The sequence below is a fragment of the Antechinus flavipes genome, chromosome 3, assembly GCF_016432865.1.
Source record: "Antechinus flavipes isolate AdamAnt ecotype Samford, QLD, Australia chromosome 3, AdamAnt_v2, whole genome shotgun sequence".
NCBI classification, from domain to species: Eukaryota; Metazoa; Chordata; class Mammalia; order Dasyuromorphia; family Dasyuridae; genus Antechinus; species Antechinus flavipes.
Window position 1 is genome coordinate 77,828,892 of NC_067400.1, and position 72,089 is coordinate 77,900,980.

The following is a 72,089-nucleotide window of genomic DNA, read 5'->3' on the forward strand; positions in this document are numbered from 1 at the left end:
TGGTTTGTTCCCATCTTAGATTTATAACTGAGCTTTACTAATATTTTCAGGATGCAATAGTAGATTAGCTATGAACAATTTTAATGGATGGTTATATCTTTTGATGTTTGCTTTCTTTCATGGAAGATGGTTTATACAGATACAAATGCAAGAAGAATTCTCTGGAGAGAAGTCATCTAGATATTTTGTTTGATTTTTGTTGTTTGGATGAAAACCCAAATGATTATAAGGTCTCTGTGATGGCTAATAATCATATAGGAAAATCTTAATGGAAAAAACATGCCTATCAGCCAGATTGTTATATGGTGTACATTTAACTTACATAAATTGAATTTTGTGATTAAGAGACAGCTTCAGACACAGAAAAACATAGTCTATAAATATGTACATATAAATGTAAATAATGCTGGTGATTCTGTCTGCAATTCTATTCAGCTAGAATGAGGCAGCTAGGTAGAAAGCTTCCCTTTAAGAACAAGGGAAGGGGAGCACCATAGAGGACGGAAGTAGAAGCGATTTATCTCATTTAGTGAGCCAGCTAGGTGGTGTGTGGATGGAACATTGGGTCAAGTATCAGGAAAATTGGAGTTCAAATCCAGCTTCAGACATTTAATAGTTGTGTGACCTTAGGCATTTAAGTCACTTAACCTGCTTGCCTCAGTTTCCTCAACTGTTCAGTTGGGATCATAATAGCAATTACATAAAAGGTTTGTGGTGCAGATCAAATGAGACAATATTTATAAAATGTTTAATATAGTATCTGGCAGGTAGTAGGTACAATAGAAAGGTTTATTCCCTTCCCCAACTAGTACTTTCACTTCCATGCCTCAACATGGAGTCTTTAATACAGTCTTGAAGGCCTATAGCTATGAATTTAGCTTGCCAATTTTCTTTACCTGAATTGATCCAACATGCCAGAAAATGTTCATCTTGGAAATCTGCTATTACAACTGGTAATTTCAGTTACAAAAGGTCATTTCAATTATATACGTTCTTTTCCTTTCATGGTCCCTTTAAAATCTAACCCCAGTATAAATTGATATTTCACTATATATTTGGGACGTGTAGATTCAGACAGAAGAAGACTCTAAACTAATATACATTTTAAAAAGCTGCGCAAAACTTTGAACAAGTTCAAGCTTTCCTTGATATCGTGACCCTTCTTTCCAAAATAAAAATTCTCTTGATAGTGAGCCTTGGAATGCCACAATATCCCAATCTCCAGAATTGTAGGTGACCCAAAGGGCAAAATAAAGAGCATAGAGATCATATTGTCAGTTATGATCTTATGTCAACTAGCAACAGAATGGGATATCCCTGAGAAAATGTATAACTGAAAAGGCAATCATATGGCATGAGTAAAGTATGACAGATGGACAAAACAATTTCTTCATTTGTTGTTGTTCAATCATTTTTGAGTCATGTCTAAGTCTCCATGCCCCTGTTTGGAATTCTTGGCAAAGACCTAGGAGTGGTTTGCCATTTTCTTCTCAAGTTCATTTTATAGATGAGGAAACTGAAGCAAACAGGGCAGAGTTATTTGCCCAGAGTCATATTAAGTATTTGAAACCAAATTTGAATTCAGGTTGACTCCAAACCTGGCACTCTGTGCCACACAGCTGCCCACAAACTTTTAATAATACCCATAAAATATAAAACTACCTGAAGACCTCTGGTATATTAATAGATTCTCTGTGGTGCAATTATTAAAGAATAGGGTTGATAATTATTCCCAATGAGAAGCTATGGAAGGGTTGCAGTCTGAAGTAATAGATTTAATGTCTATATAAATAAGATCACAGATTTACTGATACACTAAATTTATATCTTTATTGGTAGTTCCAAAGCTCAGTCAGCTAGTGGGAGGGCACATAGCAATGCTGAAGGATTCCAGACAGAATTTCCTCCTTTATCCTTCCATATCCATTGAGTCAATATAAGGAAAAGATCCTAGACAGGAGTCTGTGTATGACATTGATGATGATAGCATTTACATAGTACTTTAGGCTTTGCAAATTGCTTTCCAAATATTATCTTATTTGAGTTTCAAGAGAAAGCCCTGAAATATAGGCATTATAATATTAATTTTACAAATGAGATAAGTGACTTGCTCAGGATCACACAGTTAATAAGTGTCTGAGACTAGATTTGCACTCAATTTTTCCTGACTTCAGGTCTCCCACTCTATCTTTAGTGCCCCCTAGCTAAGTCAAATGATAATGCCAGTAATAATTTATATTTACACACACTGTAAAATTTACAAAGCCCTTTCTTCCTGACAACTCTGTGAAGCAATTAATTTTTATTATTCCCATTTTGCAGAAATATAGTTTACTGGCCTATAAATCTAAATCTACTGCAAACACCATGATACCCTCTGATTGGTATTCAGTATTGCCTATCCACCTCCATATTTAAGGCAGGAGGGATTTTCAGCTAGAAACTGGATATGCCCTGATGGCTAAGGCCCCAAATATCCTCAAAGTATGATTAAGTCCTGTTTTATTACAATAAATTATACATAATTTACCAGGGATTCTTCACCTTTTTTCTGCATGTGGTAGATCTCTTTGCCAGTCTGGCAAAAATGATGGACCCTTCTCAAAATGATCTTTTTAAATGCATACAATAAAATACACAGATTTATGAAGCAATTATATTTAAATATAATAATAATAATAAATTTTAACTTCACCTAGGCAAAGAAGTCCTGACTTAAAGGAGCCAAGATTGCCCATCAGGTGGTACAGTTAGTGGCAGAGTTATGTAATATTGCAAAAGTTCTCAATTGGTCAGTTTCATCAGTATCATCTTCCAAAGGAAGCATTCATTCTGAGAAGCACGATAGTTTTCAATTGTCAGAAAAGCAATTAAAGTCTCTGTGCAGTTGTCAAGACTGTCAATATAAAGACATATTTAATAGCTTCTGTGTGCTGTTCTTTGGACCTGGGTGTACTTTGATCCCCATTTCATGTGTACTGGAGCTGCTCCAAAATGCTTATCTTTATATTTTTCAATGATGCATCTTGTTAGAGAGCTCAACCTTGTTATCTTGTTAGAGAGTTGGGCCATATGTGGGAGGACAAACAAAATAGCTAATTGCCTTCTTTATTGGGGAAAAAAGTAAACAAACCAACATTTTGTAGGATTATAGCAGACTATCAATGCTTTTTATAAATCCAACATATATGCTCTAAGTAAGGAGGTTCAAAAGCATTTTCCTATTCTTTTTCATTTTTTCCTTTTATTTCTTTTCCTCTTATAAATTCTTAACTTCTTTCCTTTTCTCAATTCTTTCTTCTCTTGACTTTTTCTGTTTTTATTACCACAGTGATTTTTGCCTTGAAAGCACTGTCAAGCACTCCATAAATATACAATACCTCAGTGAACACTCTTTAAGTTCCTACTATGTGTAAAAAATTGCATTAGATTCTGAGGATGTGAATGTCTATATGGCACAAGCCCTGTGTCAAGTACTTTGTAATCCAATGGGGTTAAGAAGCCCATAGAAATGACTCTTGGATAAAGGAAAATGAAAGATGGACCAAGAAGAGGTGTAGGGAAAATACTATGAGGAATTTGAGCTAGACGGGATTACTTTCACCCATAGAAGGAGAAAGGGGAAAGACGGTACAAATACATATTTAAATATAAATATTTAAATGAAGTGTTTCATTCAAGTCACTTAGAGAAGGGGTCACAAGGAATATTTGCTCATGGCCAGAATCTAGCACCTCTCATTCTATGAAACAAAGGGATATAATATCTTATCTTGAACCCGAATCTTTCTGACTGCTCCCAGGTCAACCTCAGGGGAACATCTCCTTCAAAATGTCAGGCATCGTGAAGAATGATGTTTCTAGGGTGGTTTGGCAAGTCTTCCAAAGCACTTCTTTTTTTCCTGAGGCAATTGGAGTTAAATGACTTGCCCAGGGTCACATAGCTAGGAAGTGTTAAGTGAGGTTGGATTTGAACTCAGGTCCTTCTGACTTCAGGGGCTAATGCTCTATTCACTGCACCATCTAGCTGCCCCCCAAAGCATTTCTTTAGCTATTATTCCAAAGTATGCAGTTTCTGAGTGACTTATCTGCAACTGCAAAAAAGCTCCTGAAGATAGTGTGATGCTGAAATGCAAGTCAGAAGACCCAAGTCTGAATGTCAGTGCTAAAATTTATTAGTGATGTGATCATGGGCAAGCCATAGGATCACTGCTCCAGAAATAGAAGTTCCCTCTGACTCAATCCTCTTCCTTTTATTCATGAGGAAACCAAGACCGTATAAGGACAAATAATTTGTCCAGGATTACAAAGGGAACATCAAAAGTACACTTTGAACCCAGGTCTCCTGATTTCAAAACTTTTTCCACTCACTCTGCCTCCCTAGGTTAGTTCATTTCTCAAAGCCTAGGTTTCCTTATCTTAAAATGTAGTTAATAATTTTTCTACTGTTGACTTCCTCTCAGAGTATTATGAGTGCTGTGCAAATATCATTTATAGTGATTAAAAGTGATTGATTGTTTTTGAAATGTATAAGCTCTTTTAAAATAGATATCCCATCACTTTAAAGATAGCATTAAAAGTGATTGATTATTTTTCAAATATATAAGCTCTTTAAAATTAGATATTCCAGTACTTTAAAGATAACCATTCTTCCCCAGATCTCCAGGATTTATTTTGATCATACTTTCCCATGTGTATGTGTATATATATATATATATATATATATATATATATATGTATGTATATATATATTCCTAAATGCTACCTAGTCTTTTCACTAATATCCTACTAGAAAATTTTAACATGCATCCATTCAAACCAGAATAGTTTCTCTCTTTTCTATTTGTCTTTTTCAGGCAATATTAAGTATTGAAAAAAGAGTTGCTAGAAACTCATGAATCCATTAAAGCCTTCCATGATGAAAGAAGGTAGGTATAAACTCTGTTTATATAAATATGGATGTCAATAGAAATTAAGAACCTTGCCTTTCTTATTTTAAAGTATTCTGGGTGCCATTATGTTTTCTGAGATTTGCTAAGTAAGAGGAAACTAGTGCATCCAATACTAATTTAACTTCTATTCTACATAAGTGAGTAATTATAATGCACTTTGAAACTTAAAACTAAATCTTGATATGATTAGCCAAAGATCTTGAATGCCTCAGTTTACTTCTTGAAAGGCATTCTCAGAAATGTATTGATTCTCTTATAAATATTTCCTAAGGGACTTAAAAAACAACATATTTCCTTTGCTGGTATTCTATTTGCTATTAGGAAGCATTTTTGTGATTGGTGTAAGACAAGCTAACAAAGGAAATGTCACTCAAATTTTGTGGGTTTCAGTTTTCCCATCTGTGAGACAAAGGGATGAATTAGATAGGAATTACTATCCATTCTAACAGTCAATGATTCTACTCATATGGTTATAAGATCCTATAAGACTAAGGACATTCCTTCCAGCAGTAGTCTAGAGAAACTAATTTTCATTTGAGTTTCATTTTTCTACTCCTCTTGCAGATAAAATTTCCACTCTCCTCAAAAGACATTAATCTGAGTGAATACTATAGGATTCTGATATTTGTATTTTAAATGTTTACTTCTTTAAAAACACACTGCCTTTTATATACAAATGTCTGTACTTAATTATGGTGCTCTTGAGAGAGGCAAAAGAATAAAATAAAAAGTGCACAAAAGAGAACAAGAGAAAATCTATGAGGAAGCAAAGAAAAAATGGGCAGCTCTGAACACAAGGTATAATATTTATTATATAGGCTTTCTTGAAATAGAAATCAATTTTTTCATATTTTGAGTCTTCTTGGTTCTACTGTACACATGGCAAGTTTTTTCTTCTTTTTCTTTTTTCTCTTTGTATTTCTTTTTTTTATTTTTCATTTAAGTTTTAAATAAATATAATTATTTTTTTAATTTTTTAAATAACAACAAAGTACCTAAAGCAAGCTCCTTTCACGTATGACATTCCCAGATTGTGGCCCAGGCTCGTCTATATTTTCATTTTCATTTTCAGTTATATAGTTCTCTAAATACTTCCTGTATTTTAAATACTTCATGAGTCTTTCTAAACTTTATTTATTAATGTGATTTTAATTCCAAAATTCTTATATCATTTGTCCTTAAATTTATTTTTCAAGTAATCAATCAATAATTATTAAGCTCCTACTTTGTGTTGGGCACTACACTAAATGCTGAGATACAAAGAAAAAAATAAAATAATTCTAGTCCTCAAGGAGATTACAATCTAATAGATTTATCCACTTAGTCATTAATAATTTATTGTCTCTCAAAAATTGAGAAACTAAGAGGAAATTATAAAAGGTCAAAATTTAAAATTTTCTATGGTCAACATTAAAATTAAACTATCCTGTATGAATACTTATATTTAGATTGAGCATTTCATATGTCCCCAGAGTTAACTATTTTGGAATATTTTGAATTTTTCCCAAGAAAAGGCCAGAGAAATTTGCATGACACTAGTGAATGACCCTAATCCATTAGGTCTTGGATTCAAATTAGAGAAGTGGATAATATATATCCAGAGTGGTATTATGTTTTCAAATTCTAATTCTATTGACCAAACTAGTAAACTAAAAGCATTTATTGCAACAGAAACTTTTATCCCATTCCAAAGACAGTAGAAAAGTAAATTAACTATCTTTTTTGTCAGATTAAAGCCAACACAGCGAAAAACTTTTTGTCTGTCTTAGAAAGAATAACATGGCTTCATTAGTGAGTGAAAATACTTATTCAAGAAGAAATTTATAGGGCTAGATGGCACAGTGGATAGAGCACTAACCCTGAAGTCAGGAGAACCTAAGTTCAAATTTGGCCTCAGACACTTAATATTTCCTAGCTGTGTGACTCTGAGCAAGTCACTTAAATCCAATTGCCTCAGGGAGAAAAAAGAAGAAAAGTTCAATGCTTCTCTTCCCAAGGGAAGCCCTTACACAGAGTCATTTTAGTCTCACTGAATATTTTACATTTCCTTTCTGTAACAGAAATATCTTATTTTTTGGTATAAAAGCCTGGCACTTTCAAATTATAAAATCTTACAAGAGATATTTAAAAGTCTGCATATATGTTAACTATGTATTTATTACATACACATGTATACTTATTTGTCAAGAGAGCCAGACTTGAAGACTTTACAAGTTGGTAAGATCTGCTATACCTTCCATTTCACAATTATAATCTTCAAGAATCCAGAGTCACATCGGTGCCATGATAAGACAGCAGAGAAGACTTTCAGAGAAATAGTTCCATATATTGTATTATATTATTACATTATTGTTATACTATATTACATTGTCATATCATGTCATATTGTGTTGTATCACATTGGATCATATCATAGTATATTTCTTATGTCATATATTATCATATATTACATAGATACTATGTTGTGTTATAGCATATGTAACATAATGTATACTAAATATGTTTTATATATATATGGATAAATACATTAATATTGTCCATAATGTCAAAGGAAAAACAATTTACAAATTGATTTTATATGTATGTATAGTTTATATATACAAATAGAATAATATTCTAATTGTTTTTCAAAGTGAAAATATCCAAAACAAAACTAATTATCTTGATATCATCCTTAACAATTCTTCACTCTCTACAAGAAATCAGTTGCTAAATTGTTTTATTTGACTTCATACCTCAGGTTAGAAGAAAGTTGAGTTTGAGAATTCATAGGAAACTGGTGCTCAGAAAGATAGTACAAACATGAGCTTTATTATAGTATAGCAAATGGCTACTCCCCCAGAAAGCATGCATGTATGTATGTATGTATATGTCTATACTCACATACATGGAAGGAAATGAGGATAAACACGTAAGGGTTCAGCTCCTTAGACGCAAGGAAATTTACCCAGCTTGAGGCAAAAGGAGATATATACCATGACAAAAATCTCAAATGGGAGAACATGCTCAGAGCAAGGGTTTAAGCCTTTAAAATGGACTTAATTGAGACCTTGCAATTTAATTCGGCCAATGGTCAAAAATTTAAATTCTTAGACTAATTTCAAGACTCTCCAGTTGAGCCCTTGACTGCAAACAACAAATCAACAAAGTGACCCATTCCAAGAAGTTCTGATCAATAGAATCATGAATAATATCTTTGCTCTGCTCTGAACATCCTACTTCTTCTGTGGCTATTTAAATATCCTTTTATTAAATGTTAGGGACTGTGGAGTATCTTTTTCTTTCTATCTTAAATCTGAGTGACCAGACTGGCTTGGTTAACCTTGATCTACTAAAGACTTTTCTCTTAAAGAGATCAAATGGTGTTTTATGTCATGTATGTGTATGTATGAATAGATACTCCCAAGATCTTTTTTGTCTTATCTACAAATTAATTTGTCCAAAGCAAAGAGCTCAGGAGAAAAGATTAGTGTTCTCCAATTACCTCATCTGAATTATTATCTTAATTATGCATATATGTTAGCATTAAAGCCTGATTGCTTTGGTTTTGGATTTTGACTAGAGGAAAATATATTTACTTTTGGTATAAATTAATTTATTAACTGTTTGCTCATTATGAATAATAATAAACTGTTCAAAATTTAGCTGTTACACACATATACACATATTTATATGTGTATATATATACATACAAAAAAATCAATTTAATGAGAAAGGTATTGATATGCACTAATTATGCTTAGCATATGTGTGTGTAATACATAAACCCATACATAAATATTTATTTATTTTTATTTCTGGGATGAAGAGAATACTAACAACTGGAGTGATTAAGAAAAACTTTGCTTAGGGGATGGTGCTTGAGCTGAACCTTGATAGGACATAGAGATTATACAAGGCAGAGGAGAGGAAAGGCAAAGGTGGATTGAAATGGTTTTTGTTAGGAAAAGTAAGCTAATTTGACTAAAAAGTATAGTACATGACAAACAATAAAGTGAAATTAGTTTGGAAAGATAAGTTAGAGGCATATCAGGGAGTATAACCTGAGTTTCTATCTTAACACTTTTCTTTTTTCTCTCCTTATCCTTTTTAAAGTGATCTCATCATCTCCTATAAATTTCATCATCATTTCTCTATAGATGACTGCTCAGATTTTTAAATCCAGTCCTCATATCCCTCTTGAGTTTCTGCTCCAACTCTCCAATTGTCTGCTAGACAGCTCCACTGGGATCTCATGCAACCATCTTAAATTATATATATATGTGTGTGTATATATATATATATATCCCAAAGCAAATTCATGGACGTGGATGATACTCCAACCAAGAAAACAGAGAAAGCTTGACCAGACAAACAAGGAAGGCAGGAGAATACAGAATCATGAAGACCCAAGGAGGAAATAATACAAAAACAGGGATTGGTTGATAATATCAAAAGTTATATAAAGGTCAAGAAAGATAAAGACTAAGGAGAAATCACTGAACATTAAATTCAGCATTTAAGAATCTTTGGTAAATTTAGAGCAGTTTTAATCACATAATGATTATAGACAGATTGAATTGAAATTGAAAGGTAATGAAGAAGAAGAAACAAAAAACATGAAGGGCTTTTTTTTAATAGTTTGGCTGTGAGAGGAGAAATATTAGCTATTATATTATTCTTTTAAAGATTGCATTTCTTTCTTAAATGAAATAGATTTTATTGATACCTTTTATTTTTACATTACCTAAATTTCCCTCTATATTCCCCTCCCTCCCAGAAAACCAACCCTTAAAATAAGGAATTTTTTTTAAAGGAGGTCAGAAAAATCAATCAATACATTGAAAAATATGCTGTACCTGCAGGGCAGCTAGGTAGTGAGGTGGATCAAGTTCTGGGACTGGAGTCAGAAAGATTTATCTATCTGAGTTCAAATCTGGCCTCAGATACTTACTAGCCATGTGACTCTAGGCAAATTACTTAATTCTGTTTTTCAGTTTTCTTATCTATAAAATGAGCTGGAAAAGGAAATGGCAAACCACTCCAATATCTTTGCCAAAAAAAAAAAAAAAGGGTCTTAAAGAGTTGGGCATGACTGAAAATAACTCAACAATAATATATATGAACTTTTTCTGTAAAGAAATGAGGGAGAGGATTGAACCTTCTCTTAGAGGCAGCTATGAGCACAGAAGATAGAGTGCTGGACCTAAAGTTATCAAGATCTGAATTTAAATCTGACATCAGATACTAACTGTGTAACCCTGAGGAACTCATTTCACTTTTTGCCTCAGTTTCCTTAATTGCAAATTGAGGACAGTGATAGTACCTTTCTCTGGGGATTGTTGTGAGAATCAAATGAGATATTTATATTTAAAGCACAGGATTCCAACACATAATAGCACAGAATAAATGCATTTTTTCTTGGTCAACAAACTTGTTCTTGATAATTTTACAACATTCACATTTGATTGTTTTGTGGTCATTCTTTCTATTAATTTGTTGTATTTAGTGGCACCTATTTAGTTTCTAGTTCTTGCTTAAATGTAGCTTTTCTAAGCAAAATGAACAAGAATAATCAAAATAGAATAAAAATATAGTGAACTGTCAAAATAGTCCATAATAACTTGTATGACATATCTCAAGTCCATTGTAATTTCATCTAATTATAGTCCAATTCTCTGAGTTTACATATTAGGAAAATCAGACCGAGAGGGAACTAATTATTCAATATCCATTTGTAACTATACCCAAAGAACTATAAAATTGTGCATATCCTTTGATTCAGCAGGGCTACAACTGGGAGTGTATCCCAAAGTGATCATAAAAGAGCCAAAAGGACCCACATGTCCAAAAGTGTGTAGTAGCTCTTTTTGGGGTGGTAAGGAATTTGAAATTGAATGGATGCCCATTAATTGGGGAATGGATGAATAAGTTATGGTATATAAAGGTAATAGAATAGTATTGATCTGTAAGAAATGATGAGCAGGCTGATTTCAGAAAAGCCTGGAAAGACTCATATGAACTGATGTTGAGTGTAGTGAATAGAAGCAGGAGAACATTACCAGTAACAGCAAGATTATGGTGATGATTAACTATGATAAACTTCTCAGCAATCTGGTGATTTAAGACTATTCCATGTTATTGTTCTGTAAGAAATGACTAGCAGGATGAATACAGAGAGGATTGGTGAGATTTACATGAATGGATGCTAAGTGAAATGAGCAGAACCAGGAGATCATTATATACCTCAATGATACTGTATGAGGATGTATTCTGATGGAAGTGGATCTCTTCGACAAAGAGATCTAACTTAGTTTCAATTGATCAAGAATGGACAGAAGCAGCTACACCCAAAGAAAGAACACTGGGAAATGAATGTAAACTGCTTGCATTTTTGTTTTTCTTCCCAGGTTATTTATACCTTCTGAATCCAATTCTCCCTGTACAACAAGAGAATTGTTCAGTTCTGCACACATATATCGTATCTAGGATATACTGTAACCTATTTAACATGTATAGGACTGCTTGCCATCTGGGGGTGAAGGGAGGGAGGGGAAAAATCGGAACAAAAGGGAGTGCAAGGGATAATGTTGTAAAAAATTACCCTGGCATGGATTCTGTCAATAAAAAGTTATTAAATAAATATTTTTTTTAAAAAGACTATTCAAATAGACTTGGAATCTAAAATCCACATCCACAGAGAGAATTAATAGAGACTGAATTTGGATTGAAGCATAGTGTTTCATCTTTTTTTGTTTTTTTGCTTTTTTCTAATGGTTTTTCCCCTTCTTCTGCACAACATGACAAATATGGAAATACATTTAAAATAGTTGTACATGTGTAACCTATATTAGATTGCTTACTGTCTTGGGGAGGAAAGAGGTAAGGGAGAGAGATAAAGGAAAAAAATTTGGAACACAAAATTTTACAAAATTAAATGTTGAAAACTAACTTTTATGTGTATTTGGAAAAATAAAATACTATCGAGTAAAAACAAACAAACAAACAAACAAAAAGCCAGTGCTGTACCATTTTATAATTCTTATTGGAGTTTTACAATCCAAGACCAGAAGAATACATGAAGTAACAACAGTATTGATGAATGTTAAAATTGCAAATTTAAGGTATTTGTAGTATTCTCAAATGCAGCAAGTATATATTTTTATATTTACTAAAAGGTCTATGTGATTCACTAGTTGTAGTGTGCTTTTTAGAGCCCCATCTTGGGGTGCCAGAATGTACTGTGCTTTCTAGAGCCCCACATTGGGGTACCAAAATGTACTGTTCTGACTAGCCCTCTGGAAGATCTTGGGACCAGCCCAAGTCCTTGATCTTAGAGGAAAAGTAATGATGCAGGGACCAGTGGATAGTTAAATATGGAGTCCATTTATTTCAAATTCTCTCAGCCTTAAATACCTTAGTACAATTATGTCACCACAGCACACTGTGCTAACTATAGTCCAATTACATCACATAATACACTGAGCATGTGCTAACTATTGTAAGATTACATCACAATAGCACATGTGCTAACTATAAGCATCGTGTTATTATTATGTAAATGCCTCTTTACTGCAAGTAACTCAGCTTCAAGTAGAACACACATAATCATGCCCCACTTGACTTCTCAAGAAGGCTGAGATGCCCCCAAGGAGAGATAAAAGCTGAACCAGACATTGTCAGCAGGTTTCCCCTAGACTGAAGAGTCTTACACCTTACCAAGAATTCTCCCCACTGTCTGTGGCCCTCTACAACTTTTTGGTGTGTAGTCCTGCTCAAATAATTGCCTTTACAAGCTACTGAGAACATACCTCAGCAATAGCAAACATAATTTACATGTCATATAACTCCCAAGAAATAATGAATTGTAGATTGGAAGCAAAGATTCATGGACTGACAGATAACCAAGAAATAATTTGAACCAAACTACAGGACATTCAGGTATCACAAATGTACATAATAATTTAGAGTGTATAAAGTCTGGGCTATGTCTTTATATCTATGGATTCCTTTGCTTCACTACTGAACCCAAATCAACTTGTATCCTCCATGTATTTTCCCACCTTCTCTTCTCCAGAATATTCCCTTTCTCACCAACAGGTGGTGGGCAAAAAAAAAGAAAGGAAAAAAAAAAAAGAAATACTAGTAAATTTTGCCATTAGGGAAGCAAGAAGTGGGTGAGAGCAATGAATCGCTCCACAAGCAGCTTTCTCTTCTGGTAGGATAAATAAAGTGTGAGTGCTGGAACTCTTGTGCTCTTGGATTATGTACTGGTTACATTTGTGGAGGCTTTTGGAATGAAAAAAGTGTTCCTTTCTTGAATAGAAAATTGGAAATAACCAATTAAAAACATTGAATTTGTATTATTAAAAAAAATCACAATGCATGCTATATTACAGTAACATGTAACCTCAGAGTTTGAAGAAATCTCAGAGGTCAACCAACACATCAAAACAAATACCCCTTACTATACACATGGCAAGTGATCACTTAGCTTTTGTTTGGAGACCTCCTTGGGGGGGAGTCCATTTTGCTTTAAAATAGTTTTAGTTATTAAGGAATATGTAATGAATCTAAGGGCATCTGCTTCATTCCTTCCTTATCCTTCTGCTCATTATTCTATTTGGGGTCAAACAGAGCAAACCCTAGCTCCTCTTCTACATTGACAATCTTCCAAGTACTTAAAAACAGCTATTATTCATTTCTTCCACCCCACTGCTCCACCCTTTCTCCTTTCCTGGATAAGCATCCTCAGTACCTTTATCTGAACCTAATGTAGAGGGGACTCAAGGTCCTACATCATATAGTTTCCTTCCTCTGAATGCCCTTTGGCCTTTCAATAACTATCATTTATATGGTACCCAGAATTGAACACTCTGTCCAGGATAGCAGCACTATTAACTCTTATTTTTGAAAGATACTTTCCCCCTTGATATAATCCAAGATATTATTGACTTTTCCAGCAGTTATATACAGTATTTTAATTCACATTCATCTTCCACTATTTTTCCATAGTAAAGTTTACCAACATCTCTATATTTATTTTGCATTTTTAAGGGAATTAGAGTTAAATAAGTGATTTGCCCAGAGTTGTTCAGCTATTAAATGTCTGAGGATAGGTTTGAATTCAAGTCTTTCTGACTCCAGGATTAAGTACTCTATTTGCAATACCTACTTGCCCCTCCAGATCTTTTTTTCAAACAAACTTCTATGTAACTGCCTTTCTCTCATCATCTTAACTTAAGGAATTCAATGTCTTAAATAGATATGCATTTATACTTTTCAATATGTTTCTTCAACCACAAAAGAAACCAGATAAGGTTTAATATAATTTGAATATAGCTTGAATATAACTCTGCTTCAATGACCACCATTTAAAATAGAGGCCATAAGATAAAGATATTTAAATTAAATTACCTCATTTTCTTTTATACTTAGTTTCCAATGTTTGTAAGGACTTTGATTTAGAATATGAGTTATTCTAGCCTTTTGTTTGAAAGGTTCTAGGTTAACACAAATTATGAATGTTTTTAAAAAGCATATCAATAGACTGAAAGTAATGTATAACAAAATTTACGTGAAAAGACATTGAAAATTAGTCAATTTTGTAAGAGTCAAGAAAGTGAGAAAATGTTTCTTTATTTAGGTGGTATTGTGACTCTTGTACCATTTGCCTTCTTGTGAAAATATGACTTCCAAGAATGAAACCTTTTCATCCAAAAGATTTGGGAATAGAAGAGATCTATTGTCAGTCATGAACATACCTACTGAGTATCAAAAATGCTGAACTCTTGCCTTCCCTTCCATAACTGAAAGGAGTCATCACTTTTAGGATGAATCGACATCTAGCATATCAAGTTTACTATACCCAGAGGCCCTTTTTCAGCCAATTCCTTCAAAGAACAACAATGCTGTCCTTCAAGTTCAAGAGAAGCCAGAAGAAATCCTTCATCTTTTAACTAATGTTCAGGAGGAATCACTAGGGGATCAGAGCCCAAACTTTCTAAGGGAAATGATAGGTCCAACTGCAGCATCCATTGAAAGAGGAGTGCTGTCCTTCATCGAGGACATGCATTTCAAAGAAGATATTCAACAACTCATGCTGAAATTGAAGGATACCTTTTCTCTTCAAGTCCAAGCAGGTAAGGCCCTCCTAGTAAGCAATGAAAGTGCATGGCCTTGAGTGAGAAATGGCTGATTTTAAAATAAGGAGCCATATTGTAGATAAATGGTAAAGATCTAGATTTGTATTTAATGGAAATTACTTGGCAGCAGATGTCTTGGAGTAGTGAAAAATATTGAAACAAGGAAACAATCAGGAGACTGATAATAATCTAGGTGAGGAGTGACGAGGTCTAAATCAAAAAGGTAGCTTTATGAGTAGAGAAAAGGATCAGATGAGAAGAGATAATATAGAGGCATAAAAGGCAAAATTTGGCAACTGATTGGAAACAAAGGCAAGGAAAGATAAATCTCTTAGGATAATAGTAAAATTATAAACCTAGAAATTGACAGGATAGTGTTATATTTGACAGAAATAGGAAAGTTTGGAAAAAGAGGGAGTTGATTGGGGCAAGAAAAGGAGGCAGTATATAATGAGTTCAGTTTTGAAGCTGTTGAGTTTGTGATATGTCTGAGAATTCCATTTAGATATCCACCAAGTAATTGGTGATATAGTATCAAAACTTCCACAGGAGCTAGATACATGGATATGGATCATATAGATATACATATTTGAGAGTTATCTACATAGACATGATAACTAATCCAGTAGGAGCTGATGAGGTCACCAAAAGAGAATACAAAGGAAATTGCTTTGGGAGTTATTTTGGACTATCAGTTAGGTAGCATGATATGAATAATAAAGTAGCAAAGGAGAAAGAAGAAAAGTCAGACAGATAGAAGAAGAATAAGAAAAGAACAATGTCAAAAAGTTCAAAGAGAGAATGATCAATAATGTCAAATGCAGTAGACGTAAAAAAAAAAAAGCATGAAATTTTAGAAAAAAAATTAGATTTGGCAGTTAAAAGATTGGTAACTTTGTAGAAATTATTGGTGTTGAGCACCATGAATAGTGTGAAACCCAGAAAACCTGTAAAGGGTTAAGAAGGAATTGCACAGGAAGAAGGATTGGTTCTCACAAGCCCTGAAGCTGTGTGTGACAGAATTAAGAAATTGCGAATCAGTCTCTACCTTTATCTTACTTTTAACTTGAGCTAGAAGATGTGCAGGAACCAACATGATCCTGGGTTTTCTTGGCAAAGACACTGAAGTGATTTACCATTTCCTTCTCTAGTTTATTTTACAGATGGGGAAAATGAGGTAAACAGGGTTAAGTGACTTACTCAGGACCACACAGCTACTAAATATCTGAGGTCAGATTTGAACTCAGTTAAATGAATATTAATGTAAGGTCCTGTAAAGTTTTATTTTTTTGGAATGAGGAGATTGACATGTTTGAGACAATAGTGAAGGAACTACTAGCTAGAAAGGAAGAGAGGGAAAAGAAAAGGAAGAAAGAGGGAGAAATAGGAATATGATTGAGGATATCATCTGATAACGACCAGAAACATCAGTGGAATTAAGTGCATGCATAAAAGGGTGTTTTCTTCCTAAGGCTGCTGAAGGAGTGATTAATATTTCAGATTATAAATATTATGAAGATGAAAGCTATAGAGTATCATCATCATCATCATCAAGTATGATTCAGGCCTACTTTCTGGGAAGTTATTTCGACCATTCTGTTTTGTCATTGTTTCTTCCATTTTGAAGTGTTTTGGTCTTATACTTAGCTAAGGAGTACACGTTTATCTTACCTCTTATCTTTATCTCTGCCTTGTTGAAGAAAGCAATTGTCTCTTAGAGGGATTGATCATCTAGAATAGCAGTTTTTTTTTTAATATCAAAGAACAAAGTTTCCATATTCTTTCTTTATCAAAGGAACTCTTTTCAAAACTGTTATTACTTTATGATGTGTATCATGTATACATAATAATAGCAATTTTTAAACACTTCTGGCTCCAAGCTGATCATGAGTAGCATTCTAAAGAACCCTCTTGTGAGTTGAAGATGAATTCAGATCTCTATTATCGAATAGAAACAAGGAAACAAAAGCATAAAAATGCCCATTTATTTGTTTGGGTTTTCTTGGACAAAGCCAGGATTGGAACTCATTGTTCCTGATTTTGTTGCTACCCTAAATTGTGCCTACTATGTTTCACATTAAATATCTTTAGAATTCTGACAAATTTTCAAGAAAAAAGCTAAAAATCCACTTGACATTATATTTATTTTTTAAAAGCTTCTCATAAAACCAGGCTTTATTAAACAAAATAACTTATTTCTTTGAAGTGTTTATTTTGGATATTTGGGGAAGGAGGGAATTTTCCTAAAAATATGATTTGAGGAACTACCAGCTTCTGAAAGATTTTAAAGTTTGGCCTTCACTAATGCTAAACAACATCCTTAGTTGTTAATGCTGATTTGTTTTAGAATATTGAAAGTATCTAAGTCTATTCCATAACATTTGGAGAATGTTATAATGCCTTCATAGGCTATAACACCCAAATGATTCCCAAAAGATCAACACAATTTTAGTTTTGTGTGCCTCAAAATTTAAAAAAAAAATGTTCCAGGCTTATTTTAAAATCATTTTTACTAAGGGAATTTTTTTTATAATCACTGTGCCATTAAAACAGGAAAAAGAAAAATATATTTCTGGATTGAAGGACAAATTAGTTATAAAAGTTGCTATTAACATTATTAGCATTATTCAGTCTTAGTCTATCAGCCTGCCAAAAATAATTGGCTTTGCTTGTATTTACTATTAACTTCAGTGGTGTTTTCTAGAGGAAATACATTGTTTGTAACCATTAAAAAATATATATTAACACCATGAGTTTTATTTTCATTTTTTATAAGTGTAGTATTAAAAGATCTGTAGAACTTGTTAAGAATTTGTTGTATTTAAATTTGTCTGTCTGCTTCTTGGTTTCTTTTATAGTAACCTAACTTATTTGAAATTTTGAGCTCATATACTATTGATTTTCATGGATAATATTGTAATCGTCTCATCTCAAACTCAGGCTTACCATGTTACTTGTCTTCTTAGTCATTCTATTGACTAATATAATACTTTTCTGCAAATCCTACCTGATTAGTCTGTGACATGAACCATAGAAACCAATCTGGGAGCATGAGAATATTTTAGATGTATATCTTTTTTTTCCCATGCAAAATTGCTATAAACAAAATAAGAACTCCAGATTATACAATGACATCTATAAATATGGGAGGGGGAGTGTGGAAGTAACAGAAGCTCAATACTAGACTAAGCTTTTGGATACCTAGATATTGTTCCCATCTCTGCCACTGATTCAGTGTGTGATATCAGGCAAATTATTGATTCCTTGGGTACACCTTGGTTTTTCCATTTGAAGGATGTTGGGAGGATTATTAGCATCATACTGACATACTGTCTGTTAAATGGTGGGATTTACCTTAAGATAGAAGCAGCATAATCATTTAGTATTATCTTTATCCTAGCACTTGAATAGTCTTTTGCTATGCAGATTTAGCAAGGTATTAGAGTCTACATAAGCAGTTAAGATGAACTTTCTATCACTTAGAGACTTAATAAGACAAAAATAGCATACTTGGTGGGCATCACAGTGATTGCTGGTTTTAACTGATTAGATTCATTCTGCTCAAGGACAATTGATTTTTTATGCATTCTTTTAAAATGCTATTGGTATAGTCATTTCTCCTTTGCCTAGCAAGCTAACCCCTTACAAGAAAGAATAAATATATGATAGGAGAAAGTTCAGCAAAACTAACACCCAATAATAGGATCTGACACCCATAGTTCCCCAACTTTTCAAAAGACAGAAGGAGGTACATTTTCTTATCTCTTCTCTGGGGTCTCCGTCTTGATTTTCAGCATTTTGCAAAGTTTAAGCGCTAAACTCTAGAACTATAATAATAATTATTATTATTACATAATATTCAATTTCATTTTTGAAGCATGGCTGATTTTCAAGATAGAGAATTTAATTTTTAAAATTAATTGTTAAAGGAAGCTTCTTATATTTCTTTTATTAGGAAAAAATTAAATTCAGTAACAGAAAAGGTCTTGACCTAGCAGTGAAAGACTTAAGGAAAGTTTTTAATTTTTGCTAAGTTTTAGAAAGGAGAAGAAAAGTACTCTTATTCTTCTGTTTTCATTCTCATATTTTCATTTGAGTGAAGCTGCCCAAAGAAGTTCTCCTAAATTCCTCTGTTGAATTCTTATGTCCCTTCCTAATGCCCATAGTGACAATGGATAAAAGGAGGTGAATTGTTTAAAAAAAAAAAAGTAAGCAGGACTGAGAACAAAGAAAATAATTTCCTTTAAACTTCTTTTCATTGTTGTTATCTTCACCTATGTGGTCAGGAAGCCAAGCTTTTAAAAAAAAAAAAAAAAAACAGACCCTAGAAAAATGAAACTACATATGATTGAGTCAATAAAAAAAGAAAATCCCAATGTCACAGAAAATCAATTTTATTACATCCTCTAACAATTAAGACAAATGGTACCTGGAACTTTTGCAGTATGTATTTCATCCAAGAAAAGTCACCCTTAGGGGCAGAAGATAAGAACCAGGAATTGGATTGGATATTCTCAAAGAAAAAGATAAAAAAGAGTGAAAATTGGTAGGAGATGAATAACAGAAGAAAATGAGAAGAAAAAAAGTGAAGTATCCAGAGAAGTAATACATGGAATTAAAATGACACTAGAAAGCCTCACTTGAAAATTTAGGCAAATGCCAAAGGAATATTTGATAGAAAATATATGAAAATGAATGGACCAGAAATGTGTCTTATTTCCCCAAGTTCTTATATATCAGTATTTTATAGCTATAAAAAATATCTTAATAAATAGGCTTTCCTATACTTCCAAAACATTTCTGCTCATATAGCTTACTTCCCAGAATAGTCGGTCCCAAATATCAACTCATTTCCCAGTCCTCTCACCTCTACCTTTAAGAGTGTTGCAGTGCCTTCTTTCTACCTCATTCTTCCAAAGAGACTTCCAAGGAGCTTAAGTTAATCATTTCCAGTTGTTTCATTTTTTTCTGACTGTACATGGCAAAGGTGTTTCCAATTAATTCCTAAGCCATGGGATTAGATATCTTGCCACAGATTGTATTTTGAAGGGAGAAAAAAACCTTGCATTAAAATGGGTTTCTGCCACTTACATGAACTGATGCTAAGTGAAATGAGCAGAACCAGGAGATCATTATACACTTCGACAACGATATTGTATGAGGATGTATTCTGATGGAAGTAGACTTCTTTGACAAAGAGACCTAATTGAGTTTCAATTGATAAATGATGAACAGAAGCAGCTACACCCAAAGAAAAAACACTGGGAAACGAATGTGAACTATCTGCATCTTTGTTTTTCTTCCCGGGTTATTTTTACCTTCTGAATCCAATTCTCCCTGTGCAACAAGAGAATTGTTCGGTTCTGCAAACATATATTGTATCTAGGATATACTGCAACATATCTAATATATATAGGACTGCTTGCCATCTAGGGGAGGGGGTAGAGGGAGGGAGGGGAAAAATCGGAACAGAAATGAGTGCAAGGGATAATGTTGTAAAAAAATTACCCTGGCATGGATTTTGTCAATATAAAGTTATTATTAAATAAAATATTTTAAAAATGGGTTTCTGCCTTGTTCTTTCATATTTTAGTTACAACGATTGTAGACCAAAAAGCAAGAATATAAGGTTGACTTTGAATACTGTTCTTTTAAAAGTCAGCAAAATCATATTTATTAATAACTTAATATACTTAATGCAATGAAAGGAGCTCAATAGATGAAGTCAAAGAATAAACACTTCTCTTTTGAAACTTACATTTTAAGCAGGTAGTAAAAATTCAGAAGCAGACTGCTAAGTGTTTAAAGTCTTATGGACTTCAATCTAACTTTTTGAATGCATGTTCTATATGTTTTATATGGCAGTTAGGCAGGTTTTCTTCCCCAGTTAAATGAAAGATTTACTGGGTCTTACTACTATACCAGGTGCTATAGCTAATAATCAGAAAGAGTACAAAAATTCTTTCTTCTAGTGTTATCATTATGAAACAATTATAATTAGAAAACTGCAAAAAAGCTACTTTCTTTTCTTTCTTTTTTTTCCTTTCCCTTTCTTTCTGTTATAGCTCAAGACTCCAAAATTGAAGCTATCAACCAACCTCAGCTTTCCCAGTACTATGGATTGTAGGTAAAAACTTCCACCAAACACTTGGTTTCAAGGATTTCATAAATCTAACTGGAAAACAAAAAAGAAAAAGAAAATAATAAAATTAATTAACTACCATACTTGATGCTTATGTTACCAGCTTATTAAAATGAATTGAGAAGAGAATTATAATTAGGAAATTGAAAAGAAGATGATTTTTATTCTTTGCTATGACTTATTATATGCTATAATTTCATAAAGATGGGTCTGAGGATTTTATGAATGTAGATCTCCAAACGACACAAGTATGGTTGTTGATTTCAGGTCAGCCATCTGCAGCAGAACTGGAGCTGTATTTTGGAGCAAGAGAGGTGAGCAAGGCCTTTTCTAATCTCATTGACCAAGTAACCCTAACAACCTGGAAATGAGAGGATAATGGGACCATCTTAATTTCTTTTACACACAGATAACTAACCTGCCTTGCTAAATCGCAGAATCTATGTAAAACACTTACTGGGACTTAAAGAACCAAGCATTCTTTGAAAATCAGATGTGTTAACTAAGAATTTAGTTTCCTATAAAATGTAAGCCCCTCAAGGCAGGAACTGTTTAATTTATGTCTTTGTATCTTCAGTGACTATGATGATGTTTGGCACATACAAGGTGTTTAATAAATGCTTGTTGATTTATGAATTAATTGAACAAATTGGAACCATCTTATCAGTATATTCTGGTGTTTATATGTTTTAAATTAGATAATAACCTTATTTTAAAAAAAAAAACAGTTCATTCATTTGTTCAACAAATAATTATGGAGTGTCTTCCATGTGCAAGGAACTGTGCTAAATTTGGGAGGTAAGATATATTTATAAAAAATGAAGCAAACACATTCTCTGCCCCAAAGAAACTTACAATCTAATTGGCTAATATTATCTCCTTTAATAATCACATTCATTGCCTATCTGAACCCATCCTACTGGAGAATCAGGCTTGCTATTATCAGAAGAAAATCAAAAGTTATTTAGCTAGTAGATTTGTGTGTGGCTCTGGGCAGGTACAACAACATTTTGTAAGTCAATTATTAGTTCTATTAATAGTAGCAACCAGGTTAAAGAAACTGATGCTGGAGAATATAATTAGGTACCTCCACTATCTCATGATATAGAAATATTAGTAATTGCCCATGGGCTTGTGTGGTAGGCTGCCAGACAATTGCCATTATGTAGTTTATGGCATTGCTAAAAAATGACCAGGAAAGCAATATATTTTATACTAGGAATACTGGAGATTAAGAAAATATCCTAACCATCACTACTCTCTCATGACAAAAGTTAGTCCTAGAGAAATATCATGGAGTTTTGTCTAGTTGTGTGATAAGGTCTGAGATGCTTACCCAGGAGTTAAGAGACTAAGAGGTAGGAGATTCAGTGACTTCAAAGATCCCTTCAGACTCTAAATCTATAACTTATGACTATGCTCTGAGAAGTGATTCCTGAAAAAATACCAATACTCCATAAATTCTCATATAAAGCTATTGTGTGTAATGGTGGAAGGCTGATGAATTAGAAATTCTTCTAAATGAAAGGATTTGAAAAAAGTATGAATAATCATCTCCAGATAAAACCCTGGGCAAGGAATCAAGAAGATTCAGATACTAGTTGTGTGACTCTGGACAAATCATTTACCTCTCCTGCCTCAATTTTTTCAATTATAAAATGAGGATAATTATAGTACCCACATCACAGGGTTGTTTTGTAAGCACTTAGTGTAGTTCCTATATATTTATAGTTCAATATAAATGTTTATTCCTTTCTCTTTCCTCCTGTCCCAATATAGTTTTAATGTTTGAGTAAGCACTTATTTTGTGCTTAGAACTGCTCATTGGTAGAGACATAAAATTTAAGATAGTCCTTGCTTTCATGGAACTTATATTTCAATAAACAACATATATAGGGGAGAGGACAAAGATAAGTGAAGCCATAAAGGAATAGAATAATATATCTTTCTAGGACAAAATAACAAAGTTAATTTGATTATACTTCCAAAACTAAAAAGCAAAGATATGACAAAATGATGACTTAAATTTTTAAAATTTCTAAAATTTATAATGTGCTTTTCTTGTAAAAATTTAGATAGGTAGTACAATTATTATTATCTCCATTATATGGATGAAGAAACTGAGGCATAGAAACTAATAAATTTTCAGTATTGGCTTTATTACCATCATTTCTTTAAAACTTGTAATGGAAAGAGGCATCTACATCCAGAAAGAGGATTATGGAGACTGAATATGGGATCACAACATAGTATTTTCACCTTTATTATTGTTGTTTGCTTGTTTTTTTTTTCTAATTTTTTCCCTTTTACTCTGATTTTTCTTGTGCATTAAGATATATATGGAAATATGTTCAGAAGAATTGCACATGTGTAACATATTGGATTACTTGCTGTCATGGGGAGAGGGAATGTGGGGGAGGGAGGGAGAAAAATTTGGAATACAAAGTTTTGCAAGAGTGGATATTGCAAACTGTCTTTGCATGTATCAACACACAGATCTGGAAGGAAAACCAGTTTGGAACAAATTCTGAGTTGAAACCCATGGATATCAAACAAACAAAAAATCCCAGAGGGCCCCAAGAATCAGATTTCAGCAACCTTATATAGATCTTCAATGCATTTTTCCTTCTCATTAGTATTTAATTTTCCCAATTACATATAAATAAAATAAAAAGCTATAATTATTTTTTTAAATAAGAAATGAAAATATCAAAAAAAAAAGATTATAGGATGGTCAACTATGAGAGACTTAGCTCTATTCAGCAATATAGTGATGCAAGACAATTCCAATAAGCTTGGGATTAAAAATGCCATTTACATTCAGAGAGAGAACTTTGGAGACTGAATGAAGATTGAATCATCCTATTTTCAACTTTTTTGTTTGCTTTCTTTCTTTTGATTTTTCTTTCACAACATGACAAATATGGAAATACATTTAAAATAATTGTATATGTAAAACCTATATCATATTGCTTCCTATCTTGGGAAAAGGGGAGGTAAGGGAGGGAGGGAGAAAAAGTTTGAAACTCAAAATCTTATAAAAATGAATGATGACAAATATCTTTACATATAATTGGGAAAATTAAATCTTATTAAGAAGGGAAAATGCAGTGAAGATCTATAGCTGAAAACTGATTCTTGAGGCAACCTGGGGTTTTTTGTTTGCTTGTTATACCATAAGTATCAATTCTGAGTTTGTCACAAACTGGTTTTCCTTGTAGATGTGTATGTGTTGATAGTTTTTTGATTGACAGCAGTATCTATCAATGAATCCGTAATAGAAAATAAAAGTTACTTTGGTTCAGCTTCAGATCTCCTGACTCTAAACCCTAGAGATTATTCCCCTACATCTGATCTCTCAAGAAGAAGGGAATTTGTGAAGTGTCTTTTGACCAGAGAGTCAATTACCTCTGAACTGATGTTATTTATATTTCTGTCTTGTCTACAAAGATGATACACTGAAAGATGTCTACTATATCCATAGTAAAATCTGATAAACCTATGAAAAAAAGAAAATTGAATTAGTATAATATGACTTTTGTTATGGATGAATTTATTCTTTTTCATAATGATCCCCATTTTCCTAAGTGCTCAAAAGTCTTCCCTTAATGATGCAGTATAAACTTTTACCAAGAATCAATGTTATACTCCCTGGTGTATAGTTCTTCCTCTTTCTAAAAATCAGGATAACATTTGCCAGTGACATTTCTCCCACACACCATTATTCATCAAGAAAGAACTAATAGTAGTTAATCAATCACATCCTCCTTGGATGTGGTATGTACCTTGAAATTGAGAATTACCATCTTACCATCTCCTTACTTATTTGGGGGTTTCAATTCCATGTCAGTAGTTTTATTTTACCTTTTCTCTTTCTAAAAATCACTATCTTTGGTAGAGAAGGCAAACAAAATAATTACATAATCTTATCTTCTTATCAAGGTCCACCATCTTCCCAGCCATACTTAAAAGAAAATTCTAGCCCTTCTTTAAGTATTTATCTATTTATTTATTTGCTATATTATTTATTCAATCAATACATTGTTTATCTATATGACTATATTGCAACACCCATTTGCTTCTTAACTTTGACAATTTGGCTCCTGACCTAACTCACTAAAGGTGCTTTCTCTAAGAATAACTATTTTTAAGTTCTAAATGCAATCATCTCTTCTAGGTCATCTTAGACCTTTCTGCTGTTTTCTACAGAATCAATCAATGTTTTCTCTTTTTTTGACTTCTGGAATATTTTTCTCATGTTAATCCACCTGTCTGATGACTCTTCCTTAATCTTCCTTGATGAATTATCACCTTTTTCCTGCCTGCCAACCATATATATCCTTGAAGACTCTTTCCTGAACTCTTTTCTCTTTATACTTTTTCTCTTAGTGTCTGTTCCAGTAACTTCAGTGAATCACCAAAAAAAAAAAGTATGACACTTGAATCTACTTCGTCCAATCAATCTACTTCCTGAATTCAGTTCTATATTGCCAATGGCCCACTGAGAACATATCCATATGGATGTGCCATTGGCATCTAAAACTCAATATGTCCAAAGTAGAATTCATTATCTTCTCCCATTGAAACAAATTTTCTCTATTTTTTTTGAAGGTATCAACAAATTCTGGTTATCTAAGTTTATAATTTCAGTCTCCCCTGACTCTTTCTCTCTCTCTTCTCTAATATGCAATCCATTACTAACTCTACCTTCAAAAAAGCTTTTACATTCATTCATTTATATAACTAGTACCCTAGTTCACAAGTTCAACAGTGGAATTAGCCTTCTAATTGTTGTTCTTTCTACTTCCATGCTCTATTGTTGCATAAATATTCTAAACAAAATTGCCAAAATAAGCATCCTTATGCCATATCACTGCCCCATTCAACTGGTTTCTTATTGTCATAAATAGAATGCAATCTCCTTGGACTGCCATTTCTAGCTGTCCATACTTTTACTCCCAACCTACTTTTCTAGCCATGATTCAAACTCTTCTTCTTTAGAAAATCTATAGGCCAGCAAAACAAGACTACTATGTATTCCTAAAACTTAGCATCCCAACTGCTATCTCTATATTTGACCAAGCTGTTCCCCTACTTCCTTAACCAACTCTTTTCTGTTGATTGGCTATGGCTATAATAGCATTATTTCTTGTTTCTTCAACTTTCTGAAAGACAAATTTATTAGAAAATTAAGAAGACTTATCAATTGCTCTATTTCAGGAGAGAAAGGCATCAAGAAGCTATTGAAGACTATAAGAGTTCTGTCCTACATGGCTCTTTTCAACAACAAGATGATTCAGGCCAGTTCCAATGGTCTTGTGATGAAGAGAGCCATCTGCACCCAGAGAGAGGACTATGGGGACTGAGTATAGATCACAATATAGTATTTTCACCTTTTTGTTGTTTGCTTGCATTTTGTTTTCTTTCTCAATTTTTTTCCCTTTTTAATCTGATTTTTTCTGTGCAGCATGATAATTGTGGAAATATGTATAGAAGAATTGCACATGTTTGACATATATTGGATTACTTGCTGTTTGGGAAAGGGGGTGGGGAGAAGGGAGAGAAAAAATAGGAAACAAAGTTTTGCAAGGGTGGATGTTGAAAATTATCTATGAATATGTTTTGAAAATAGAACGCTTTTAAAAAATAAAGCTAAAGAGATCTTAAAAAGAATTCTGTCCTATCTCCATGCCAAATTTGATATTTATGATGAATCCACTAATCTGAAAATCTATGTTATGCTATCATCTGCCTCCTTCAGAACCTTACTTCAGTAGGCATCATCTTTCAAACATTTTCCACAGCTACTTCTTTAAAGGCTCCTTCTCACACAACTAGAAACATTCAAATCACTACACTATAAGTGTCCCTTGTCTTCTCTCACCTATTCAACTAAATCTTATCTTTCACCCCCCCTTCCCTTTCATGGCTAAATTTTTTTTATGAAGCTTTTCTTTTAACTAATATCTGTTTTCTCGGAGCTTCTTGCAATTTGGTTTCTGTCCTGCTGAAATTGTTATATCAAAATCTACCAATTACAACCTACTCACCAAATTCAGTGGGTTTTTTTTTTCCTTTACATCTCATTCTCTTTGACCTCACTGCTGCTTTAATATAGTTGGGCTCTTCCTCTTATTACATATATTTGTATGCTTTGACTTCAAAGAGCATGTATTATTCTGATTCTACTCCTACCTAACTGCTCCCTCTTGGTCTATTTTGATGCATCCTTATTTTCCTTATCTTCTTCCTGTCCTTTTAATATACATTTTATCCTAAGAGTTGACCTGAGCTTTCATCTTTTCTCTCTCTACACTATCTCCTTTAGGAATGTAATTCATTCCCAATTCAACTACCATCTCCAAACAGATGATTCATAAGATCATAGCTTTTAGATTTGCAAGTAGACAAATAAATACTGTGTTGACCTGGTTTTCCTGTTATATTCCATGAACAAAAATATTTTTTCACTCAATGTGTCAGAGTTCCCAATTTATCTTCAGTAGTTTCTCTATACTGCCACATAGTCCCTTGTAAGTCAGTGCATACATAATAGCTTGAAAGTCATACAGTTTAGAGAAGAAACTAAATTCATGGGAATTCTTATTTTTAAAAATGAAAGTAAGAAAAGAATACAATGAATCAGATTCTCCCAATCTGTATCTTCTTTCTGCCTTTGGAAGAAGAGCTTAATCATTTAAATCAAAAATTTTTCATTATGTATACTCCATTATTTGCAGACTCTTCTATAGCATGGAAGCAAGTTTGTAGTCTTGAAAGGGACTGACTTATGGGAGAGAGTAGGGAGAAGGGGAAAATCGGAACACAAGGTTTATCAAGGGTCAATGTTAAAAAATCATTCTCACATATGTTTTGAAAATAAAAAACTTCAATAAAAAGGCGATGAATAAAACAAATTTAGAAAAGCATGGAGGGCATATGAACAGATGCAGAATAAAGTAAGCAACCATGGGGAGACAGTATTCATAATGACTAATATAATATAAATTAAAAGGACAAACATGTGTTTCATAATGATCAGGTGTAGCTTCAGAAAAAGACATATTACAATGCTTTTGCTTTCCTGTTTTACAGTCTGGGGATATGAGGAATACTACATATACTATCATGCTTGTTTGCTATGTTGGTTAGTTTTGCTGACTTACTTTTTAAAAAAAGATTTTATGTTTTCCCCTTGTATTTATTTTAGAGAGTTTTCTAGATGAGTATAGGGTTGGATATAGACTAAAATAAAGTTAATATAAAAAAAGGAAAGAAAGAAAGAGAGAAAGAGGGAGAGAAGGAGGAAGGAGGAAGGAAGGAAGGAGGGGGAGGGGAAGGAAGGAAGTAGGAGGGAGGGGGGAAGATGGGAGAAAGGAGCCAGGGAGAAAGGGAGGGAAAAAAGAGTGAGGAAGAAAGGGAGAAAGGGAGGAAGGGAAGGAGGGAGAGAGGGAGGAAAGGAAAGAGAAAGAGAGAAAGGGAAAAAAAGAAAGAGAAAGAGAGAAAGAAAGAGAGAGAGAGAGAGAAAGAGAAACAAACAAACAAAGAAAAGACCTAAATTCAAATCCTGTTAAAGTTGATCAAGTCATTGGGCCTTGGTTTCCTCACCTGTCTAATGAGAATGCTGGATTAGATTTTCTAGGCCTCTCCTTACTCCAGATACTGTAATTCTAGTGACATGTTCAGTAACTAAAGAACCTTCTAAAATTTTAACTTCCAGCTAGTCTAATGTGTGAGAAGAATGTGATTTAATATGGAAATTACCTTCTTACAAAGAAATGAACAAAAATCAAGAAAAAGGTATATACGTATATATGTGAATATATGTGTGTGTATACATATGTATTTATATAAACATATACATATATATAATGTATTTTAAAAATTACACTAGGTTTAAGTCTGGAATTTGATTTATTTTCTCTTTATTCCTAGATCACTGGTAACTCTTCAAATTAATCTAGACGCACTCTTATGCTTATGGATGCTCATCAGATCTTCAATCAACTCTTTCCTCTTCAGGAGTGGGGCTCTTAGCAACTGAGAATATGTACCTGAAAGCAAAAAAGGAAATAAATAATAGATCATAAAATTTTTTGGAGACTAATACTAGGGTAAATTGTTATGCAATAGGAAGTTTGCTAAACTATATCTGTAATCACTGTTCATATGTAGTGTAGGTTTATATACATAACTATCTTTGTGCAATCATATCTACTGTACTCAATGCAGTCATTTATCCCAAATCAGTAAATCAAAATAAACTTCTCTCTAAATCATTGAAACTTAGAATTTTTTTTGTGGTTTCTGAACCACATTTGCTATAATGCTCAATATTTTTAAATTAATTTTTATTTATGTCTCTTTTATATTAGAATAATTTCCCAATATATATACTCTTACCCTCCCATTTCCACTGAAAGTATTTGAAGAATTTCTTTGTGCTATTGGTTTCAGTTCATTTGCCATTGATGTCTAGAGCAACTATACACATTTTTAGTGATTGAATATACTTTCTTATAAAGAAAAAAACAAAAATCCTGTTTTTCTAGAATGTAAGAATGGCATGGCTTTGTTGTACAACTTCATAAAAAAATACAGCATATCAGAAGTGGTGTAAAAGACGTTATCATGGGCATCTATCAAAAGAGGAGATGATCTGGTCATGAATTAACAATGAGGGACATTAGAGTTCTTGGGGAAACTGTCATCCAGAAGGATGAGAAGCCCACACACAGGGAAGAGATTTTGAGACAAAGAGGGAAAAAAAGAATGAGAGAGGACAGATGCTTAGTCTACATTATACATTAATAGCTAAAAGATACTCAAAACAAAAGACACCAAAAAAGGAAAACCAGAAAATCTCCAATGTGTTGAATCAATTCTCCATAAAGGGATTATAAGAAAATATAGCTGCTGGAGGCAGCCAAGTGGTGCAGTAGATAGAGCACTAGACAGATGGATTCAGCTTGAGTTCAAATTTGAATTTAAGATGCTTACTACTGTGTTATCTTGGGCAAATCACTTTGCCTCTTTCACAACTGGATTCATGAAGAATCAGACACAACTGAAACAAACAACAAAACAGACAAAAATCACATCAGATTCAAAGCTATGGAACTTATATTGGCTCACACCAATGAAAGATGTATCAGATATTTGCAAATATACTCAAATGTTTATTCATCCAGTTTACTATCCCGAAGGTAACTCAGACATACGTTTTTTAAAGTGGTCTGATTATTCTTGATATTAATTCTCAGAGATTAAGGATAGACCTCAAAATATTATAGTTTCTCATTGTCACTATGAATGTATTTAAACTCAGTGAGCCTTGACTGAGAGAAAATAATATTTGTTCCATGATTTAAATTGGTTGTTTTGCATTTGTCTACACTGAAACACCATCCCTGTGTCTGACAGATTTCTTTATTTTTCACAGTGTCAATTTATAGCTCAGACTTAGTTCAAAATCTTCATTTCTAGATGTGGGAACTGAGATCTAAAAAAGTAAATTAACTTGTTGGAGCACATCAGTTAATTTTTATTTTTAATGTTTATAAAAATAAAAAGTTCAAATTTAGGAAAATCGATTAAAATTTAGTTTTACAAAGCAAATTAAAGATTGATTATTTAAAGATTCTATATACTTACCAAAAAACATACTATGTAAAATACTGAATTCATCAAAATGTGATGATCACATAGTTTCAAAAATACTAACTTCTTATATCCTAAAACAAAGCACACCTGTATTTCTTATACATTTATCTTAAGGTTCCATTTCTTGAAAATGATATTCCCTTAGAGGAGGTATATTCCCTTAGAGGAAAACAACCACTTCCTTTATCTTTATCCCTATTGTAATATTCTTTGCTCCCAAAAGGCATACCAACTGACAACTTTCAGAATATAGGGTGATACTTCCAGTGTCCAATTGAGCCTTCTAAAAGATTTAATTAGAATTTTAGGTTGAAAAGTCTCCCTTTTCCTTTAAGTATTTCATTTTAGTAACTTCTTCACCCAGAGCCTTTTAATTCTGAACAGATAGAATAATTGCTTTCTGATTTCATACAAAACAATTTATGCCAAATGTTAAAACAATTGAACAAAAATTTTATGTTCACATTCCAAATTTGGCTAACTTCTCTATTCAGAGCTTATGTTTACCCCTTGTATCAATAAATGATAGAGAGTGAAGTAGCTTTAGAGGCTGGAGCAAATCTTGGAATTTTTGTTAAAGGAGAACATGGTTTAACATATATTGGGCTACTTGCCTTCTAGTAGAGGGGGTGGGAGAACGGGAGGAAATTGAAACACAAGATTTTGCAAGGGCTAATGTTGAAGAATTGTCTATGCATATGTTTTGAAAACAAAAAGCTTTAATTAAAAAAAGAGAAAAAATCTAAAAAGAGAGAATATGGATGCTGTAAAGAACGATGATCAAAAATTCACTGGCTGACCCAGCAATTATTTGTCTTACAGCGCACAATCAACATAGATGTCCATCCCAGAAGAATTGAGCCAGGTCCCAGAATTAAGAAACTGAAAAACAAGTGGTGAAGGAGACAGATTGCTATCCTTGATGGCCTACCTTGAAATTTGAGTGATAAGTCAGATAACTATTAGTATATTCTTCTGAATACCAAGAGAGTCATGTTCAGATGAAAAAAAAAAAAAAGTTAAGAGAGAGAGGTGGTTATCTAAGGTCACACTGCTAGTAAATTTCTGTCTAGTACAAAACTCCAATCTTGTCTTCCTGGCTCTCTCTGTCATTGATCCATGCTCTATCCACTTTGCTTACCAGCTGCCCACTGGCAATGGATTGAAGATCTTTTTGATTTTCTATTTTAACCACAGTTGAGAAGGAACTTTCTAAAACTTTTGCTTTGGAAATCAGAATTGTTAATGTCCTTTGGTGAATCATGACTTCCTATAACTTTTATTCTCATACTAAATGTTTTTGTATGGTTCTTACTTTTGAGAATGATGGAGGCAATCGCTAAAAATTAACTCCCTGCAATTGCACAGGAGTGCCTCAGGTACACCTTTGCACAAATTGTAACAAATAAAACCTCTGCAGTTTTTATTTCCACTTGCACTTCCATACACACATATCCTCTTTGAGTTAACAGAAATAAAAAGCAAAAGGCTTACTTCCTGTGTGCTGTGAATTGGTTGTGGATAGTTTCTCTTTATCTCCAGCCAGCTGTCTCTTTCCTAAGCCATGGTTCCTGGACAGCACACAGTCTATATAGATATCCCAGAAGAGTTGAGCCAGGTCCCAAAAGAGGGCCCCATGCTGCAAGTTCTCAGATGATTTCAGGTGGATCATAAAGTCCCAAAATCCTTCCACAGTATTAGAAATGGGTGGCTTCCTCATCTCCAAAAGGTGCATTGAAGAGGATTCCCAGCATTGAGGATCTGCTTTGTTCAGAGCCAGGAGATCTATTTGGTTTTGACAGAAGAAAGGTGATACACAGCACAGTCCCATAATGAGTAGGGTACAGGTGAGTCTCATGGTGCAGTGAAGCCTTCCTGGGTTCCCAAAATCTACCATGATACTGAAATAGCACAGAAAGGAAGAGCATAAATTCCTTGCCTTGGGAGAAAAGAGAACCATATTAGGATGCCTAAAATGAGGAAACTGATGTCCTGCCAGCAAATTTCTCATTTCCAGGATAAGTGATATGAAAATAAGATATAGGAGCCAGCAAATAAAATCATAAGTAGGATGGGAAAGGGGAATTTTTCCTGGTATACAAAGGAACAGAAGGAAGTACTTTCCTTCCATGCCCTCTTGGACCTGTTTTAGACCATCTCCTAATGGTACAATCACTGTGGTACCCCTCTTCTGGTTCCTTCTACTTCCCCATATTTCTTCTCCTCAGGACTGATGTGCCAGGCATGATAAATTGTATCAAAGAGGCTCAAGCTATAATATCTAAAGAACAAGATGCTTCATCTCCCACAAGTGGTACTAGGGCAGACTGTCCTTTACATTACCACCACCACCACCACCACTATCACCACCCACAGATCAACTGAAGTTTTCCCAAAAAATTACTAATCACATCTCTCCTCATCACTATTTTTCAAATAATGTTTTATATAATGATTCATCAGTATGGAGGTGACACTGGGTTCTTCAGTGCCAGAGAGATTTACTAAACAAAATAGTCAAGAAATGTTTAAATGTTTTCCAATCATCATATGTAACTGTGGTAGTACAGCTGAAGAAAAAACATCAGATCTATACATATGTCGGTATCTTGCACAGAGATCATAATTAGGCCCACAGGAATAGTTGGAAAGACATAAGAAAATAGTGTAGATTTAGGTAATAGTGCCAAGGACAGGGTCTTTGGAAAAATAGAAAAAGAAAAAGGTATACATGATGGAAATTATCAAAGATTTATTAGACATATAGGATAAGATCTAGAAGAGCTCTAAAGAGATAGTATCAAGAAGGGCATAATCAGTCATGTCAAATTTAACAGAAAGGTCAAGAAGCACAAGAACTGAAAAGAGAACACTGAATTAGGCAATAAAGACATTGTTATCTTTTCATTTCCAGGTACTTATTTTTGGTTATTCTGGTGCTCACTAAATAATTGAAAATAAGAATATTAATACCAATCATAGGAAAATTTCAAATCTTTTTACAGCAATTCTCTTCTGCCTCTCATACCATTTTGTCCTGCCTTGACATTGTTTTTCTCCTATTAAATGTTTGAATATTGTGCAGTTCATCATTTTGATGAATTATCCTGGATATGAATGAAACAATATAGTATCTTATGCCAATATGTCTAAGATCTGGCATGGGTGTGGTGTTGGGGGAGAGGAATGGGGATTTTCTGAGAAAATCAAGGTACTTGTTTTCTAATAGGTTCTAAAGAAAATAAAAAGATAGCAATTAGAAATCAGAGAGAAGAAAATACCCCAAACACATAGTAGTTGAACTAATAAAAGTCCCATAATATAGAGAAAATGTTTTGCAACTCTGATACTACTTTCATAAAGTTGTGGACTTCTTTACTTCAAACCACAAGTTTGCTATAAATTTCACTTCAGATGTCAAGGAATGCTATTTATTTCCACCTTTTAACAACCAATCATTCTGATGCCTGATGGGGGGAAAACCCAAAAGAAGTGATATAATATTTTGAAATAGTTTCCTCTTCAGACAGCAACATCACAAAATAAGAACTGAAAAGTTTTCTTTCTTCCTAGAAAGCTATCTAAAAAAAAACTTTGTGAGCATAGAAAAGAGAAAACATATGACTGAATGTTTCAAGTTCAACCAAAAGCAAAAAATAAAGAAGGATCCCTGTCTTTCTGTGCTACATTGCTTTCAGTTACATTTTAATTTGATGTCAACTAGTATCAAAAGCAGTAAATATAATAAAAGTTGTGACAGTGCCATTTGGACAAAAAGTTAAGTCCGACAAAAATGAAAAATCACTTGTAAATTCTAATATTCGATCACCATGCTGATCTACTCATTAGCCATAAGGTGGAGTCTTTTCTGCATGGGAGTGGGAAATAATAAGACATAATAGCACAAGCATTTCCGTATGCTTACTTAGAACTGATAAGTGCAAGACAAAAGTGCTCTCTGAGCTGTCCTTCAAGTTACTGATTTGTTAAGACATTACCTGGTTTTTCCAGGTGTTTTACCTTATGCTGCTTAGTAAATCTGCCTGCCTTCCTTCCCCCTCCCCCCCCCCCCTTCAATGGAACTCTGAATTAATTTCTGTTCATTTTTCTGCCCTCAATTAAATTCTTGTTGCATGATTTAAAAGTTTCGAGATGGCTGAAAGATTAGAAAATCCTATTTCTCTTGGGAGGGGGGTGGGGGGCACAAGTTTTCTGTTCAAAATAAATTGGACAGAAGACATGTGCCTCTGTCCAGAGTTCTGAAGTTGATAACGCTCCCTCCCTATGCTCTTCCAAAAGACATTTGCCCTTTCCCTGAAGTCCGCTGGTTTGTCTTTTCCTTCTCCTCCGATAATCTCTCCACCCTTCTACAGGAAAGAAATCTGCTTTCTGGACCGCTGACAATTTCCAAGTTCCAACATAGTGTGCAACTAGGAGTACACCAGCTAAAGCACACGTTGTTCTGTACTTCTCATCTCATAAACCGCAGAACTTGCCAGCTTTCCTCTCTCCCGAACCTAGAGACAGTCCAGTCTAAGAGGAGTGAAGGCTGCCCCTACTCTGCAGGTATTGCACATGACAGGGAAAGCATGGCTCACCCACTTACCTTCTTTGCCCTCTAGGAGTTCCCTTCTGTGCGACAATCGGAAATCTCTGAGATGCTCCCAGCTGAGGTAACACTTCTTGGTCTTCCCGTTCGCGCTTCCTGACGGCTCTACTTAAGGGAGAGGGAGCGGGGCCTCTTAAGTTTACGTCAAAGCTCTAGGGAGAAGTCCTCCCTCCCCATCTCCCCCGCCTACCCACTCCCAGTGTATCAGAGAATCTCGGAGTTAGAAGGGACATCATAGCTCATGTAGTTCAAGCCCTACCTGAACACGGATGGATGCCTTAGACCAAGAATTTCATTCAAAGTCCGATTAGCCTGTCTTTAAACGTTTTTTTGTTCTTCCGACCCCTTCCCTCCCCCCCACCTCAGATAAACTTATTCTACACCTCGAGCATGAAAGACTCCTGAAGCTGACTACTCAGCTCGCCAATTTGAAGTTTTGAAAGATCTTTTCAGCACCCAGAACCCTGAGCAAGTGGAAAGAGAGGAAATCCAGCCCAGTATGTCATAACGGTGGCAGGACATGTTTAGGGAAAGAAGCAAGAGCAGTTTTCAAGCATAAATTCAGATGAAAGAGGACCAGTGTTCCTCCCTCTTGCTGGGAAAATTTGTCAGAAATTGCTTTGTAAACAAACAAAAATGACCACGAGAATAATGCAGACATAGAGCCTTGATGAAGGGTGGTGCTTGTGTTCCTGAATTCTCACTAAGACAGGAGTATCAGGGAGAGAAGAAGGGAAAGAGGAAAAGGGAAGGAGGAAAAAAGGCAGTCAAAACATTATTCAAAAAGATAGACTTCTTTGTGAAAGCTTTACAATTTGGGAGGAATGAGACCTCCTTTTTTTCCAGGAATCAGTTGCTAGAGATAACTCAAGGAAACTGGAACCAGGCAGGAACCCATAGAAATACACACACTTGGTTTTCAGAACTGGGGGAGAGAGGAGGAGATCCCTCAACTGCAACAACTTTTCCAATGATTTTTTTGCCTTTTCATAGAACTGAATTGGTACTGATGAGTTCCACTCCTAATCTCTGGAAAGATCTCTGACACTTTTTCCCCCAAGAATAAATTACTCCTCTTCAAACTGGTAATATGGCCTGCCATCTAGAGCTTCTACAGGTGGAATAAGTTGAAGAGATGAGATTTCAATACAAACACTGTGACTCCAGATCCCATACTATTAGCTGCTTCTGGATGCTGGTATAAAAAAAAAAAACAAGTTGAACTCTTCTTTTCTCCCCTTCTCCCCAATTTAATTCTTCCCCTTCAGAATAAGAAAGTTTGGGTTTTTTGCAATTTTTCCCTCCCCAGTTTTATTCTTCCTCTCAATCCTTCCTCATTATCTAACTTTTTTATTTGTTGAGTTGTATGCATTTCAACAACACATTCTATATCTTCGATCCATTTCCCATAAGAAAAAAATTCTTCTGTGGTCTATTCCCCATTCCTTTTTCCATACTTTAACATTCTTTGATTCATTCAACCCAATTATGAAAAATAACCACTTTCACAATCCATCTTACTCCTTTCTACTCTAGTGCAGCCCTCATGTATTGTTTATTCTTTTTCCGCACTTAAAACCTTCAGAATATAACCAACTCATTTCCTGAAACTGTTTTCCTTACATAATTTTCTCAGTATCTTTTGAAAACATTGAAATTCTGAAGGAAAAATTTCCTTTTCTCCTCTAATGAGAATATTAGCACTACACTATCATACCAGTCCTTTAAAATGTGTATCTCAATGTTTCTATTTACCTCTGATCTTTTCATCAGAAATGAATGAAAACCCTCTTTTTTTAAATTAAAGGACTATTTTTCCTCCTAAGCTTATATTCAGCTTTGTAGGGTAAGTTATTGTTTATTATAAGCTTATCTTTTTTTGTCTTTTGGAATTGTATTCCAAGATCTTCTCTGGTATCTAGTAGAAGTTTCCAGGTCTTGTATGATACTGAACATAATTCCTTGCTACTCATACTATTTTTTTCTGAATCTTTGCATTATTTTTCCTTTTACTTGGGTGCTCTGGGATTGTGATATAACTAGGATTTTTATTTGGAGCCTTGTTTTAAGAAGTTGTCAGCATATTTATTTTACCTTCATGTTGTCCTCTGGTTCCACCAAATTTTTATTCATGATTTCTTAAAATAAAGTGTCCAAAATCCATGGTTTTTTCTTTAATTTTCAAACATTGTGTTCAGGACTTCAATGATTCCTAAACTATCTTTGCTTGATTTGCTTTCCAGGTTGATTGCTTTGGATAACAGGTATTTTCTATTTCATTAATTTTTTTTCATTTCATAATATTTCCTGCTGTTTCTTAGAGTCATTGATTTCTGGTTAGTCTAGTCTAGTTTTCAGGACTTCTGTCTTGATAAAGTTTCCCATTTTCTGTTTTGTGCTATTTATTTTCTTCCTAATACTTTCATCAAGAGGTTTTTTTTTTAATCTTTTGATGCATTTCTTCTAGAAATTCATGTAAAAAAACATTTTTCTTTGAATCTCTGCTTTCTGTTGTTATAAGTTGAATTTCCAATAATTTTTTTGTGCTAGCTCTTTCTTTGATGGTAATTCCCAGCTTGGGTTTTTGGTCATGGCGAGGCTCTGTCCCTCTGATGCACTTTTTAGTGTAATGATTGATTAAGCTAGATCTTACCCTGAGTTCTTTCAAAACTCCAAAACTTCTCACAGATCCCCCTGGATCTTTGGTGTTCGTAGTACTGAATTGTTAATGCTCTTTGTGTTTTTTCAAAACAGAATATTAGGGACTTAACAGCCCTTGGGTCTGGCCTGTCACTTTCTGAAGGCTATGGCAGTGTATTGGTCACTTGTTACTACTTGATGCTTCTCTACATTTCTTGGGGCTTCCAAATTCAAGGCTGTGAGACTTTCTGATCATACTGTGGTTTTCTTATGGGATGTTTCCTGCTCTTGTTGTCGCAATGCTTTATAAGTTATATATGTCTTTGATTAATGCTAGGAAAGTTCCTTTTTCTTATTTTCTATGGGTTTCTTGCTTATTCCTTGTGAATTTCTGGGATGAAATATGTTTTTTGCTATATTTTGTCTGTGATCATTAATCTTCATCATTATTTGATCTGGTGATCACTGCCACTGTGTGATTCTTAGCAAGTTGCTCAACTCCAATTGCCTAGATTGATATATGAATTGAGATAGGTATTGGGGATGTTGGGGAATTCACCTCACATTCTGGTAGCCATCTTACCCAAAAGTAATCATCATTCAATTCTTAAATGCCAAAGAAGGGTGCTTTCTCCTTTATACCTTTTTTTTGTCTTTCCAACTGTGAAGTTTTCTTTATTTATATAGGTTAGTGTTTTTTCTACTTTGCACTTAGGCTTAGAGAGATCTCTAAATACACTTATAGTGTCCAGGATCACATACAGTATATGACAGAATCAAAATTTTATCCTACATATCACTAAGCTCAAAGCCAGTTTTCTCTACAGGACACCATATTGTCTTTTATATATGCTTGTTTTAAAATATTCAAGCTTGAGTGTTTCTGTGATTTTTTGAGAAAACCCATGTAATGGGCAATGAGGGGAATAAAACTAGAAATGATCACTTTTCTTTGATTTACACTTAAGGTTTTCTATTATTTCTTTATGTCATCTAATTTCATTTGTAATCATGTTTATTTCCTGTCATGTCCTACATTTTTCTCTGAGTACTTCATGTCCTTGGTGCAAAACACTTAAAAAATCATAATAATACTTGACTTTCTTTTCCTTCCACATGTTGAGTTGGGAGAGACCAAAAATATTGCTGTTTTCCTGCTCCCTTATGAAGCAGAGTATCCCCATACGCTGAACAGAGACCTAACTAGGAGGTATTGCTAACAGTCCAAAAGCTATAATGATGCTGTTAGCTGTATTATTTGAAGCTTCTGTGAAATTCATCCTTTATCTAAAGGAATGAATGGGATATTAAAGGTAGAATCCAATTCAATTCAATAAATATTTATTAAATATATGCCTACTACATGCAAGGCATTGTGCTGGGGGCTAGAGGATACCAAGGCAAAAATGAGAAATCCCCTGTCCTCATAAAGTTTATATTCTTCTGGAATGTACATCTGCATCTCCCATCTCAATTTAACAAACATTATTTATTAAAATACATATTATTTGCCAGGAACTTGAATACCAAGAAAAAATGAAACTTTGCGATCCAGGAAATATGGAGCTAACAGCATTCTTTAGTGGTGAATTTAGTATAATTTATTTTGCTGATGGCCTTCAATAGCCACCCAGTCTCTCAAGACAATTCTTCTTTTCCAGAAAAACTGAAGTTAGTTCTACCAACTAAATATTTGGTTCAGTAAGTTCTACCAACTGAATTAGTTCCTACAAGCCTTCTCACTCATTTTAAAGTTAGAGAATCTGAGGTCATATGACATAATCAGCAAAACCAACAGTTCTCCTATGATCAAAGAAAAAGAAGCATTCACTAATTGTCAGGCTCATATAATCCTTGAATACACTAGCCAAGAACCAGTTGGTGATACTGGGTTTCTTTTTATTTCTTTTCAAAATACTCAAAAATGCAGCATAGCAGGTTATTTCACCAAGTCCTTGTTGAGAATGATTTATGTCAGTAGGATTAGGGCTTCAGGAGGGAAATACTTGATTAAAATGTCTGATTTGGGGAATTAATGCATATTATTTCCCTAAATTTAAAACTTAAATATCTAAATTTAAATATTTGACTAAAATTTCTAAGTTAGAGACCATTCCCACTTATATATATTTATATTTTATTACTTTTTTAATACTTTTAAAATCAGTTATAGTTCCTTATAAGTCTCTATGTGACCGTCCCTAGCACAGTATTCTTTATGTAAGCACCAGATAAATGTTTACTAAATTATTAAATATGTACTTTGAAGTCAAATTAGATGATGAATATTTTTTCTCTTATGCTCCCAGAAAACTTTTTTTTCTAACAATTCATCCTTTTTAGCATCCATTTATCTTTCAATTTAATTGAACTTTTTTCTAATCAGAAATTTTTTTAATATTGAAAAAGTGGAGAGAGGGAAAATTCATGGACAGAACCATGTTATTTTGAATGAAAATGATAACCCTCAAATACACATAAAGAATTAATTGCTAATAACTGAAAGTGGCTAAAGTGATAATTAACTTTTCTATAGATAGTGAACTGTGCATAAGAAATCACATTTAATATTTAATATTTAATTTTTTAAATATTTTTATTTAATCATTTGAAATGTGTCAATTGTTGAAGTGTTGCTTCAGATGTAGAATTTATCAAATTTCCCCAAAATTAATAAAAATAACAAGACTCAGTATTGACTCAACTTTGAGAAAACAGATACACTCAGATATTATTGGTGGCAATGCAAACTGATATGATCAGCCTAGAGAGCAATCTCTTAATTTTTAGGAACAGCCTCAAATTGTTGAAATCCTTTGCCTAGTAATCCCATTACTGGAACTGTTTTCTTTGCAAAATAATTTCTTCTCTCCCAATTATAAAGTTGTATGACTTTAAACTAATCTATTCTTTTTGTTGGTTTTGATTAATTTATTTAATACTTTATTTCCCCATAATTACATATAAAAGAAGCTTTTAACATTGATTTTTTTGTTTCCCTTCTCACTCATGGAAAATGTCATAGTCATGCAATCATGCAAAACATATTTCCACATTAGTTAAGTTGTGAGAAAAAACACAGACCAAAGATAAATAAACAAAAATGTGCTTTTTTAAAATATGCTTTGATCTGCATTTGGATTCTGTTAGTTTATTCTCTGAAAATGGATAGCATTTTTTATTATAAGTTCTTCAAAATTGTCTTAGATCATTGTATTGCTAAGAATAGTTAAGGCTTTCACAGTTGATCAATGTACAGTATAGTTGTTACTGTGTACAATATTGTTCTGGTTCTGCTCATTTTACTTTGCATCAGTTCCTGTAAGTCTTTTCAGGTTTATTTTCAGTTTTTTCAATGTGTCTGTTGCAATTTTATTTACTCAAAAATTTCAGAAGGAAATTCCTTTTTGAAAATATCAGAACAAAGCTAAGCCCCAATATAAGCCCCAAATATCATAGATTCTGATTTTGTGATGTACAATCAAAATTAAACCATCTCTATATCTTCCTCCCTAAAGATAGTCCAAAATGAAAAAATTAAATGTGTATCTGAAGTGATATAGAGTTTAACTATTATCACAAAACAGTTATTTCCAAATGATAATGATATCCACAATTAAAAATGAAAAATTCAAGCAATTACAATTATCTCTTCAAAAATATTCAAAATATTATGTCAAAAAGATATATTCAAGCATCATGTAGCCAACCAATGTCACTGAAGTTGAGTTCTTTGGCATTTGCCTAAGAATTAAATGAAAAACACAGTAGTGTAGTTGAAATAATCCAGTGTCAGAAGGGGTTTAGGATAATTGTGTTTCTGACTTTCTGCATCTTAGTTTCTTCATTTTAAAAATTAAGGTGATGTTACAATACTTACACAAAGAATTATTTGGAGTATTTTAAGAGTAGCAGAAATTTGTGAGTCATTATTCATAATCACAATGGTGTGAAATCTGAGTAGAATCAATCTGATAAACTTGTTTATACTTATATGTTAGAAACTCAATGTGTTATGTTTTCCAGGGGCATTTTCATTTGCAAAAAGGAAAAAGAGGGAAATGTTTAATTCAAGAGCAAGAAAGATAGTGGATAAAATCATTTTAAAGGAACCTAAAAGATGACCAAGATAGCATGGCATAGTGGATGGCTTCAGAGTCAGTAAGATTTGACTCCTACATATGACACATGCTGACTGACAAGTCACCTAACTTCTAAATGATTCAAGTAACTAAGACTGGAAATTGCAACAGATCCTAATCTGCTTTGATAGAATGAGTTTTCTCATTCTCACTCATTACTCATCCAGTTGTTCCATAAAACAATGAAATTATAACCCTAGTCCCTCTCCCTACCATGGAATAAATCAGGGATTGGGAATCTTTTTTCTGCCAAGGGCCATTTGTATATTTATACACCATACACAGGCCATACAAAATTAGAAGGCAAAGAGTGGAAAGGTGTTGAACCTAGCTTTCAGATCATCATCACCTACAATTGCCTTAGCAAATGATTTCACAGATCTTAAAGACCCATGGGCCAGATGTTCCCCACCCCTGAGAATGAAGGAAACAATGTGGTATAAGGCAAAGGCCAGTCTATTAGTTTAGAATCAGAGGGCTTTTGTTCAAATAATTCTGCTCTTGTGACTTTGACCAAGTCATTTAACTTCATTTTCCTTCAATTTCCTCATCTGTTGAAAGAAGGATTTGAACAAGATCACTTATAAATGGAGAGTCAGTGCTTGTTCCATTGTGCCCTGTGTTATGGAGGAGGAATAGCAAGCAGATTGAAGCATACATATAGGGAAATAAAATACAAGGAGACTGAAAAAATAAGAAGGATCCAGAATATAGAGAACTGTGTCAAATAAAGGACAGCAAGGTAATAAGGAATTTCTAGAATTTGGGAGGTTTTTTGGATAAGAGGAAAACATGATCAGATGTATACTTTAGGACCATCCCTTTGACATCCAGAGGGAAGAAGCATTGGAGTAGAAAAATATTTGAAGCAAAAACTAATTAGAAAGCTATTGTAATGAATTAGGCAAGAGGTATAGAGTATCTGTGTAAGAGAAGAAAAAGGGATAGATAATAGACAAATAGATATAGATATAGTTATGAAAGATGTGAACGTAGAAATGACAAAAGCTGGCAATGGATAGTATATATAGGAGAAGAGTTAGTGAGGAATCAAAAAGGACACCAAGGTTGCAAACCTTAAGCAGGACTTCTTAAACTTTTTCTACTCATGATCCTTTTGAGCCTAGGAAATTTTGACATGACCCTAGGTATATAGATATATATATAAAAGAGGTAACTAGATCAAACATTTATTGATAATAAATAATTAATTTGTGACTGCTATATTCAATTATAAGACAAACTACAGTTTAAGAAGTTGGGACTTAGGGGATTGCTCACCTTATTAAGAGATAACACTAAATACTTGAAAAATTATAGATTCAGAGAATGTTAGAACTAAAAAAGAACTTGAGAGATCCAACCTGTGCCTTTTATAATTTGGAATTCTGCTACTTTCTGAGATGATGTGTTTTCCCTTATGTCACAGAGAAAAGTCATAGTGGAACTGGAACTAGAGTTTATATCACTAGATTTCTGGATCAGTATTCTAACAACTCTATAACACTGCCTCCTTTTATTACCTGATTGTATAAACTTATTATTCCCATGATAAATAATCTTAATTCCTTTACTTTCATGCAGATGACAAAATGGATTATAACCAATGTGTGCTGGTAATTTCTGATTTCCTACATTCAAAATATGAGCTCAATTATTTACTAAGTAAATTTAAGTAGAGAAAGAATGCCTTTTCCAGACTATAGAGTTTTATTGCATGGACAATCTATAAAGCTTATCTATCAGTGTATATCTCTTGGACAGATATTGAAACTAAATAACAAACTATACCAGAATTGATCAAGAAGAAAAAAGCAGGGCCATATAATCTTTGGGAAGCTATAATTCTTTTGATGACACAAATTTCTCCCTGAAACAAGGGCTTATCTTTTTCAGATTAATATCCTACCAGTTATTATATTTGGGCGGAAATCATGGCATTCTATAAATTCTAAATATTTAAAGCTGAGGATCACCTAAAGAGCTGTGGAGAGACATGTGGTGGCCATGAACTAGCTGCAACCCATTATAAAAGAAAAATTATGTGAAAGAAGCAGGGGAATTATGCCATCAGAAAAATATATTGATTTATATCACAGCTAAATTTATCATAGGAAGAAAGGATGGGGCTCTCATATAGTAATAGAAAGACATAACCACATATTGGCTATGTGCCAATAACATCTACAAGATATCAAGAGAATCTGAAGAAGGCTCCCAGAAGATTAAATAGATAATCTACCATTGGGCCCTATGCTTGATTTATGGAAGGACACTGATGAGATTCCAGTTCTAGTGAAATGTTGGAGAATTATCAACTATGTAACAAGTTTTTTAATTCCTTACTGTCACCCAGAAAAACTCATTTCAGTATCATCTAAAACAACTAGCAATTTAGGGCAATAGAGTTGTTTTATGCTATAGAAATTTGAAAACAGAATCTGTTGATTGGTTCCTGTCTTATAGAAGAATTGAGGAAAGGAGCCAGTTGTTAAACTGTCAAATAGCAAAGGGATTCTCTACTGTTGAATAATAGCAAAGCCCTTGGTTGTCATTAAGATCAACTTTAGCATTGCTTTGGCCAAATATGACCAAGTGATTTAGCCAGTCTAAATGAAATGATATTTTACCATATTGCAAACCAAACTGAGTTTATGTCTAAATATGCTCAAAATAAAGGCTTGATCCAACTTTGTGAGGGGATACCCAAGATGTATTTTTTCTATAAAGTAATTTACTTCCCAATCTACAAAACTTCAACATCCCTGCCTAAAGATGATTTGAGATCATTTCTGAAGGATAACTGTATATGTAGAGAGAGACGTGACTCCATATTGGTTCACTGACCTCTGAGGTATTGAAGTATTATGAAACTTTGGAGAGACTTTTGGAAAAGGAAAGGGAAGTAATGAGAAAATTCAAGAGAGATGGATTAGAGATAAGGCTTTGGAATGGCTAATTGGAGTAATGACATGACAGAGACTATTAAGAGCACATTTGTCTTGTGAAATAGTTTTCTCCTTGCTCAAGATGAAATTTTCTTCTAATTCTCCTTTAAATTGGAACTAAAGATAACTGGTATATATACAGACACACACACAAATACAAACATACATATATATATACTGGACTTAACATATATTTTAACATATTTAGATGTATTGGACTATCTGACATCTAAGGGAGAGGGTAGGGGGAAGGAGGGAAAAAATTTGGAACAGAAGGTTTTGCAAGAGTCAATGTTGAAAAATTATCCATACATATGCTTTGTAAATAAAAAGCTTTAGTAAAAATAATAATAATGATGATGAATAAATAAATTTGGTGTTAAATTTGAGAAATAAAAAGGTAATTTAACTTTGGAAAAATTCAGTTGCCCTCAGCCCATTTCTTATCCAAAGTCCATCAAAAAAATGAGAATGGTATAACAGTAATGTTTATATAAACAACTTACATTTATATAAAGATCTAAAAGTTGTAAGGCACTTCACATATATTTTCTTCACTTAGTCATCATGGGCATCTAGGTGTTCTAATGGGCAAGAGTACATGATAAGATGTGTGTGGGAAGAGGGGAGAAGGATTTGCCCTGCAAGAGTGGAGTATGTATATCAGTGAGACCATTAATATATCAAAATATCTGTATGTGTTCAAAGCTCTGTGCTAAGTACTTAGAATAGAATGATGAAAACTGAAGAGAAAAAATAGAAAGGAAAAATTCAGTTGTTTAGTTGATATTGGACTAACCAAGAGAAAAGACCTTTGCAACATAATTTCATTAATTTTCTAATGGCTAAGCTTAAAGAGTCTTAGGACCTGTTGAATTTGTCCATCCACTTGCATCCATATTATATTAATAACTAATTATTATAATATTTATTATATATGTTATATATAATAAATATTATAATATAATTATAATAATATAATATATTAATATAATAGTGATATTGATGCAAGTGAATGAACAAATTAAAATAAAATCAAGAAGGAATAAATCCAAAGAGATAGTGATCCCTCAACTATTCCTTCTGATTGGTGGACAGGGGAAAATAGCCTATCCAGGAACCTTTCATACTTGGACCAATGAGAGGATGGTTGTTGGTAGGCTTTGGGTAGGTTCCTTTAATTACAGAAGAATATTCACCTGCTTAACTGCATTTTCTCCCTTCCTGTTCTGGCTGAAGCAATCCCTAGTTTAGCTGAAGAAGGGGGCCCAGCTTTTTCCCTCAGAAATGAAGATAAGAGAATTTGCTGGAGTCAGTTCCAGTCTCAAAGAATAAAAATATAGTAACACCTATCTACAATCTAGCCACAGGCTTTATTAATAGAATAAAAACGACTAGTGGAATATGCATTCATTAAAAATAAAGAATGAAATGAAAAATATAGCTCTTCTTCACTGCCAGTGTGGAGTCTTAGTCTTACTCTGGTTCTAGGAAATGAAGTACACACATAACCCTAACCGCAACCCAAGAAAATCAGCTCAGTCCAGAATTACTGCTCAATTATAAGAGGCCCCGGGGATTGAATATAGGTGTAGTTTTATGCTAAAATAGACAAAGTAAGACTGGGATCTTCTACAAATTCAAGGATAAATACTAGGATTGGGAAAATTCCTTTTATACCAGACTCTATACTCATAATTCAGTTAATATGCCATGAATTTCTGTCCACACTGTTAGATCTTGGGACATAAAGCCAGAAGTAGAGAAACTCTCATTCTAATGAGGGAAATAATCAGCACAATTATAAATATATACATAGCATATCCCAAATGAATGTAAGAAATTTGGGAAGGAAGTGACAGACACATCTAGAAGGATCAGGAAATGCATGTTGAAGCTGCCTTTTGAGTTCTTTTCAAGAAAACAGGGGATTTCAAAAGAGAAAGGTAAGAAAGGAGAACATTCCAGGAAAAGAACAGTAAGAATAAAAATGAATGTCACAACTACTAGAGACAAAACGTTTTTGTTTTGTTTTTTTTTTTTTATATGGCCTGGGTATTCTGCAATGGTACCGGTTAATAAAAATAACCAACATTTCTAAAGGACTTCAAAATTTGAAAAATGCTTTTCCTACATTAACTTGTTTGGACCTCACAATAGCTTTGTACTATGAATCTGACTGATACTACTAAAAATTACTAGCATTTATGTAGTGTTTTAAAGCTTAGGAAGCACTTTATGAATATTGTCTCCTTCTATCCTTCCAATAACCCTGGCATTGTTAGTACTATTATCTCCATTTTATATATGAGTATAACTACATGGTACAGTGGATAGAAGGCTGAGCTGGAATCAAGAAGATTGCTCTTCCTTGAGTTCAAGCCTGACCTGAGACACTCACTAGCTCTATAGCCCTGGGCAAGTCACTGAACTCTGCCTCAGTTTCCTCATCTGTAAAATGAGCTGGAGAAGGAAATGGCAAACCACTCCAGTGTCTTTATCAAGAAAACCCCAAATGGGGTCACAAAGAGTTACAAAATGAGTAACAACGACGACAACAACAACAACAACAAGTGAAGATATTGAGGCAAACAGAAGTTCAGTAATTGTCCAAAATTGTAGAACTAGTCAGTGTCCGAGGCTAGATTTGAATTCAGGTCTTCCTGATCTTAGGTACAATTATCTGTCCAATCTGCCACTCAACTGGATACAATAGTCATTATTATTTTCATTTTATAGAAGGTAAAGCTGAAGGCCTCAAAGATAAACTGATTTGTCCATATAGTTGGTCATATAGTTGGTATCAGAGGAGGGATTTGCTCCATATCTCACTGTCTCTATCTTTCTTAAGCATTTAACTGAATGAACATAATCTAGTGGACTGCTTTGTTGGCAGGTAGCACAGTCTAGATATAACTTTAGGAAAATAATTGAAAAGTGAACAGCAATTAATTATTTCAGCCCCCATAGGCAGGTTTTCTGCCTTCTGCCCCTGAAAGCAGTTCTGAGAGCCATTAAAAGGGACTTTGTGATTAGTTTTAATGAAATGCAGGAAATGTTATGGAAACATTTTGTATTCAGGAGTGCATTAGTTTGTTAATGATAGGGATAGCCCTAAAGACCAGTTTTCTCAGGTTAAGATGTCAGACCATATAGTAAAAATAATTATTTTCTCCATTTCTTTTGTGCTTTTCAATTATTTGTAGATGGCAATAAATAGAGGCCATTTCCTGAAATGTCTCAATGAAGTAAGCTTGTGAGTCATCTTACAAGAATCATCAAAGTCAGAGAGAAAAGCTCTGGGCAAAGTATTTAGCCAGATCATACTGGACAACCACCTGGAATCAAGCTGAAGGTGAGCATCATTCATATTTTGTCTTCTCATGTCACAGTCAAGATGTTATGTTCTTTGTGGGTTTAACTCTTTTCCAGGATGTGTTACACATATTATTCGACCACCCTTTCCAATAATTTTCTTTCTGTATTTTTTAATCTTTTACAAATGATTTTGTACTATAAAAATAATACAAGGCAAGAAGTATAAACATTCCCCTTTGCCATATATATGGTATCCCCTATATTACTTTGGTTGCTGGGGAGAGTGGGATCCAACTTAAAGGAGTTTTTACATAATGTTTGCCGCACTGAGTTTACTTTAAAGACGAATCATTGTAGTTCATTGCTTTTGATCTGGGCTGGGCCATGAGTTGCTCCCAACTTAAATCAATTTATGGCTATCTGGGAAGGCCATAGATTCTGGCTCACAGAAGTTAGCTTGTCATTATGATTTTTCAAGACTTACAAAGTCAGAGGGTCATCCAATACCCCTTCACTTGAGAGGAGGAAAGAACAAATACAAGGAAGCAAAGAGCACAGGGCTCATATATGTGAACTATGAAATATATCTCTCTATTCCACAATAGCAAGGGAGGAAAAGAGAAACAGCCTCCAATTGATCTCTAATCTTGAAAAATATGAATCTTCAAGTGTCACAAAAAACTGAATTTATACTCTTTCATTAGCCATTCACCTCTAAAGTGATGCAATTAGTGAAAATGACAGTGGGAATTCAACAGCTATTGTTGCTCTCTGTCTCTGTCTGTCTGTCTCTCCCACTCTCTTCCTCCCTCCTGAAGGAACAGCACAAAGAATAAAAAAAAAATTCAGTTTTCTCCACCCAGTGCTACCTCCATGCTTTTTTAAAGCTATTTCATTGAATTCAACCAACATTTCAATTATTCGGATGTTTATTAAGTTAGAGAGAAAGGCTGGAATAGTTCAAGTCAGGAAGACTTGCACTCAAATCCTTCTTCTGACACTTTCTAGATACATGACTGTATGTAAGTCATTTACTTCTCTACTAAGTTATAGAAGGATTTTGACCATTGATATTGAGATCCTTCAGGTATTAACATTTGTGTAAGCATTTGGATAAAAGCATGATGGGAAGTAATGTGAGATAAGACTGAAAAGAAACAGAAAATGAAGTGGACCTTAAATACTAAGTGAAGGAGTTTGGATTTGATCTTATAGGTGATTTTTTAAAAAGCCACTAAAGATTTGGGATCAGAGTGGCAGAATAGAAACATTATTATGTCATAGACAGTTTGAAGAAAAGAAAGATAAGGCAGGGAAGACCTTGATATACTTTTATATTAGTCTACATAAAAAATGATATGGGTTGAAGGAAAGATAGTGTATGTGAGTAGAGAGCAAGGGATGAAATAGGAGAAATGTTTGGAGGTAAAATCACTTGAATTTGGCAAGAGATGTTATATGAGGGGAGAATAAATGATTAAATGAATGAATGAACAACTGAATAAATGATGAATGAAAAGAGGGAAAAGGAAAAAGTGACTCAGATTTTGAGTCTTAGATGATTTGGAGGATGGTGGTGAAAACTACAATAGAAACAGGAAACCTAGGAGTAGTCAGATTACTGTTCATTTTGGAAGGGTCAGGGAGAAAAAGAAAGATGAGATTACTTTGGAGCATAAAGAGTTTCAGGTGTTATGGAGATATCCAGGTGAAAATATCCAGCAAGCAAATAACAGTGTGGGACTAAAAATGATTTCAATCTTTTGAAGAAAAGCCTTTGTATTGACAGCATGTGATAAAAAGCAAATTCTAACTGTGCAAAGAAACTATGTTCAATTCAATAGACACTGATTAAAGGCTTATGGTAAAGGCTCAGGTACTAGGTACTAAGATTAAAAATCCAATGCTCCCTTAAAGAATCTACTCAAGTGATATAACATATAAACAAGTTATACAGATAAGTATAAAATGATTTGAAAAGGGAGAGAGCATCACTGCTGAAGAAAACTAGAGGTTTCATTACACAGAATGGCCAGAATGGCCAGTTGGAATGAAATAAAGATTCTGAAAGGTAGAGATAAGAAAGAAAGCACCCCAGGAATGGGGAATAACTTCTGTGAATGCACAGAAGTGAGAAATTGAAAGTTTTAACTACAACTAATAATATAACAGTGGATTCTGACAAGATCCTAAGTAACTACGTGGTATAATAGAAAGAACCTGACTTATAGATAAAATTACTCCCTGAGGCAAGCAGGGCAGGTTGCTGATGGGGATTAGTTTAATCTTTGAGGTGGTGGGAAGTCCCACCTTGCTCTGTCAGGTCAGAAATCCAAGTTATGTCAAACCCCTGAAGTTAAATTTCCCCTATAAATCTGTTCATTGTTCATGCCATCTTTGCTGAATTCCTTTTGGGTTAGTCCATCATGTTGTTCTGCCTCCTAGTATCTTTCCTCTCACTCCCTCCCCTATACTTCATGGAATAGCTAATTAACTATTTTAGGGCACCAAACTCTTGTATAGATAGCTGTGTCTTGGAGAATGAGTGTGAGAACTCTTAAATGAGAGTGAGAGAAGAGAGATTCTAGACCATACCATTAGTTTTGTACATGAGATATGGAAATTCTAGAATAGGAAATCTTCATCTTTTTTGAATCATGAACTCCTTTGGCAGTTTGGTGAAGACTATGACTCCTCACAATCCTGTTCTTTCTCATTCAGATTCAGCACCTAAATTCTATCCACAAATCCTAAGTCAAAAATCCTAGCTCCACAAGTGACTTGCCCAAAAGCCCATAACAAAATCTGATGCAACTTTAATGGATAGAACTAAATTTTACTTCATTTCCCCCTTTTTCAAAAAAAGAAAAAGAAAAGCATCCTATTCAAGTTTTTAAAGTGATGATTAAGCCCCATGAAAACTTAATTTACATATCTAAAAATAAAAAGTGACTAAAGTCCTGTTCCATACTCCCAGAGAAATTTACATTTGTAGGGAATTCAACACCTTTCTCCATACCTATGGAGCAAAAATAGAAAAATGTTAGGCCAGCAGGTTTAATATATTTAATATTTATATTTAACATGTTTTCAATTTAATAAACATTATATTATTAAGTTCCTATGAAGTACTAAGCACTGGGGATTCAAATAAGAAAGATATTCCTTGCCTTCAAGGAACCTTCAATCTAATGGAGGAATACAAGACACAAAAGGAAGAGAGTCAAAATTAAGCAAAGCTGCTGATGAAAAATGGAGTTACATCAGAAGCTCTAAATATTCTGAGCCTTCTACAAAGGAAGGCTCTGAAAAGAGTTTATTACTTCATCCTCCTGCTCTCCCAGAGGGAGAAAGTGGAACTGAAGGAATTGCAAAGGTGTTAGGTATCAAAAATTGAGTCAATCAGCATGATGACAAGATTTCACAAGATAAGCATATCCTGGGGGAGGCATGGTATTCAGTGGTAGCAGAAAGCAGATATAGCTGCTAATGGAATAATAGTTACCTGCACATTCTGATCCATGTAAAAGGGAAGGCTTTTTGAAAAAGAAGTCTAGTTGAGAAAGGGAAGAGTCTACGTTAGGGGTGACTCTTTCTTTAAAAAAAAGTTTATGTTTGCATTTTAATTTTTCTTCCCAAGTTATTTCTAGTATATCTAGGATATACTATGACATATATAACATGTATAGGACTGCTTGCCATCTGGGAGAGGGAGTGGAGGGAGGGAGGGGAAAAATCGGAACAGAAGTGAGTGCAAGGGATAATGTTGTAAAAAATCACCCTGGCATGGATTCTGTCAATAAAAAGTTATTTTTAAAAAGTTTAATATTTAATTTTTTCAATAAGCAAGAATTTTTAAAAATAATCTATCTTTCCCACTACTTCTCTTCCAATTAAGCAATAAATAAGAAGCCTTTACTATGTAGGTACATAGTGGGGTGGCTCTTCAAATCATAATGTAGGAAGTGGCCAACTCTATCCTATGCCCAGGTGACAAAGCAGAGTTAGGTGATCCATGTGAAGACTGACTTTCCTGAATGTTTATTTTGTGTCACTATGTTATTTTCTTCTCAGACTTGTCCAACTTTACAATATAAAAAAGTTCATTTCATCATTTCTGACCATAGCTCATTAAATTCAGAAGTACATATGCAATGGCCCAGGGCAATGAGTCATCAAGAAAGAAGAGGCTCCACACATTTCTGAGAACTCAATGAAATAAAATTGGAATGATTTCGGTTAAGTATACTCATGTCCTGGTAACTTGATCTGTTCCTTTTATTTCTTGTCTTCAGCTCACATTGCTTAAAATGAAACGGATGGCACAATTTCCTTAAGTGTCTTTATTTTTCTTTGTATTATGATGAGAACAGTTTTGAGACTAAGAGAACAATTCTTGAGATTCTGTGTGTCCTGGCTCACGCCAACCCTCTGCTTGGATGGCACAGTGGTCCTACAACCATGAATAATGAAATCCTTTGGATAACTCTTTCTGATTATTTTTAGGTCCTTCATTCATTCAGTATACAAAAACACATTTGCAGAATATCTACTGTGTACAAGGCACTGAATAAGTGCTGGAGACACATAAAGACAAAGAGAAAACAATCTCTGCCCTCAAGGGCATTCTACTGAGGAGATATAATATGTAAATAGGTAAGAAATTAAAGCATTAACAATTAACAAGACCAGGAAACTTCTGGTAGGATAAGTCGTGCCTCTTCTGAATCATGGATATTAAAAATTCTAAGATACAGAAATTAGAAAGGAGTCCAGCCCAGGTATGGAGGACAGCCTTTTAAACAAAAGTATAGAGTCAGGAGATGGAAGAGCAAGTTTCACTGGAGTGAGGAGAGCATGAAATATAATAATGTCCAATGTCTTGAGATATAATCTGGAGTTCATTGTTAAAGATTTTAAATAACAAACTGGGAGAGTCGGGATTTCCTCATTCTGGAAGCATAAAAAACTATCAAAAGTCCTTTGAAAGGAGAATGATAAGGCCAGAAAGTTCCTATGCTTTAGGAAGATTATTTTGCCAAATGTACATGTCATGAATAAGGTACATCTAATAAACACAACAGTTACACAAATATGGCACTGTCCTGGAAGATGTTTATCCTTTCCTCCCTCAGATTTGTTTCATATGGACCAAAGAATTTACAAGGAAGCAAGTCCAGGCTTTTCATAACCAAGCAACACTAAAATCTGAGAAGGAGGGAGGGAGAGGGTCTCTAACTAAACTTCCTCAAGAGTAGCTGCAATGCCAACTCCTCCTCTCATTAGCAGCTAGCTTCTCTTAGCTCTCAGCCAGCAGCTTCTTTTCAAGAGCTTATAGGTTTATTGGATTGTAACTCATTATTTGTAGCTTTAGACATTAACGATACTCAATGGTAGTTTTCTGTAACTGTCCTTAACTTCTTTCTGCCACTTCCACCATGTGGCATCTCTACAGCGTTCAGCTTTCTCACTGCCTTCTCCCTTCTTCTCACTACCTCTCTCACCTTAGGCTATTGACATCTTTCCATCAAAATCACACAGAAGTGTCAAATTGCCAATATAGAAAGCATTTAGAAGGCACACGTGAAAAGGAAAATAGTTACATAATGTGTTATAATGAAGCTGCACATGAATTGAGATAACCTTGCTAACATAGAGATGACTAAATTAGTTTACCTTACATGAAGTCCTGTTTATGTCAGAGAAGGGATTTCTCAACCTGGGAAATGGCTTGAGAAACTTTTACTCCAATCTGGAAAATTTGGCTTTCTTAAGCAGTTTTAACTTTTTCACTACTGGGAGAAATCGTATGAACTCACAGGTACTTCCATGAAAGTGCTTATGAGAATCTGACCTCTGGATAAATGCATATTCCAGTCAAGAATAGAATGATCTTCCAGTCTCATACCTCTGAAATGTCAATATCTGGAACCAGCTTCCACTTGAAGGAATGACAATTATGTTAACTAGGGAGAAAATGAGGATCCTCATTCATTCAATCATTCAGGAGTTTCTGCTAATCATAACTATTCAGATGCCCCTTGATAGACAGTTTCTCAGAGTAATATTGTGGTTTTTTCTGGTGCTTTGGCATTCATGCTATATATTTTCTTTGTATATCTCCCAAATGAGATGATATTTATAGATCTTCACAGAAATTGTTTTCATAACAGTAATGATCAACCTACCCTCTCTTGCCTAGACTTGCCATTTTGATCCATAATACATTAAGGGACAAAGAAAAGGGAAGGGTGAGTTTGTAAGACACAACTAAATGGTCCACTCAAGAACTGGATCTCCTACTCTAAGCTAGTCAATGTGATCTAGTGTTGTGTTGTCAAAAGAACCAACTAGATGCAACTGTTTAACTCCAAAATTATGCTTCTTCAAATGTAGTCTCCTTGAGGTAGATATGGCTGATATTTGCACTATAAATTCCATAATTCTGGGTACTTAACGAACACTCAATTACTATCAGAAAAAGAAAAAAAAAAGAAATAAAGTGACTTGAGTTTTTTTAGAGACAGTGTTGTATAAGGGAAGGACTATACTTGGCATCTGAAAATGAGATGACATCCAGGTCAGTCATTTTATAGCATTGTATGCTGAGACAAATTATGTATAAAGTCTCCATTTCTTCAATGATGAAAAAATAGGGATGAAATCTTCCAACATCATTACCTCACAAGGTCATTATAAAGAATGAATGAAATAAGAGGCAGAAAAGTGCTTTGAAAAATTATAATGCATGATGAAATATCAGGTTTTATTGTTATGATATTAAGCAATCCAAGAATCACCATCCATTTATGAAATGCATACTTTATACATATATGTAGATATATATAAAATCAATATAGGGGTATTTTAGAATGAAGGCAGTCATATCTATGGAGAATCAGGAAGAGACTCACATTGAAGTTGTTCATGAACTAAGTATTTTTTAAAGATATATTTCAATAATCTTTTATAACAACAAACATACACATTCATCTATATGCAAATAAAAAGCAAAACAAAGTATGTATATATACGCATATCTACACACACACATATGATACATACATGGCGTGCCTTTATCAGAGAAGGTCCTCTATGAACAAAGCTCATAGAATTAGCTCAGAAGAAACATGAGATGTGCAAAGTTGAGAAGTCATCCCAAATGTTCATAAGGATTATTTGTATCCAACCTGTGGAAGAATATTTCGAGCTTTTATTAGTCTGATCAGCCACAGTTGGACACACTGTAACTTGATTCTAATATACTGATGGTGACGTGGGTGATGTGGGTACCAGATAATGGTAGGTACCAAAAGGTGGGGTTTGGTCATGTGAAAAATTCACAATGGTCATTCTCTTTGACAAAAAGTAGATTTATTTGGGGAAAAGATTATAGACAAAATGTAGGGATACAGTAGATACTGGAAATGGTAAATATGAAATAGAGTGGGAGAGCATATGAAAGACAAATTCCTCAGTGGAACTCACAGTTACCCAGTAGAAAAGAAAAACCCCCATGAGAATGGGATATGTATGACCTTAGCTAGCAGGCTAAATCCTGAAAGGGACTTAGCAACCTAAAAGAGTTAGTTAGATATAAGGAGAAGTGGAATTGGGAAGCATAATGGAGTTAGGAATGATACCACATGTCATGGGGGAAAGGTAAAGAGCAAAATAGCGATTATATTCTTTTTTATTATTATTAAAGCTTTTTATTTTCAAAACATATGCAATATATGTTAAATCCAATATATGTCAACATACTTATACAATTATCTTGCTGCACAAAGAGTGAAAATGCTATGTTGTGGTCCACACTCAGTTCCCACAGTCCTCTCTCTAGATGGAATGGCTCTCTTCATCACAAGATCATTGGAACTGGCCTCAATCATGTCGTTGTTGTGAAGAGCCACGAAAGACACAGGTTATCTTCAAAGAAAAATAGGCCATTGGAGTGGTAAATTATTCCAGAATAATGAAACTCCAGACTTTGAGGGAAGTTATAGAAAGAGCCAGCAGTAAAGAGCATGTGATTTTGCAGTCCAGAAAAAGTCAAAAATAGAGGCAGGAGGGACCATTTGTTTTTCTCAGAACTCTATTGAACTAAAGCTGGGGCTATTTGTTAGCCTTTCTTCAGCTTCTTACTCAGCCAAAAGTTGTACTGATTGGGTTTATATCTTCTTTAAGTATCAAAATTCCCTTTTCTCCCTTGTACTCTTATCCTTTTTATTGAAAAAGGAAACGCAGAAAATAAAGAGTTAACTGGCAAATGAGAAATATATTTCCCTTTATTATAATTAGCACCAGAGAATCCTTCTAGCCATCTTTCCTTCTGGTGATACCATAGGTATTAGAATTAAATCTATGTACAGGATGTCTTTTCTGATGCAACGGATTCACCTTCAAGCAGGGAATTCATAGGAAAAACATTCAGATGGTTCATTTGATAGTGATAATTCAACTTTTCTGTCATATGTTCACGTGTCCATCCAAGGGGAAATTTCTTGAAGTCTTTAGAGTAGCAAGCTTAGAACTTGAACATGACAGAGTGGGGTAGCTCCCCTCATAGACCTAGAGTCTTAATCTTTAGCAACCATGAAACTGGAAGTCAAAGATGACTCCCATTTTGCATGAGTGAAATCTTTAAGGAGAGCAAGTATTCTAAGTGGTGGAGGTGAAGGACTGCCCTCTGTGCAAAAACAAAGACATGAAAAAAAGAGTGCTATGTAGATGTTTGTTTATTTTAATTCAATTTAAACTGAATCTCAGGGCATATGCAAGTCAGTAATATATAATAAAGTTGGGAATATAATTTGAGGTCAAGATGTAAAAAGCATTCAATGCTAAACAGGAAATTTACACTTTTACCTGGAGATATTAGGAAGATAATAGAATTTATTGATAAGTGGAGTGACACAATCAAAGGCATGCTTTAGTTAAATCACTTTGGCAGCTATATGAAGGGTGATTTGCAGAGGGAAGAAATTCAAGGCAGAGAGACCAACTAAGAAACTATTACAATTGTGTAAGGGACAAGCGATGAGGGTTTGAAAAAGAATTGTGGCTGTGTGGATAGAGAGAATGGAATTAATGAAAGAAATGTTCTGGAAGTAGAAACATAATTTGGCAACTAATTTAGTAGCTGTGTGGATAGAGAGAAGGGAATGGATGTGAAATACTATGGAGGTAGAATAAGATTTAACAACTGATTGGATCTGTTGTCAACTGAGAATAAGAAATCAAGAATAACACTGGGTTGAAAACATGGGGGGACAATGATGGTGTCCTCAACAATAATACTGAAGGTTGAGAGAAGGATTGATTTGGGAAGAAATATAGAATTCTGTATAAGGCATGTTAGGAGGGGTGGGGCCCCAGTTTAAGATATCTATTAGGTGACAGAGGCCTGGAATACATGAAAAAAAAAATTAAGATTGGATAAATGGATATATAGAACTAGAAGTAATCTGCTACTATAGATCACTTCTTGGTTCTGGCATAAATGTCTGGGACAATTTGGGGTAATGGCTGATAAGAAACAATCCTCCCTTAAATTTGGATGAGACAGAATAAGTACAGAGAGATTTTCAAATGCATTGAATATCATTATATTAGTATTGCACCCAAATTCACCCTTTTTCCCCAAACTCCCAATTTCTGTAGAAGACATTACTATGTTTCCACTTACCCAAGTTTGCAACCTCACTATCACATTTAAACGTTTTACTTTCACTCACTTTACATATTCAAATAGTTGCCAGATTTTGTTGCTTTTATCTCCACAGAACATGAATCCCTTTCCTCTAGTCATACAGCCAGCACTATAGTTCAGCACTACTCTGCTGGACCACTGCATTAGTCTTCTGATTGCTTTTCCTGAATCAAGTCTCTCTTTTCTCCAATCCATTCATTCTCTAAATAGCTGCTAAAATAATTTTCCTACAAAACAGCCCCAATAATTTCATCTCCCTATTCAAAAAACTCTAGTGTTTCTTACTATCTCTAGAATCAAACATAAACTCTGTTTGATATTGCAGTTTGTTGTATATATGACTTTATTACATACTACTTCTTTTATTATACTCTATAGTTCCTCCAGTTTGACTTTCATGTGTATATATATGTGTGTATATGTATGTATATATGTATATAACTACTTTCCTTTCCAGTTGTGCACTCTAAATGTTTTCTGTATTGGCAATTCACCATTTTTGTGTGATTTCAATAAAAAGGTGACCAACAGCCTAAGGTGAGGGGGGGGGGGGGGTGAGAAGGCAGAAGGCTATAGAGATGCCACATGGCAGAAGTGGCAGATAGAAGTCAAGGACAGGTAGAGAGAACTGCCATTGAGTATAGTTACTGTTTAAAGTTACAGACAGTGAGTGATAATGCAATAAACCTGTCAGCCTCAGAATAGAAGCTACTAGTTGAGATCTAAGCTAGCTAGCTGCTGATAAGAGAAAGATTTGGGATTGTAGCTATTCTTAAAGAAGTTTAGCAAGAGACCCATCTTCCTGGATCTTAGTGCTATTTGGTTATGAAAAGACTAGACTTGTCCCTTGTAAATTCTTCAGTTGATATGAAATGAGGAAGGAAAAATTTCATCTCCTGGGATACACATAGACAAATGGCACAGTCGGCAGGATGATATAGAAGACAGAAAAAAGGCAAGTATGTCCCATCCCAGGGCTCCTACCATAGACTGTACTCCCTCATGCATGTGACATGGGATAGCATAGTAATGAGGACTCCTGGAGGAAATTCCAGAGAGTATCCCAGCATCCCTGCTGAAAGCTTTGGCGCCCAGGGAAGAGGAGCTAGGGAAAAAGAAGCCCTTGATCACTGCTGTGAATATAGCGTGGATATTTGTGCGCCTCCTTAAGGAAACCTAAGGTCAAACTGCCCAGCTATGCAGCTTTCAGAATAGGGAAGTGCTCCTGGAGGGGTGTCTTTGGGCCTTGGAGAAGAAAGCAGCCAAGGGTGCTGGCAACAGAGGAGGAGGAGAAGGAGGCTGGAGTAAACCTACATACTCACTCAGTAGTTACTCTGAAGATGAAATCCTGAGCATACGAGCTATTGGCCCTACATGCAGACTGAGCTAATGGAGTTGGGGAAACAATTCCTGCAGAGACCAGGTAAGCCCCTCCCAGACTGGTTGTTGCCTGTGGGACTCGGGGTTAGATGGTATTTTGGGCTCTAGGTCAGAGATGGAGAAGCTGACCTCAGTAATAGCACATCCCCTACTGAGGCAGAGATTTAAAAAACAGAGATCCTAACCACCTGCATATCCAGGGATAATGGAGACCAGAAGTTTTTTGGAGAACTTGCCACATACTGGATCCCCACCAATGTCCAATGGTTACTGTACTAGTGGATGATGGTACTAAGTGTACTTTGCTGCATGGAAATCTTGCAATTCACAGGAAGATCACATATATAGATGATAATGGAGTTTGATCCATAAAGGTGAAACAGATGTGGCTATAATTAGGAATTGGACAATTGCCCCCAAAGGACTATGGTGTGTGTGTGTGTGTGTACTTGGCACTAAAATACTTGGCAGTTTAGTTTGAGAAAGGACCTCAGTGTCTGGTATTTCATCCTGTCAGGTGATCTTCAGAATTTTCCTAAGGTAATTCAAATGGAAGCGATTCAGTTTCCTGAAATGGCACTCGATTTCACTACCACACAACCATGAGATCAGCACAACAGCTCTGAAGATCTTCACTTTGGCAATGAATCCAATCCCTCTCCTCTCCCACACTTTCCTTCAGAGCCTCCCAAACACTGAGCTAGCTCTGGACAATTATCAATGTGGACCTCCCTGGAAAGTATACTGGCAAGCGAAATTATCCACAGCTTTCAAAACTTCACCATTTGCTGGAACTTTTGATGATGTGGTGCTGTCTGATGAAGGACCTGTGTTTTCTTGGTATTAATTGTTAGGCCAAAATTAGCACAAGCAGCAGAGAATTGATGCATATTTTGTTGCATCTCAGCTTCTATTTGAGTATAGAGTTGCAGAATATACTGAAACCTTTGGAGTTTCAGAATTCCTGTCTCCAGGAATTGCCTTCAACAGCCCTCCCAGGGAGGAAATCACATAGAGGGAAGGAAGGGGTGTGATATGAATTGACTTGGTATACAGATAGGTCCAGTTCTGGTACTAATGCCTCATGGACAGCTATTGCAGTCCAGCCTTCTACTGACACCTTGTGGTATGAAGCAGGGGTAGGGTAGAGTAGTCAGTGGGCTGAGTTTTAAAAACTCAGTGTGTGACTCATAGAGGGTCGGGAAGAAAGTCCTTTGATCTCTGTATACTAATAGCTGGACTGTGAGGACTCACATTGTGGGAGGTTGAATAGCAGTCCAACCAATGGATGGTCATTCCCATATGTCACTGTGTTAAAGATGCCCCATACTCCCTGAGCTGTACTGTGGGATAGGACTTTGGTGGAACATGTGAGGGACTGCCGTACAGCATCAGTACCTGTTAAAGACAATCCCCACCTATGGGCCACTTAGCAACAATGTATATTGGTCCTGCCATGTGGCAAGATTTATTAATTTGCAGGCAGAGTAAGAAAGTTATCTTATTTCATCTAAGTGTATAGGACATGTTCCAGTTCTCTGAGATATCCAAGGTATCCAAGACTGCAATGCTGCAGGCAGAAATGAAACAACTTTATCACCCTTGTCTTTTGTTCTGTATTAGTATCTGGGATAGATATTCTTGGATGACAGCATGGCCTTAGAAGTGCCTTTTGATGCTCCTTTGTGTTGGGAAAGCCCCCATGGTTCACATGAGATGATGTAGCTTCCTGAAACTATATGTTGAAAGATTATTATGATTAATGTCTCTGTTAGTAAGGAAAATATCTGTTACCAAATTGCCCCGTGGAACTATTTGGTTATGAAAAGACTGAACTTGTAAATTCTTTGGTCAATATAAAATGAACCTGAGGGAGGAAATGATGACATCTCCTGGGATACACATAGATAAACCTAAATTTATCTGATTGTTTAATTACATTGGTCACATTAAATGAATAATTGTTAGAACAATTGTTATTTATGTATCCCCTATCTCCCTTAATTTATGCAAAAAATTTAGATTAATAATAATGGATATAATTCACATCAAGGACAAAAAGGATTTTATAAAATTAATAGATAACATTTTAAAATTAAATATTATTTATTTCATGTTTATATCATTCTTTAATTTTTTTTTATTTTTGTACATATTTTATAATGGTAGTTATGTGGTACTGTGAGTAGAGTTCTAGGACTGAAGTCAGAAAGACCTGAATTCAAATCTTGTCTCAGCATTCAATAACTGTGTGAACCTAGGAAAGTCTTATAAGAAACTGAGGCAGACAGCTATTTAATGACTTTCCTAGATTCACACAGTTATTGAATGGGATAATAATAGCACCCTATTAGTTATACTACTAATAGCATCTAGGGTTGTTGTGAGAATAAAATAATATTTGTAAAAGCTCTTTAAAAATTTTAAAACACTATGTAAAGGTTAGCTATTATTATTATAATGTACTTTTTAATATAATATCACATGTAAATAATTTATAAATAAATATACATATGTAACTCATGTTCCAAAGTCCATTGATATAGAATATCTCCTTATTGTTGTGGGTGAATTTACTGCCTTGTGTGAATAGTGGGGCAGAGTTTGAAATAGATGAGAGAGCTTCAGTTCTCTCTAATCCTCCTTTGGAGGCTCTTCAAGCTCCTTTGGTATTCTCCAAGTAAGAGTCTTCTTTCTTCTTTGAGCAGTATCATGTCAGCTCCTAGCTTTAAGAGAGAAGATGGAAAAGGCCAACTCCACTTCAGACTGCTGAAGGAAAAAAGATTCTAGGAATATATGAGAGGAACCAGAAGTCTCCATCGTGTCCTTACTCCCAGCTTACTTCTCTAGAGACTTCAAGGAGTTTCCTCTTGAGTGTGATCCAGTACTTTGTCTTGTGAGTTGAGTTATCTTGCTCCCATTGGGACAAATCCTTCACTCTGTACACTCTGGTTCAATGTTCTCCTATGTATATCTTCTCTAATTCCTATTTTGCTATGATTTTGGATAAATGGGCTACTTTACTAACTACTAAGTATATTTACTTGGACAGTAAGGTAGTACAGTAGATAGATAGTGCCAAGTCTGGAATCAGGAAGATCTGAGTTCAAATTGAGGCTTAGACACTCACTAATTGTGTAAAATCACTTAATCTCTTTGCTTCAGTTTCTCCTGTGTAAAATGAGCTGAAGAAGGAAAAGCCAAACCACTCCAATGTCTTTGCCAAAAAAAAATCCTGAATAAGATCATGGAGAGTCATCCATAACTTAAATCACTCAACAGCAGCAAACAAAAATATGTGTTCACTGTGGAACTGGTGAGAAAATGGTCAAGCTTTGGATATAGATCTTGGGATTCCCCTTTCTTTATTCCAACAAATGATGAAACAATCAAAAGTTTGAGGGAACTTGATCATTTTCCCTAGACAAACAATATTTAAGAGAGTTGATGGATATATTTCTAGTCACCTTCTCTGATGAGAACCTTTGGCCCAAACCTTCTGCTTTCCCTTCTGTCAGGAATGAATATCCTATGGAGAAGAGCAGAAGAAGAAGAGCCCTGAGATGTCTATTCTACTTCCCTTCCAGTCACATCCAAGAACAGTCATCCTCATCATATGTAGGTTTCTTCCTACATGTGGAGTTCTCTATCCATATCACTACTTCCACACATTTCAATGGAAGAATAAGCTTAAGGTAGATGGTGGTGTAAGGAAGGACGATAAGAGTTAGTGGTTTTGAAGGGGGGGGGGGGGAGACAGTTTTTTTTTTTTTTTTAGTTTGGCATTCAGCCACTAATAGTCATTAGTTATTGCCACAGAGTGGCAGTGAGCCAAATGGCTCATTGGTGAGAGCAGGAGAGAAGGAAATTCTTCATTACCCACAAGTCTTGAGACTGCTTTTCTGGGACCTTGGCATAAGCAAATTGATTCTCCCAGTTCTTTAGCAGTAACTAAGTGATATGGTTATTTATTTCCCTCTATTTTCAGAATGCTCACACTCATTCTCAAGAGACAGAGGCTTTGCCCAACTACTACCACTGCAGAAGATACTGTGACAGGAAAGTTCACCATGTGTTGTCTAGAAAATATAATTCCTACAATCAGCAATAGGAGTTGAAAACAAACAGACAGAATGAGATAAATCAAGCCCCAAAAACCCTCTTCTTGGCTTGGATTTGCCATGTGTAGGAGAACATGGCTTCAACCTTGCCTCAGTTTTCCTTGGTGAGTAAGGTTTTGGATTCAGAGAACTGAAATATTAATGAGTACCTTTGGGCTATTTTGAAATCTATCATTTAAACACAACCACCTAACCTTTTAAATAAAAATATTGTATGTTAATTTGACCAATTAAATTTGTATGACAACTTTTTATATATAAATATGTGAATTTCAGCAGATGAAATGTCATACAACATTTAAGGGTGAAAATGGTAGAAGCTAACAAATGGGAAAAAAATAGAAAACATCTACCCAAAAAATCCAAAACTTTTGTGCCAAACTATAAATCCATCAAAAATATTGGAGACCGCACATATTTATTGCTAGAAGTGTATAAATAATACATTTGCATTGCCTCATAACATTTTCTTCTTATTGTTTTGATATTGCTTGGAGCAAGTGAAAGCTTATTTGAATTTTCTATATCTTAATCACTGATCTAATAATGTCATTTTTCTACTCAAAAATCTTCAACTCAAAAATGTACCAACTACATTCTGTCAGGTGGTAGACCAGATGTGGTACTTTTGTGAAGCTCTGAGTAAGAATGGAATTTTTATGGTCCAGTTGATGGTGGAGGAGAGAAATAATTGCTTCTTATTATCTTTGGGATAAAATCCAAAAACTCTCTTCAAGTGGAGCTCCCTCCTATCCATTGTTCTAATCTTATTTCTTATTATTCCCTATTACTCATTCTCTGTTCTAGTCAAATTAGTCTGCTACTTCATCATGGAAAACATTCCATCTTTGGAAAACATTCCATCTTAATTCCATCTCTATATTTTTGCACAGGCAATTCCCACATGTGTGGAATGAATTTCTTCTTCTCTTCCATTTCAAACAAGCCCTTGCTTTTTTCAAAGTACAGTTCAAGAGGAGATCTTTTCTGAATTCCACTTCACCATTATAATCAAGTCCTTGGTTCTCTTTTTCTTTTAAAATTACTTTGTATCAAACTATTTGTGCACATACTATACTCTTTAACTCCTTGAGGGCAGGAAATATTTTCTTTTTGTCATTGTATTCCCAGTGTTTAACATATAGGAAATGCTCAATAAATGTTGGTTGAATTTAATTGAATTACATTTTCCATTGAGGTTTTCAGTTCTTGGGCAGCATTTTCTTTAATTCCCATTCCTTCTTTGTGTTATTGTTTTAACTGGATAAGATTCTTTATTTAATTTCTTTATATAATTTATTAGCCAGTTTCATTTATGCTTTGCTATATCTTTACTTCTGAAAAATTTTTAATGTTTAGGTCCTTTTACATTAGAGAATTTCTTGATTGTGGTATTGAATGGTTTTTACTCATCTTATTGACTCCGAAGATGGAAGTTCTTTAAAAAAAAAAAAAAAAAAAAAAAAAAAAGGCTTAGCTAGAAATCCTAGTTGGGAGCTGGAGCCCAACTACATTCTGTCAGGTGGTAGACCAGATGTGGTACTTTTGTGAGGCTCTGAGTAGGAATGGAATTTTTATGGTCCAGTTGATGGTGGAGGAGAGAAACAAATAACCTTCCAAATTCTGAGGTGGAAAAAACTTCAGGTTTAGTAAAATCTTTTGATTTATGATAAGCAAAGCAGGAATATAGACTTCTACTGCTAACCCCTGGACAGGCATATGATCAGGAAGAAGGAGTCAGGGTTTAGGAATTGGAAGGCTTTCATTTCCTGGCCAAATTCTGCTCTAATGAATCTATGAAGAGAAGTGAATCAAGACTAAGGGAAGCGAGGTTCCCCCTACCTCTGTAGGGTTATCATTTTCAGAAGGACTTAGAGAAGAGATCTAGCTATAGAGAAGGCAATCCAGGTATTTCTTTCATCAAGGATGGGGAAAGATGCAAATCTAAGAAGTAGATTCACAAAATCATATACATAGACCTGGAAGTAACCTCAGAGGTAATTTAACACAATACTCTGATTTTATAAATGAGAAAACTGAGGCACATAGTGATTAAATGACATACTCAAGTTTATCACATGGGAAATAAATGGCAGAGCTGGGATTGAAAAGGGGAAACAAAGATCTCTGTTCTTGACCTCTAGCTTTCATGAGTAAGAGCTTAGAGGAAAGCAGGGAATACTCCTCTGTGCAGATGTGGCACTAGAGAGGAGAAATGAGATTGATTTGCCATTCATCTGATACAGTATAGCGAATAATATTCCCATTCCTCAAGGATCACATCAAACCCTATGGTATTGGATAGAAGGAAGGTACTGAAAGGAGATGCTTTAAATGTTGGGGTTGGAGAGCTGGAAGAACTCTCTCTCTCCAGCCCCTAACTAAATGGGGACAGGAAGATTTGCTGCTGCCAAGCTAAGGCCTGCCCATAATTGGTGATCAATAACCTGAAATATCTTTCATCTTGTTTTACCTAATCCATCAAATGGGGCTAGAGATGAATAGGGAGAAGGTGCCAGAAGCTTATGTCCCTCAACCCAAACATTCAAGGAAAGTGTGATGGTGAATGATGCCTACCAGAGGTGCCTAGGGGAAAAGCATTTGAAAATCAGACACATATTGTCAAGGTCATTGAAAGCTTCAAGACTCTAGGCAGCATGCTTACATAGGTAGGAACTATATATTCATTCTTCCCTCTCCAGCTGAATTTTCTTTCCTTTGTTCTTTTATTTTTTAAATAACAAACATTTATTTTCTATCATTGTCCCTGCCAGTTAAAAGAAAAAACAAAGTCCTTGTAATAAATATGCAAAACAAAACCCTACATTATTCATATCCAAAAGTGTAGGCTGCCCATCAATGTGGATTGGTTGAACAAATCATGAGAAAAGATGTATTAGAATACTATAATGCCATAAGAAATATTGAAAGAGATGGGTCTAGGTGAATTCTAATTATGCCTCTGCCTGACCAGGTGTTTGACCAGAGTTTAAAGAAGTGATATTCTTCATTTCTGCTCCTCCCACAGCTCAAAGGATTCCCAGCCCTCCTAAAGCTCAGGTGATTCATTGCTTTCCCCTCTTCTCCCACAAGGAAAGAGAGTGTTAGTGACTTCTCTCCCCTCCCCAGACCAACACTATAAAGAGTTCCACTTCTACACCAAAATTTGATTATTTTCTTTCCCCTTATCAATCTCTCCTCTTTCCTTCTTCACTCTGCTTCTCTCTTGCCCTCACTTTCTTTCTCTTCTCTTCCTCCCCCAGGGAAGGGGTTGGGTCGTGTTTCTAAATCATTTTGTGGGATAGGGCAGAATTGGCTCCTCTAGCTTTTTACAGCTCCAGCATCTTACAGGAAGTCCCATCATTTCTTTGTAAGTGTTATCTTTGCACATTAGCATTCTGTTGTTCTCTATATTTATAAATAATCCATGTAACAAAAGCTTGTTCCTTGAAGGCTTGGAAAAGTTCAGAAACAAATTTGTCTGGATCAGGGCCAGATTGAGGTAGAAGGGATCAGAAGAAAGAGATAATTCAATAATCGGAAAATCATAGCAACCAAGAACTAGAAGATACCATACAAGCCATTAATTTAACACGGCTTAAACTAGTAAGCCATGTCTGAAAAGAAATTCTTTCTAGAAAGACCACAGTAAGTGATTTTCCAGTCTTTACAAAAACCCCTCCAGTGAGGAGCAATCCACACCTGGAAAAAAGCTCATTGTATATAATTGTTCATTTGTGTCCTACTCTTTGTGACCCCATTAAGGATTTTCTTGGCAAAGATACTGGAGTGGTTTGTTATTTCTTTTGGCCAGTTTGACAAATGAGGAAAGTGAGGTAAATGGGGTGAAATGCTAGTAAGTTCTAATCTTGGAGAAGTTTTTCTGTTAGAAAGTTGATGTCAAGTCCAAGTTTTCCTCTTTTTGACTTTGCCCATTTTTCCTGGTTCTGAACCTTTATGCAGAAGGCTTTATATTTATCTTTAGATAAAGATATCAAAGACTTTATATTTATCTCTATTAAATTCCCATCTTACTAGATTCAGCCTAATGCACCAAACTAATAAATTCTTTTTGGATTCTGACTCTGTTGTTCATTAAGTTAGCTATTCCTCCCCTCATTTTCTACCTGAAAATTTGATGACAGACCAGTCAGTCAGTCAACAAGTATTTATTAAATATTTACTACTATAGGAGGCACTGTGCTAAGTGAAATAATAATAGTAGCTGTAGAGCAGTTTGGGCAGCTAGATAGAATGAGAAAGATTCATCTTGTTAAGGTTGGAAAAGGCTTGGGGTCACAGACCAGTGTTGCAAAATGGTCTCAAAAGAATTTGTAGGCTTGAACCCATTTGCTAGTCAAGGGTCAAAGTTTATTGTAATTTTAATGCCATCTGCAGTGAGCTAAGTTCCAAAAGAAATTAGCAAGGGACTGCAGATGACAGAGAAAAAGTTTAGAAACTTAGAAATGCATAAAATATATGTATACTATTGCATAATGTCAATCCAAATTTGATAGTGAGATGCCTTATGCAATATGAGACACCCCATAAAAGAAAAAGAAAAAAATTCCAGAGGGACAAAAATTTTTACCCAGATTTTCTATCACAAGTGTATTATTCCCTTAATCCCTTTGATGTGGAAAGGATAATTGTACAAGATTTCTTTTTTAAAAATTTGAAGCTTTTATTTTCAAAACATATGCACAAATAATTTTTCAACATTGATCCTTGCAAAACCTTGTGTTCCAAATTTTGCCCCACCCCCTTCTCTCCACCCTCTCCCCTAGATGGCAAATATATGTTAAAGATATACAAGAAGATTTCTTGTGACAAGTACTTAGAAATTTTGGTGGACTATAACTCAATATAAGCTAAAAATGCAAATAAAAAAAATTAGCAAGGGACCTAAGAGTCAGAATTTCATGTTACTTATTTGCTAGTTTTATGGCTTACAAGTAGGTTTGAGGGATAGTCTTACTCACTTTTGTCTCAGGAACTTGGTAATTACTGACCATTATCTATCTGACAGTCAGTAATGTTTGTAGGACTATTCTAAGATCAGAAGATTTTGAAATCATAAAACTAAAGCACTCTTAGGTCAGAGGGCTTCAGGGTCACTAATAGATCTTCCCTAAAATCTAAGGGAAGAAATATCATTACATTTGTAGGCCAGAGGACTTTTACAATTATTGATAGACAGATTGTCAGAACAATAGTACTCTTCAGTCAGAAGGCCTTAGGATTACTAGTACATTTTCCCTAAAATCCAAGGGAAGAAATATCATTATATTTCTCTATAGTTATTGACAGACAGGATTGTTAGTACAGGAGCACTCTTAGGTCAGATTACATCATATTTCCCCTCTCAAGCACTCAGATACAAATTCATTTGGGACAAAGGGACGGAGGTCTCATTTTCTGGAGCTGCTTCTAGCTGATAAGGGGTGAAGAGCTGGCCCTGCCCAAAGAGGTCCAGACTGAGGAGGGGAGACACATGACTCAAAGATGGTGGCAGTGGCATTCAGAGGGGTGCTGGGTGTCAGAATCAGTTAGCCAACGATATTCAGGATGAACAAATAGTTGGAAGTTCATAGATTGAAACCTGAAGGAAACCAATCTACCAAATAGGAGTGTTAGTTATGAAGAAGCTTCAAGGAAGGTGGTGTAGAAGGATTATGAGAGAATTTGCCAGAATAATTTTGGAATGACTATCCTACAATTATTATGTGGGTAAGAGATCCTTTCTGGCAAGAAAACAGGAGATAAGTCAGATTAAAGTTATTCCTCTTGGGAATAGCTAGTACAAATAGGATGGCAACTAGCGTGGGATGGTGACATTTGGGAAAGGGCCCTTTGTAAATAATATATCAGGTCACATATGTGGGCTGCCTTGAGGAGGCTGAGGGCACATCCAACAATCCTGAATATCCCCATTGCCCACGAAGTTCCCTAGCTCACTAAGGACTAAGGAGATATCTCCCCACTGGCAGGAGCGACAGAGTAACACCAGAAGAGCTGGAAAGAAAATATTAAGAGCAAAACTCTCATCCTCAGAGTGTTGTTAAAGATATATCTGAAGTGGAAAATAACAAGAAAGAAAGAAAGCTGGAGTGAGGGAGAGAAGAACAAACAATTTCACCCTTTTCTATCCAGTGTGTTTCCAGTGTTTCCAGGAGTCTTGTAGAAGAGTAGTTTCAGGTCCTCTATGAGTCAGGAATGTCTGAGGGAGAAGAAGTAATAGGAATAGCACTTTTAATTGTAGAAAAATGAGTCTAGCTGAGGGAAACCAAGTTTGCACCCAACTCCCTTCAGGCATACTTTAGTAAAGACTCTCCCAGAAGACTGAGACCACCAGGCAGGGTGGAAATAAGTAATCTTAAATGCCTCAGCCATCTTTGGAGTTATTTGAGAAGTGAAGCCATTGTTACTCTTGCAAAGAGTTAGGCAGGCTAGGAAAAAAGTTCCCATTGGCTTGCTTTTGTGATTAGAAGCTAGCCTGAGAGTGTTTGAAACCATCCAGAAGGAAAAAGGGTATACCCTCTTTCTTTAGCAAATGACTTGTTCCTGGGAGCTATGAAAAAGTGTAGAAGTTGGGCAGTCAGAAAATTAAAAGTGCCATTCTAAGGGCAAACAGGTAGCAGCATGAGCAGCTGAATCTGCAAGCCTGTTTCCCTTGGCCTGAAGTGAATCCCTCCTCTGATGTCTTTAGGTTCATGGACAGGTTGCAATAATTGTAGAATTTCCCCTGAATTTTTAATTGGGGGGGGAGGGGTTTTTATTTATTTTTGCTGTCAAAAGTCCCCTTTCTTTTCATATAGCCTCATGAGCATGCAAAATATGAAAGGCATATTTGGACTTAGTATAGATTTTTACTCTCATTCCTTTCCCCAATTCTAAAATTCTGTGAGGACAAAAAATGCTCTGTACTCAGTAGGAGGTTTGAACCTCCAATGGTTTGCCTAGGGTGAGCTCAGAGGCTTCCTCAATTAGAAAGGCTGTGGCACACAAATAAAGTCAGATCTAAACAACTGGAAAAATATTAAATGCTCTTAAATAGGTCAAGCAAATATAATAAAGATGACAATACTCTCTAAACTAATCTATTTATTTAATACTATACCAATCAAACTCCCAAGAAACTACTTTACTGCCCTAGAAAAAATAACAACAAAATTCATCTGGAAAAACAAAAGGTCAAGACTTTCAAGGGAACTAATGAAAAAAAAAAAAAAATCAAATGAAGGTGGCCTAGCTGTACCTGATCTAAAACTGTATTACAAAGCAGCAGTCACCAAAACCATTTGGTATTGGCTAAGAAATAGATTAGTTGATCAGTGGAATAGGTTAGGTTCACAAGACAAAATAGTCAATAAAAATAGTGTTTGACAAACCCAAAGACTCCAACTTTGGGGATAAGAACTCACTATTTGACAACAACTGCTGGGAAAATTGGAAACTAGTATGGCAGAAACTAGGCACTGACCCACACTTAACACCATATACTGAGATAAGGTCAAAATGGGTTCATGATCTAGGCATAAAGAATGAGATTATAAATAACTTAAAGAACATAGGATAGTTTACCTCTCAGACCTGTGGAAGAGGAAGGAATTTGTGACCAAAGAAAAACTAGAGATCATTATTGATCACAAAATAGAAAATTTTGATTACATTAAGTTAAAAAGTTTTTACACAAACAAAACTAATATAGATAAGATTAGAATGGAAGCAATAAACTGGGAAAACATTTTTACAGTCAAAGGTTCTGATAAAGGTTCATTTCCAAAATATATAGAGAACTGACTCTAATTTATAAGAAATCAAGCCATTCTCTAATTGATAAATGGTCAAAGGATATGAACAGACAATTTTTGGAGGATGAAATTGAAACTATTTCTACTTATATGATAAGGTTCCAAATCATTATTGATCAGAGAAATGCAAATTAAAACAACTCTGAGGGGTTCCAGCAGGTTAGGGATAGGGTTCCACCAACCCCTAGGACCTGGCCCTGTCTTCCTTCAATGTGCAGTGGAAAGGCTTTAGATAAGGCTAAGGCCAGGGCAGCAAGAGATCAGTTTAGCTTTCAGGGTCTTAATCAGAATGATAAGACTATGTAGTCCTTTAGATAAAGAAACTTCATAGCCCTGTTTGACAAGGGGCGGGGACGGGGGAAGAAGAGGAGGGAGACTGGAAGTTAAAGATTTGTATGACTGCAGTCAGAGAAGTTTCTCAGGTGGGGTTACAGTTCAAGATACCATCTAACCTATACTGGCCATGTGCATTGGTGTGGAGTTCTGTTCCCCTGGATTTTCCCCTTCAAGGGCAAAAAGAAATTA

The 72,089-nt window shown here is 34.7% G+C and overlaps 1 protein-coding gene and 1 long non-coding RNA gene across 3 annotated transcripts; one reads left to right on the forward strand and one right to left on the reverse strand.

Annotated features, from left to right (window-relative positions):
• The first annotated feature begins 12,539 nt into the window (after nucleotides 1-12,539).
• On the forward strand, nucleotides 12,540-29,247 carry LOC127553187 (uncharacterized). Its single transcript, XR_007951692.1, has 3 exons — nucleotides 12,540-12,871; nucleotides 14,577-15,072; nucleotides 29,153-29,247. It is a non-coding gene; the product is annotated as an uncharacterized LOC127553187 (long non-coding RNA).
• On the reverse strand, nucleotides 29,113-35,600 carry FAM237A (family with sequence similarity 237 member A). 2 transcript variants are annotated; one of them, XM_051983697.1, is made up of 4 exons: nucleotides 35,487-35,600; nucleotides 32,375-32,781; nucleotides 30,218-30,284; nucleotides 29,113-29,271 (listed from the first exon to the last, which is right to left on the reverse strand). In XM_051983697.1, exons 2-3 carry the CDS (start codon nucleotides 32,775-32,777, stop codon nucleotides 30,265-30,267), a joined length of 423 nt encoding a protein of 140 aa, XP_051839657.1. In that variant the 5' UTR covers nucleotides 32,778-32,781; nucleotides 35,487-35,600; the 3' UTR covers nucleotides 29,113-29,271; nucleotides 30,218-30,264. The 2 variants fall into 2 exon arrangements, with proteins under 2 accessions (XP_051839657.1, XP_051839656.1); XM_051983696.1 differs by lacking the exon at nucleotides 30,218-30,284 and having other exon boundaries at nucleotides 35,487-35,599.
• Between the last annotated feature and the right edge of the window lie 36,489 nt (nucleotides 35,601-72,089).

What these genes read in the sequence shown, in the direction of transcription:
- FAM237A (XM_051983696.1), bottom strand. Translation starts at nt 32,777, where the DNA reads ATGGTAGATTTTGGGAACCCAGGAAGGCTTCACTGCACCATGAGACTC. An exon ending in CAATTCACAGCACACAGGAA is followed by an intron (nt 29,272 to 32,374) that starts GTAAGCCTTTTG and finishes TTTTGCTTTCAG; the next exon opens with GTACATATTCTCAGTTGCTA.